Genomic DNA, 72089 nt, shown 5'->3' with positions numbered 1-72089 from the left:
TGCTCACTCTGCTCCAGACATGCTTGGATCTCAGCTGTTCCTTGGACCTGCAAAGCATGCTCCTGTCTAAGGGTCTTTTTACTTGCATGTCATTCTGTCTGAAATGCTATGCCTCCTTACTTCTTCTAAACTTCTTTCTTCTTAATTGTTACCTCATCAGAGAACCTTTCCTTGACCAATTTCCCATCACTTTCTTTCCCCTTATTTTGTTGACTTTTTCTTCTTAGCACCTAGCACAGTCTGACATGTTATATATTTCTTTGTTGATTGTGCAACTGCCCTGAAGCCACAACCAGAATATCATTGCCGTGAGAACAGATATTTTTGTCTGCTTTGTTCGCTGTTTTATTTAAAGGCCCAAGAATAGTACTTGGCACCAAAAAGAAGGCTTTCAGTAATGTTTGTTGATGGAATGAATGAATTCCTCTGCTAGTAGGAGGAGAGAGGCAGGAGAACTGCTCCAATGTGTCACCAGACAGGCGAGGGCTTTTCTCCCTCTCCTTTTGAATGAGGCAACTCCCCCAGAGAAGGATGCTCAGGATCACACAGCCGACTAGAGATCAGAGAAGGAAGGGAAACACTGGTTGAACATTTATCTCCTGGGTGCCAGCCTTCCATGCTAATATCTTCATGAGTTTAGCTTCAGCCACGTTTCACCATTGAGGAGATTCAGAGAGACTAAATGACTGGCTCAAATTCACACAACAACTAAAGTAGTTGAGTCTGAACTTGAATCCAGGTTTGAATGGTTCAAAAATGTCATGCTCTGTTCTCAGATTTACCTCTCAGCTGCTAATAGATCCAAAATTCAGCTTCAGAGGCGGTGAGATTCCTGGAGTGGCAAGAATGCTAAAAAAGCTGGAAGTCAGGGTTTCTTCTCCTTCCTGCCTGGGAGCTGCCACCACCACCTTTTTGCCCCAACTCCCAGGCCACTGTTAATGCTGTGGTTAGATGAATGTGCTTAATTCTGGGTCCTATCAGCTCATTCTCTTGCACAGGATTCCTGAATAATTTCCCATTGGCTATAGATAGAACAGTAGTCTAACTCCTTAGCCTGATGCCCAAGGTCCTCCCATCTAGTTCATGGCTATGCTGCTGCTAGGCCTCCACAAACCCCTGCCTCTGAATAACTGCACTGCTCATTGTCCAGGAGTCAACACATATATTCCTGCCTCTTTGCTGACATCACTCCCTTTCTTCTTTTTATTTTCCTTTCCCTTCCTCTTTGCCTATTTGAAATTGGCACATTCAAGGCCTAGTGCAAGTCCCTCCTCCCCTCGCCCCCCTCTGATGCCACACCGACCCTGCCTGCACACAGTGCAGTCCACCAGGACATCTTGCCTGTACAACTCATCTGACACTCAGAGCGTGTCACTCACACTCGCTAATTCCATCCTGCGTGAAGCTCTCATTTCCCTAGCTTATAGCCAATGCACCCCGAAGGACAAGACCCTGTCTGTCTTAGCCTCCACAGGGTCTACCTCAAGCGGATGCTTACCAAATCCTTGTTAATGGATTAAAGACTGTAGAGATGAATTTTAAGCAGGGGTTTGAAGGCAGAGGTTTGACAGAGAGAAGACAGCTGCTCGAGGTGGAAAGCAAAGTAAAATAAAATGTTGAGCACATTTATATAGCAAGGCTGCCAGGAGTATGCAAAAAAAAAATTTCAAAACACACATTGAAGGAAGGGGGAAGAACAGCAAATCTGTTACTTGCTATAGGAAATAACTATAGCCATGACTGGCATAGAAATGTTTGCAGAAATCCATGAAGCGGTGATAAAGAGAAATTCTTCTTGATGAAAGGGAGCAAGATGGCACAACATTAGCATGGAATATTCATTTTTGCAATAAGGTCTTTGGCTACTCACGGGTGGCTGAGCATATGGGAAGGCTCTCACTCCATGAGAGGCACTTTTCATTCAACAATAGAAGACTTGGCTGCTGGAAGAAAGTCTTTTACATCTGTGTCCTCTGCAATTATGTGTGAGTCCCTCTACTCAGGCCACTGAGTGGCCTGGAAACACATACCACATATTCCATGTGTGTATCACATAGCGAGATCATAGATTTCAGTTTGGGAAGAGTAGGGCTTTAAGAAAAATCGTTGGCAGTGTTTTTGCAGATTCTCGCATCCTCCAAACAACTTAGTGTGATGGATATGGTGGTCACTTGACCTCATTTACAGAAGCAAGTGAAGCTCAGAGAGGTAGAATGACTTATCCAAGATCACACAGAAAATATCGCTGACTCTTAATTTGGGTGTTTTTTTTCCTGATAGAACTGTCGCATTTATCCATCATACTTTTGTTTACTTAGTTGATCTGGCTAAAGAGCTTCATGACCATGCCCACAATCTGCATTTCTTAATCATGAGAATTAGGAAACAGACCTCAAGGATCTGAGCCCTGCGAAGTCAGGCACTCTTCAGAATGTGATTTTGGTTCTATAATAAGCAACCTATGATAGGGTTTGGAAGAATGTGGAGTTATAATGGCTTTCCCCACATCACCCCAGCCCCTCCCAACTAGATTACCTTGAGGGAGTACTGTTGACTTTGGTTGTTTAAAGCATCATGGCCATTTAGCAGGCATTCACAGAGTATCTGCTATGTGTCAGACATAGCTCAAAGTGGTGGGTATACACTAGAGGGCAAAAATGAAGGATTAATGCAATGTATAATTAGAACAGATATTTTTGAAAAACAAATAACTCTGTTCTCACAAATTCCACATAACAACACAGTGCCTTTAAATGGCCTTGTCTCTCCTCCTACGACACCTCTGAGTTGGACCAGACACAGACACATTCCGATGTCCTTAAAGTTTTAGGGTCTCAAAACATTGACCAAAAGATACAGCTTGGGCCAGTTCAAAGACTTTCCTTAAAATAATTCTGAAAACAAACAGCCCTGGGCTAAGAAATGCTAGGTAAACAGCCTATTGTTAGAATTTAAGTAACCTTCTTATCTGCTTAGCACTTGCTGAGTAAAAGCCCAGGAAAGGATTCTACAAAGTACCTGTGGCTTCTGGAAGAATGGAAATCATGAAAGCCTAGGTCTAAGGTGAGCAGTCAATGCCTAAAGACAAGCTCTCAGGTGAACTGAAGATTAAGGACATCAGTGTCTCATATTTTTACACATGTGTACACACATATTTTCATTATATACATGTGTGTGCTTGTATGTATAATAGAATTAGGATGAGTAAGAGGAGATATGGCAGGATTGTTAAAATGTGAACCATTATACAAACGCTAAGATACCAGCTACCTTGAGTACCTACTATGTGTCAGGCATTGTGCTGAACAAAAAAAATTACATTATGTTTATCTCATTTGATCTTCAGGAACAACCTTGCAAGGTACAGTTTTTTTTTTCTGCATGTTAGAATAAAAAATAAGCCTAGAGAAAAGTGAAGTGATGTTTCTGACATAGTAAATTGTAGTATGGAGATTCAAATCCAGACCTAGCCTGATGTAAAAGGCCACCTTCTTTCCATCATACCATGATGAACTATTTACTTTCCACACTTAGAAAGCCAAGGAATAGGGAGTTTTCTGTTACTTGAAGCTGGAATCTATTCAGTATTTGATATGGATACCCCTTCCTTATCCCAATATGATCTTAGAGTCTAGTGGGAAGATAAGATACTGTAACTAAGACAAATTCGATCTTAAAAATCCTGAAACTAAATAAAAGAATTCTAGCAGAAGGCCGGCGCCACGGCTCACTAGGCTAATCCTCCGCCTTGAGGCACCGGCACACCGGGTTCTAGTCCCGGTCGGGGCGCCGGATTCTATCCCGGTTGCCCCTCTTCCAGGCCAGCTCTCTGCTGTGGCCTGGGAGTGCAGTGGAGGATGGCCCAAGTGCTTGGGTCCTGCCCCCCATGGGAGACCAGGAGAAGCACCTGGCTCCTGCCATCGGATCAGCGTGGTGCGCCGGCCGCAGCGCACCGGCCGCGGCTGCCATTGGAGGGTGAACCAACGGAAAAGGAAGACCTTTCTCTCTGTCTCTCTCTCTCACTGTCCACTCTGCTTGTCAAAAAAAAAAAAAAAAAAGAATTCTAGCAGAAGAAAATGCAGACCCAGTAGATTACATGAGGTAGAGTAAAGAGAAATGATGGGGTGCCTAGTGGTAGAAGGGATCTGCTACCACCAAAGAACAGCCTCAGTAGTAGTTTTGCAGTGGACCTAGTATTGAATCTTTCATTTGTCCACTCATTACTTCATTAATTTATCCATCCACTTTTCAAAGTGTTTTTGAGCTCTGGGAATAGGCACTCGTAGTTCATACAACTTCCATGAACTGTGTGAACAAATGAATAAACACCCAGGAGGCGAAATTCAGAGTACCATAGACTTACAGCAGTCTTGACTGTCATCTTATTTTTTTTCACACAAGTTCAGTTTGATCATTTTAGGGACTTTGTTTTTCCTGTGGACTCTATGTTCAATTAACGCTGGGAATAGAGGCTTTGCTTGACTGAAATGTGCCTTACAGCAAAAGCCACTATAGAGTAAACTTCCACAAACTAACTCCTTTGCAAAGAGACTGGAAGCTAAGCTTTACCTAGCAACAGAAAACAGAATCCAAAGAAGCAGGAGTTCATACTTTAGAGAAAGAATCTGCCCTTATGAATGTGCCAAATTGCTTGGGAAAGGAGACAACCGCTGAGAGGAAGGAGCTGGCACCCCAGAGAAGTTACATGATCAGGGTGACACTAGTACTCACTAGAACTTGGACCCTTGAGTTCAAAGGCCTTGGCCCCGGAAAACCAGGTGTAGCACCTCAAGTTTAGCAGAGTTCCACTGTAGCCCCCAAAGTTCACTCTCATGCTCAGTTTCTGTTGCTCATTCAAGAGGTCAGAACTGGAAGGCCCTTTGGAGACCACTTAGTCAAACATAACCAAAGCACAGAAAGCCTAAGAACCTTACCTTTAAGTTAATGGACGAGCAAAAGTACAACAAATGCTTATCTATGGATAAGAGCCATCTGTGTTATTCTCAGTTTTCTGCAACTTGTGAAACTGTTAAATACCTCAATGCCAAAGAAAGACACAGATAACCCAGAAGAGTGCACACATCAGAACATCCAGTAATCTCTTTTACCATTCAGTCTTTCATAATTTGCCTTGACGCTTAGAAAGAGCTATTGCATTCAGACTGCTTTAAGGTCAGGAGTCCCCATAACCCTTGGGGCCCAGATTAGGGAGACACTCCAGGGGTTGGACTAAGAAAACTGCTGGAAGTGTAATTTGACACCTAAAAGAGAATTAGCAATGCCCGTGATGGATTAAAGGAACCCAGGGTGGCTTTTCCAAAGCCTCAGGAGCAAGGAAATCTGACAAGTGTAGAGATCCACCCCTAAGACTGAAAGCAGCTGGTGATGGCTTGAGAAGGTTTGTGTAAAGGAAAACACATGTCTCCCTTTGCTACTCTATCTTGCAGAGCTGGGCTCAGGACATCTGGTTGAAATACAACACCTTGATTCTTGCCTGGCAACAAAGTACAAGTAAATACAATCCCCATGAGCAGGCTCACTGGGAAATTTCAGGAACACATTAGGAAGGACTGTGAATTCCAATTTTTCCAGCACTTCATGTATTGTGTAACTGATTTTCTATTAAGTGCCTGTACACCTTTGAGTTTTATGTATGTCTGAAAATCAGTAGAAATCCAAACCCTAAAAGCACACTGGAGTCTTTCCATTGATGGTTTTTCTCTACTCTTCCGCCGCATTTGACAGCTTCTTCTCATTGACTAGCTTGGTGATACCTGGCACCCCGGCATCGCCCATGTATTGTGGAAGAGCAACATGTGGCTAAGGGTAATCTGAGCGCTTTTGTAGTCATCCCTCCCTTTTTTTCCCAGCTCTCTAGCAACAACCTACACCATTAAGCAGGCAGATAAGTTGTAAAACACACAATTCATACACACACAAAACAGGGAGTTTTTTTTTTTTAAATAAACATATCACACTAGGAGTCAGGAACCATCAATTCTAATCCCAGATCTAAGATTTCTTCTGATTTCTAGATGGTGTAATTTAGCACATTCAATTATGCTGGTACTAAAGAGCAATAATGAGATACCATTTTATTATTATTAACGTAGCAAAAAAATTTCAAGCACATGTTGGTTTGACTCAGAGGGAGAGAATGGAAAGCTACTCCCATACAGATCCAGTAGCACGACAAATTAGAACAATTTTTTGGAAGGGTAATTTGGCAACACTCGTATATACCATAAGTCATAAAGATATTCATACCCTTTTACATGTTAATTCCACTTTTGAGATTTTGTTATTAAGAAAACCACTCAAGCCGGTGCCGCGGCTCACTAGGCTAATCCTCCGCCTGCGGTGCTGGCACACCAGGTTCTAGTCCCGGTCGGGGCGCCGGATTCTATCCCGGTTGCCCCTCTTCCAGGCCAGCTCTCTGCTGTGGCCTGGGAGTGCAGTGGAGGATGGCCCAAGTGCTTGGGCCCTGCACCCCATGGGAGACCAGGAGAAGCACCTGGCTCCTGCCTTCGGATCAGCGCAGTGCACCAGCCGCAGTACACCAGCCGCGGCGGCCATTGGAGGGTGAACCAACGGCAAAGGAGGACCTTTCTCTCTCTCTCTCTCACTGTCCACTCTCCCTGTCAAAAAAAAAAAAAAAAACCACTCAAAAGAAGTATAAAAGTATGTGTACAAAAATTTTATAATGCCATTAGATTCATCTCCAAAAATCAGTAATTGCCAAATGTCTGACAAAATGCATAGTGTAGTGAATTAAGACATAAACATTACATAGAATATTACATAGACAATAAAAATCATAGTTCTGAGGATTGTAGTAAACATAGAAAAGCCCAAGAACCCAAGATCAATAAATTTGAGACAAAAATTAGAATACACAATTTTGTAGACATTTTCCTTGGAACTATATAAAATTATATCTCCAGATAAAGATCACAAGATATGCATAAAAATTATGCCTCATCATAAGATTACAGATAAAAATATTTCCTTTTGCTTTTCTTTTTTTAAAGGACTTATTTGTTTCAAAGGCAGAACAACAGAGAGAGACAGCTACGTACTCACACACACACATAAACACACACACACAGATTCTCCATCTGCTGGTTCACTCCCCAAATAGTTGCAATGACTAGGGATGAGCCAGGCTGAAGCCAGGAGCCAGGAACTCCATCCTGGTCTCTGACAAGGGTGGCAGGGACCCAAGCATTTGGGCCATGTTCTATTGTCTTCCTGGGTACATTAGCAAGGGAGTTGGATTAGAAGCAGAGCTGCCAGGACTCAAACTAGCACTCAGATATGGGATGCTGGCGTCACAGGCGGCGGTTTAACTCACTGTGCCACAACACCGGCTCTCCTTTTATTTTTTTTCTTTCATAAGATACAGCTACTAAAATAAGTTAAAAATACATTTAAAACAAATAAATCAGTGAAACAAGTGCTGGTCTAAGACCTAGAAGCCCAATATTAGAATCTCTTCTCCCTGTGGACTGCCCTTCCAGATCTACTAGCTCCTGTCATCTGCTTCTAATCCTGGAGGAGAGAAAGGGAGAAAAAAACGGGCGTTGCTAAAGGAGAAGTACCCAAGAAAATGTGCCTGTGACATCCAGAAGACGTATTGTCGCTGAATCCCTCCGCTCAGGGATTGTACTGAACGGGTTGAGCATTCCAACAGGCTACAGTGCCTTCCGTGCTTCCATTTAAGTTTATTTTACAGTAAAAAATATTTGCTTTCAGTGATTGAGAGAATAAATATTTCTTTTCTGGAGGGCATAATAGTTACTTTTTATTTCCTTAAATGTTAGTTTGAAGAGACGACATAACAACAATAAAGAACACTTTAAAATCATAACATCTGTAATTCTATCATGGGAAGTTTTCCCTCTCTGAGTGTGACCGTCAATGGGCATGAATGAATTTTATATATTTGCAATTACATGTCATTTTGAATTTTATGTTTTCCCTTACCATTATATCATAAGCATGTTTTTATCCCCATAGTCTTCATAGTTATTTCAATTACTGCATATTCATGCTGTTGATGGATCATCATTTATTCAACCATATCCTTGATGTTGGTCATCCTAGGTTGTGCCCAATTTTTTGCTATACTTTCATTTCATTCCGATGAAAAGGAAAGAGTTCTTTATAAGAGTATTGTGTAGCTGATTAAGGTAAAAGCCTTCCAATCCTTTTTTGAAAGCCCATGCTTGATTTCACAATATTCTAGACAAGCGATTATCCATTTAGATGGCTCTCAGAGTGGGCAGCCAACATACAGGTTTTGGAGAGTTCTGACATTCAGAATAAAGCTGCTGTTGGGCTTTGCCTTGTTCTGTCACTGGGTATACAGGGGGAAAGTCACACTTATTGCATAGACCAGAAGAAAAACATTAAACTTGCTTTTCTAGGCCAGAGGTTTAGGTAGATTTGGGTTCATTTAGGTATATCCCAGCTCTAGCCCTTACTGTGTGTGTGGTTGGCACACTCCTCCTATCCTCAGCCCTTCATCTGTAAATGAAGTATTGGACAAGATGATGTTAAAGTCCTCTGTAATTTTAATTCAATCTCTATTTACTCACTGGTCTGCTCTGCAATCTTGTTGACTTCTGTCTTAACCAATTCAAACATTATTCACTTCCCAAAGCCCCTGATCTGCTTTCTTCTCCCTCAGTCTCAGGAAATGACCTTGATTTCACCTCATACATCACTGAGACTCTCAAGTCATCCTCAAGTAGCATAAACTACCTCAACTTCCTCCCTCACTCAGTCTCTTCTGCTTCTTTCCTATGTCGGAGAAAGAAATTTGTTCTATTCCAAGCTTTTAATCCCAACTCCTCCTTCTACTGTAGACTGTGCTCCATTAATTATAACCTGTCAACAACATTTTCAATCTCTCCCTCTTTTCTGCTTCCTTCCTCTGTCTATACATGTACTCAAATATATCTCATTCCAAAAAACCCTCCCTGGATCCAGCCACCACTCCATGATTTTATCCTTCCCCTTCCTTTAGCCACCAAACTAAAAACCAGTCATTTCCTCTCCAAGGTCACCAGTATCAGTTTAATGTCACTTATTCTCTTCCATTACTTCTCTGCTGACTAATTCTGTTACCTTTGCTTGGGCCTCTTTCCCCATTTCCAAAGTGTAGGCAATTCGGAAACAGTGGGGAAGTAGGATATAAGATCATATGCACACTTGCTAAAACATGTGTATGAAAAACCTGGGAGGAAGCAATATTTCAAAATGATATAAGGGCTGGCGCTGTGGAGTAGTAGATAAAGCCACCGCCTACAGTGCCAGCATCCCATATGGGTGCTGGTTTGAGTCCTGGCTGCACTTCTGATCCCACTCTCTGCTAAGCCCTGGGAAAGCAGTAGAAGATGGCCCAAGTCCTTAGGCCCCTGCACCTGCATGGGAGACCTGGAAGAAGCTCCTGGCTCCTGGCTTCGGACTGGCACAGCTCCAGCCATTACAGCCAATTGGGGCGTGAACCAGCGGTTGGAAGCCCTCTGTCTCTCTCTGCCTCTCCTTCTCTCTGTGTGTAACTCTGCCTTTCAAATAAATAAATAATTTTTAAATTATATAATGGCTGATTTAGGTGGTCAGATTTTTGTGAATACTTTTTTTTCACTTTCCATATGTCCTATAATACAGTTATATTACTTTCATAACAAAAAGTAGTTTTTAAAAGAAAAATAAATAAATAAATTGGATGTTATGACAAATTCTACCCTTGTTACTCTCAGTTTTCCTCTCTTTCCTCTCTTGCTCCCTTGGAAATGTCACCTATTCATGCACATCCAATTATACCCTCCATGACAATGACTCCCACGTCTATCTCTTTAGTCTCTGCTCCTCTCCTGGAATTCCAGACACCTGCTAGGGACTACTTACCATCCGGCAAGACTTGCTACTCCCTCACATTCAATACTAGCTCTTTTATCTGAGACATTAACATGAAACCTTAACATATTCATAACATTGGCCATTTCTTTACTCTCCAAACTAACAGGTGAGCCCCTTTCACTCTAGGACAAACCAAGCCACCATCTCTTAACTGTATAACTGCAACAGCCTTCTAACTGGCCCTTCACTTTCTTCATTGTTCTGCTCATACACCAACGTGTATGATCTGCTTACAATAAAAAGCAGCTTGTGATACTCCCCTGTTTAAACCCCTCCGATGATTTCTATCTCAATCAGAATAAAATCCAAACTCTTTCCACTGTCTGCAAGGGATTTCTGAGCTCATCTCCTTTCCCTGGTGGTATCCTCTGCTTTTAACTGCCTTCTTTTTTGTTCCGCCCTCCCCACCCACAACAAGTGTGCCCAACTTCTTTTTTGCTTTAGGGCTGTCTCATCTACCATTACCTCTGCATAGACCACCTCATTCTTCCACCCTTGCTACCTGAGAGAGACTCTCTCCACATCATGGCCTGTCTTGATCCGTTCAGATAGCTGAAACAAAATACATTAGACTGGGTGTCTTATAGGCAATAGAAATTGACTTCTTCAAATTCTGGAGGCTAGGAAGTTTAAGGTCAAGGTCCTGGCAGATTTGGTGTCTGGTGAATGCCTGTTTCTCATTGATGGTGCCTTCTTGCTGCATCCAAAAACAATTAGAAAGGGCAAGGCAGTCCTGTTTGGCCTCTTTTTCGAAAGGGCACAAATCATATTTCCAAGCGCCCTTGCGTCATACCTAAGCACCTCTCAAAACCCCACCTCCTAATACTACCACATTAGGGATTAGGTTGGAGTCTATGAATTCTGGCGAGCACACAAGCACTCAGACCAAGCAGTAAGAACTTCTTCCTGCTCATCCTTCAGCTCTCAACCTCAACATAATCTCCTTAGCGAGGCCTCTCCAAATCACTCTGTGGAAACGAGGCCCATCCAAATTGTTAGTTATTTTAGCACCTTGTCCATTTCCTCCAGAGCATTCAACAACACCTGCAATTTCAATTATTTGCTTGCTTTCTGGTTTAACATTAGTCTCCATTACTGGATTGTAAATTCCATGGGGTGGAGACTGTTTATATTTTGTCCGTTACCACATAATCCAGAGTCTGGAATTATGGTTGACATGTTGGCTCTCAGTAAATCCATGTCAAGTAATTTTTTTTCTGAATCTTATTAACTATATAAAATATTCCAGATTAAATTACTTGATTCTTTCAGGGTGCTTTAAGAATTTTTTTAAAAGATTTATTTATTTGTTTGAAAGGCAGAGTTACAGAGAGTCAGAGGCAGAGACAGAGAAATGTCTTCCATCTGCTGGTTCACTCCCCAGATGGCTGCAATGGCTGGAGCTGTGCCAATCTGAAGCCAGGAGCCAGGAGCTTCTTCCAGGTCTCCCACGTGGGTGCAGGGGTCCAAGGACTTGGGCCATCTTCTACTGCTTTCCCAGGCCATAGCAGAGAGCTGGATAGGAAGTGGAGTTGCCGGCGTCCATATGGGGTGCTGGCACTGCAGGCCAGGGCTTTAGCCGTGCCAGCCCCAGTACAAAAAAATTTTAAATAAACTTTTGAGGGGACAGCATTGTGATGTTGCTGGTAAAGCTGCTGCTTGCAACCGTGTCATCACTTATGGGCTCCGGTTCACATCCCGGCTGCTCCACTTCTGATCCAGATCCCTGCTAATGGTCTGGAAAAAGCAGCAAAAGATGGCCCAAGTGTTTGGGCTCCTGCACCTATATGGGAGACCTGGAAGAAGCTCCTGGCTCCTGGCTTCAGATGGGCTTGGCTCTAGCCGTTGTGGCCATTTGGGGAGTGAACCAGCGGATGGAAGACTGACCTCTGTCTCTGTGTCTCTACCTCTCTCTGTAACTCTGTCTTTCAAATAAATAAAATAAATCATTTTAAAAAAAGATACATAAATAGATAAAATAAATCATTAAAAAGATATATAAAGTTCCATCACCACAAAGATATTTCATATTTTTCCTTTAAAAGCACACTAACATCTTCCCCCTCATCCCTGCTCTACCTCATCTCTAAGCCCTAGCAACCACCACCTGTTCTCCATTTCTATAGTTCAATCATTTTAAGAATGTTATGTAAATGAAACAACAGTTAACCTTGTGGAGTTAGCTTTGCATTTAGCATATTTCCCTGGAGATTTTCCTAAGCCATTGTGTGTATCAGTAATTTGTGCTTTTTTTTTTATTGCTAAGAGTGTTCCATGGCATGGATGCATGTTTTTTAGCCATTCCTCTGCCTTAGATTATCTGGGTTGTTTCCAGTTTTTTATTGTTGCGAATAAAGCTTACATAAACATTTATGTCCAAGAGTACTTTAGAAAGTTCACAGAAATGGAATTACAAGATAAACTTATTTGGGTGCAAAAAGCTTTTTGAAAGCTGTGCAGTTTTGTCCATACAACACATTTTTGTATAAAGCTTTTGAAGACCCCTCTTGCAAGATTTTGTGTCAACATAAATTGTCAATTCTCAGGAGCAGATGTTTAGCCTAGCAGATTCTAGATTCAGCTCTAGTTCCTGACTCTAGTTTCTTGCCAATGCAGAGGCTGGGAGGCAGTGGTGATGGCTCAAATCATTGGGTTCCTGCCACCCACCTGGGAAACCTGAATTATGTCCCTGGCTCCTGGCTCTAGCCCCAGTCCAGCCCTGGCTCTTGTGCAAATCTGGGGAGTGAACCAGCAGATGGAAGACCTCTCTCTCTCTCTGCCTCTGCCTCTGCCTTTCTGTAATTCTGACTTTTAAATGAATAAATAAATCTTAAAAAAAAACCAGAGTGGCTATGCCATTTTATTTACCTACCAGCTGCATAACTGATACTTTTTTCTTCTCATACTAGCCAGCATTTGGTGTTGTCACTTTTGTATTTTCACTGTTCTGGTAGGTATGTGGTGATAGTTCATTGTGCCAAAAGCATATGGTAATTTTCGTTGTCCCACTGGCTAAATGATGTTGACATGATTTCGTGAACTTATTTGCCATCTGTATATATTGTTAGTTTCTTCATGTCCTTTGCCCATTTTCTAATTGGATTGCTTTTTTATTGTCGAATTTTCAGAGTTCTTTGTAGAATAGTAGATACAAGACCTTTTTCAAATATGTGGTCTGCAGATATTTTCTCCCTGTAGCTTGTCTTCTCATCTTTCACAGATCAAATGCTTTTTAAATTTTGATAAAATCTAATTTATCAACTTTTCCTGTTATGGATCATACTTTTGGTGTAAGGTCTAAGAATTATGCCTGGAAATATATTTCGAAATTTTTCTCTTGTTTTTTTTTTATAAAATTTTTATAGTTTTGTGTTTTACATTTAAACATGTGATCATGAGATAATTTTCTTTTTCAAATAAGATTTATTTATTTACATTAAAGTCAGAGTTACACAGAGAGACAAGAGAGGCAGTGAGAGAAAGAGAGATCTTCCAACCAGGTTCATTCCTCAAATGGCTGCAACAGCTGGAGCTGTGGTGATCTGAAGCCAGGAACCAGGAGCTTCTTCTGGGTCTCCCATGCGGGTGCAGGGGCCTAAGGACTTGGACCATCTTCTACTGCTTTCCCAGGCCATAGCAGAGAGCTGGATCAGAAGTGGAGCAGCTGGGACTTGAACTGGCACCCATATGAGATGCTAGCACTGCAGGCGGCGGCCTTACCCACTATGCCACAACGCTGGCTCGGAGGCAATTTTCTTAATATTAGGCATGAAGTTTAGATAGAGGTTAATTTTCCAGCTCTTGGATATTCAGTTGCTCCAGCACCATTTATTGAATTAGTCCTATACTTTGGAAAAATCTATCGGGTACATTTGTGTGGGTCTATTTTGGGGTTTCTATTCTGTTCTATTGATCTATGTGTCTATCCTTCCAATATGACTCCGGTTTGGTTAATATGTCTGTATAGTGGGCCTTAAAATTAGGAAGACTGATTCCTCCCACTTTACTTTTATTTTTCAAGAATGCTTTAGCTATTCTAGGTCCTGTGCCTTTCCAAACAGATTTTAGAAAAAGTTTCTCTATGTCTACAAAAAAAACCTTGCTGGGATCATTTAATATAACAGCTTTGTTAGATATAATTGGCATACAACAAAATTGCACATATTTAAGTCTGAGATTTTCCATACATCACAATTAACATATTATACATCACAATGGGGAAGATATGCAATCGCTAAGGTATCCATCAATGGGTGAATGGATAAAGAAAATGTGGTATATATACACAATAGGATATTATTAAGTCATGAAAAGAATGAAATCTTCACATTTGTAGCAAAATGGATGGAACTGGTGCTCATTATGATAACTGAAATAAATCAGACACAGAAAGACAAACACTGCATGTTCTCTCCTTTATGGGGATTAAAGAACAAAAAAACTGGGGCCGGCGTTGTGGCATAGCAGATTAAACCTCTGCCTGCAATGCCAGCATCCCATATGCACTCCACTTCTGATCCAGCTCGCTGCTAATGTGCCTGGAAAAATGTGTGGAGGATGACCCACATGTTTGGGCCCCTGAACCCACGTGGTTGACCCAAAAGAAGCTCTAGGCTTCTGGCTTCAGCCTAGCTCAGTCCCCCCTGTTGTTGGGGAGTGAACTTTGCGTTTATTTTTTTTAAAAGATTTATTTATTTACTTGAAAGTTACACAGACAGAGAATAGGCAGAGAGAGAGAGAGAGAGAGAGAGAAGTATTCCATCCACTGGTTCACTCCCCCAATTGGCTGCAATGGCTGGAGCTGGGCCAATCCAAAGCCAGGGGCCCGGGCTTCTTCTGGGTCTCCCATGCGGGTGCGGGGGCCCAAGGACTTGGGCCATCTTCTACTGCTTTCCCAGGCCATAGCAGAGAGCTGGATCAGAAGTGGAGCAGCCAGGGGCGCAGTAGTCCTGCGAGGGTTGGGGGGGTGGCGGCATGGGGGACGGCCTCCTGGAGAACGCTAACCCCCTCATCTGCGAGTGCTCAGGGGAGCAGCCGGTGATGGCGGGGGAGGAGGACGAGCAGGTTCCAGATAGCATTGACGCACGTGAGATCTTCGATCTTATTCGCTCCATCAATGATCCGGAGCATCCGCTGACCCTGGAGGAGTTGAACGTAGTAGAGCAAGTCTGGGTTCAGGTCAGCGACCCCGAGAGCACAGTGGCTGTGGCCTTCACCCCCACTATTCCGCACTGCAGCATGGCCACCCTTATTGGCCAGTCCATCAAGGTCAAGCTTCTGCGGTCCCTTCCCCAGCGTTTCAAGATGGACGTGCACGTTACTCCAGGGACCCATGCCTCTGAGCACGTGGTGAACAAGCAGCTTGCGGGTAAGGAGCGGGTGGCGGCCGCGCTGGAGAACACGCACCTGCTGGAGGTTGTCAATCAGTGCCTGTCAGCTCGCTCCTGAACCTGGCTGCTGGCCCCGACTTACTGCCTCGCCGGCGTCTGCCCCCAGCTCCATGCAGAGCGTGCAGCCGTTTGTTCATTTACTGACAGTGAGAAACTAATGTTTTGCATTTTGTAATAAACCCTTAATTTATATTTGTAAAAAAAAAAAAAAAAAAAAAGTGGAGCAGCCGGGACTTGAACCGGTGCCAATATGGAATGCTGGCACTTTAGGCTGGGGCTTTAACTAGCTGCACCACAGTGCTGGCCCCATTTTGCCTTTTTTTTTTTTTTTTTTTTGGACAGGTAGAGTTATAGTGAGAGAGAGAGAGAGAGAGAGAGAAAGGTCTTCCTTCCATTGGTTCACTCCCCAAATGGCCGCTACAGCCAGTTGCTGCACTGATCCGAAGCCAGGATCCAGGTGCTTCCTCCTGGTTTCCCTTGCGGGTGCAGGGACCCAAGCACCGGGGCCATCCTCTGCTGCCCTCCCGGGCCACAGCAGAGAGCTGGACTGGAAGAGGAGCAGCTGGGACTAGAACTCGGTGCCCATATGGGATGCGGGCGCTGCAGGCGGAGGATTAACCAAGTGAGCCACGGGGCCAGCCCCCCCCCCCACTTTGCCTTTCAAATAAATGAAAAATAAATCTTTAAGTAAAAATTAAATAAAAAACTTTACCTTAATATAGAATAGTGATTACTAGAGTTTGGGAAATGGAATAGAAGAAAGTTGGATAACAGGTACCAAGGCACAGTTAAGTAGAATAAATATGTTCCAGTGTTCCACAGCGCAGTGCCTCTGGGCTACAGTTCACAATAGTGCATTATATACATATGCAGAATGAACAGAGGGGATGGTAGGCTCTAAGCACACTGAATAGATAAGGGAATAGAAACGCTAATGACTTGACTTTTATCAATTCATGTTGTATACATGTGCTGAAATAATGCATCATGCTCCATTAAAAATGTACAAGTATTACAAGTTAATCAAAATGTTTTAAAAATAAAACCATCATCCACAACAAAAAACATATTGAACATAACTTTCTCAGTTTCCTCATGTCCCTTTGTAATCCCTCCCCATACAGCTCTATCTCAAGGCAACTGTTGACCTGCTTTGTCATTACACATTAGTTTGCATTTCTTATCAATGAAATCATATGATATGAACATTTTGGCTTCTTTCATTCAGCTTGATTCTTTTGAGATTCACCCATGTTCTGGAATCCACCAATAGTTTCTAATTTTTTAAGGCTGATCAGTATTCTATTGTACAGACATACCACAGTTTATCCATTTTCCAGCTCAGAGATATCTGAATTGTTTTCAGTTTTTGGCCAGTGTAAGCAAACCTGTTATGACACTCATGTACAAGTATTCGTCTTGGCATATGCTTACATTTTTCTTGGGTCAAAACCCAAGAGTAGAGGCTGGCGCTGTGGCATAGTGGGTAAAGTCGCTGTCTACAGTGCCGGCATCCCATATGAGTGCCGGTTTGAGTCCCTGCTGCTCCACTTCCAATCCCGCTCTCTGCTATGGCCTGGGAAAGCAGAAGAAGATGGCCCAAGTCCTTGGACTCCTGCACCCATGTGCGAGACCTGGAGGAAGCTCCTGGCTCCTGGCGTCAGATCAGCACAGCTCAGGCTATTGTGGCCAACTGTGGAGTGAACCATCAGATGGAAGACCTCTCTCTCTCTCTCTCTCTCTCTCTCTCTCTCCCTCTTCTCTCTCTATAACTCTGCCTTTAAAATAAATAAAATAGATTGTTAAAAATCCAGGAAACTTACATTGGTACAATGCATGGTTATAAATTTAAGCTGTTTTATCTCATGTGAAGATTTTTATATCAAATCAAGATACAGAGCTCTTCCATCCCCACAAAGATCTCCCTCTTACTACCTACCCTTTTAGAGTCAAACACATGCTTCATATCCTTAACCATCTATAACCTCTGGAAACTACCCTGCACCCGCGTGGGAGACCTGAAGAAGCTCCTGGCTCCTGGCTCCAGATCGGCAAAGCTCTGGCTGTGGTGGCCATTTGGGGAGTGAACCAGCGGATGGAACACCTCTCTCTCTCTCTCTGTCTGCCTCTGCCTCTGTGTAACTCTGACTTGCAAATAAATAAATAAATCTTTAAAAAAAAAACAAGAGTAATATAGCTGGCACAATGGATTCAATGTGTCATCTCTAAAATTCAAGTGCTGAGGCCAGCATTGTGGTGTAGCTGGTAAAGCCACCACCTGCAGCACCGCCATACCACATAGGCACTGGTTCCAGTTCCAGCTGCTCCACTTCTGATCCAGCCTCCTGTTAAAATGTCTGGGAAGGCAGTGGAGCATGGCCCAAGTACTTGGGACCCTGCACCCTTGTGGGAGACCCAGATGGAGTTCCAGGCTCCTGGCTTTGGCCTGGCTCTGTCCTGGTTGTCGCAGCCATTTGGGGAGTGAACCTGCAGATGGAAGATATTCTCTCACTCTCTCTCTTCCTCCCTCCCTCCCTTTAACTCTGCCCTTCAAATAAATAAACAAATAAGTAATCTTTTTTAAAAAATGTGATTAGGTCATGAGCATTCCTTGCTCTCATGAAAAGGATTAGTTGCTCTTAAACAAGGGCTTGATGTAGCTTGTTATTTTGGCCTTCTGCTTTCTACCACATAAGGACACAGCCCTTTGGACCTCCAGCAAACAGGATACCATCCTGGAAGCAGAGAGGAGCCTGCACCAGACAACAAACCTGCCAGTTCTTAGATTTCCCAGCCTGTAGAACTATGAGAAAATAAATCTCTGTTCCTTATAAATTACCTAGTCTCAGGAATTCTGTTATAGTGACATAGTGACACAGACTAAGACAGATGGATCATATGGCAAATGTATGCTTAATTTTTTTAAAGATTTGCTAATTTATTTATTTGAAAGGCAGAGTTACAGAGAGGGAGAGGTCTTCCATCTGCTGGTTCACTCAAATGGCCACAACGGCCAGAGCTGGGCTGGTTCGAAGCCAGGAGCCAGGAGCTTCTTCTGGGTCTCCCATGCAGGTGCAGGGGCCCAAGGACTTGGGCCATCTTCTACTGCTTTCCCAGGCCATAGCAGAGAGCTGGATTGGAAGAGGAGCAGCCAGGACTCCAACCAGCACCCATATGGAATGCTGGAGCTGCAGACAGATGCTTAGCCCACTAAGCCACAGTGCCGGCCCCTGGGTGCTTAATTTTTTAAGGACCTGCCGAACTAGTTTCAAAAATGGTTGTACTGTTTACATTCTCATCAGCAGTGTTTGAGTACTCCATATCCACCACATCCTTGCTAACCATTGGTATTGTCAACATTTTCATTTTATCTCTCTGATAGTTTGTATCCTATTAGTTTTACTTACCTTTCCCCAGTGCCTAATGAGGTTGAGCACATTTTCATGTGCTTATTTGCCATCTTTAGATCTTATTTGATGACATGACTATTCATATCTTTTGCCCATTTTTGTTATTTTTTACAATGTATTTATTTATTTGAAAGGCAGAGTTACAGAGAGAAAGAGAGATCTTCCATGTGCTGGTTTAGTCCCCAAATGGCCACAACAGCTGGAGCTGGGCTGAATTGAAGCCAGGAGCCTGGAGCTTCTTCTGGGTCTCCCAAGAGGCTGCAGGGGCCTGAGGACTTGGGCCATCTTCCACTGCTTTCCCAGGCCATAGTAGAGAGCTGGATCAGAAGAGGAGCAGTTGGGACTCCAACTGGCGCCCATATTAGATGTCGGCACTGCAGGCCGCAGCTTTACCCACTACACCACAGTGCTGCCCTCCCCCTCTCCCATTTTTTATTTTTTTAAATTTCTTTTAAAAATTTTAACACACATAAAAGAATACATACTTAAGTGGTGTTATTTGATATTTTGATACACATTCATTGTATACCATCCATCAGAGTAAATACATCTATCTCCACAGACATTTAGCATTTTTTTATGATGAAATATTTAAAAATCCTATTTTCTAGTTTTTTAAAAGACTTATTATTTGCTTGAAAAGCAGAGTGAAAGAGAGAGATGGAGTGAGAGTGGGAGAGAAAAAGAAAGATTTTTTGTCCTCTGGTCAACTCCACCTTGGTCTCCTACATGGGTGGCAAGAGACCAAGTACTTGTGCGTGCCATCCTCTGCTGTCTTCCCAGGTGCATTAGCAGGGAGCTGGATCAGAAGCAGAGCACCAGGTACTGGAATTAGCACTCTTATATGGGATGCCAGCATTACAAGTGGCGATTTAATCTGCTGTGCCATAACGCTGGCTTCCTATCTTGTAGTTTTTCTTTTTAATAGAAAAATATAGACAATCTAACTCACATGTGCAGTCTGAAAAAAGGTGATCTCTAAGGAGATAAAAGTATAATTGTGGTTACCAAGGGCTGGGGAGGGATGGGAAAAGATTAATTAATTGGCATTTCTTTTTTAAAATATTTTATTTATTTATTTATATATTTATTTGAAAGTCAGAGTTACACACAGAGAGGAGAGGCAGAGAGAGAGAGAGAGGTCTTTCATCCTCTGGTTCACTCCCCCATTGGCCGCAACGGCTGGAGCTGTGCTGATCTGAAGCCAGGAGCCAGGAGCTTCCTCCGGGTCTTGCACATGGGTGCAGGAGTCCAAGGACTTGGGCCATCTTCTACTGCTTTCCCAGGCCATAGCAGAGAGCTGGATCGGAAGTGGAGCAGCAGGGACTAGAACCGGTGCTCATATGGGATGCTAGCACTACAGGTGGCGACTTTAACCACTATGCTACAATGCCGGCCCCTTAATGGCTATTTCATTATAGCTAGATAAGACTTAGAAGTTCTGGGATTCTGTTGCATAGTAGACTGGCTAGAGACAATGCTAATGGGCTGCATATTTCTCTTTGCCCGCTTTAAAATTGAGTTGTTTTCTGAGTGATGAATTTCAATAGTTCTTTATATATTGTAGGAACATATCCTTTATCAGACATATAGTTAGCACATCCTGAGGGGTGTCTTGTCTACTCATTTTCTTCGCTGTGTCATTTGAAGAACAGAAATTGTAAACTTTGATACAGTCCACTTTGCCAAGGGATTTATTATGGATTATGTATTTGGTGCCATAGCTAAGACTTTTTTTTTTGCCTAACACAAGCTCAAAAGGGGTTTTCTTGTATTTCTGTAAGTTTTAAATTTATTTCTATGCTCTTCTATCTAAAAGTATTATATTTAGGCTTATGATCCATTTTGAATTAATTTTTATAGGTGCAAGGTACGAATTTAAGTTCTTTCATTTTCACATATCCGCATCTATTGAAAAGACTATCCTTTGTCCACTGAGTTGCCTTTACACTTTGTCAAAAATCAGCTACTCATATATAGCTAAGTATATGTCTGGGCTTTCAATTCTGTTCCATTGATCTACTTATCTATCTTTGCACCCATACCACACTGTCTACTTTTAAAAATTTCTTGAAATCAGGTAGAAATAACCCTCTAACTTTGTTCTTCTTCAAAGCTGTTTTAGCTATTCTGTTCCCCTCATTTTCATATGAACTTTAGATTCAGCTGGTCAGTTTCTTCAGAAACCTGCAGGGATCTTGATTGGGGTTGCATTTGAATCTATAGATCAATTTCTCTTTAGTTTTCACTGTTTAGATCTTTCACATCTTTTGTGAGATTTATCCCTAACTATTTCGGATTAGTTATTGGATTATTTTTCCCTAAGTATTTTGTTGCTATTATAAACATACTGTTTTCTAAAGGTTAATTGTTGATTTTTCATTGTGAGCATATACAAATGGAATTCATTTTTATATATTGATCTAACATCCTGCAACCTTGCTAAACGCAATTAATGTTTTTTTTAAGATTTTTAAAATTTATTTGAAATGCAGAGTTATAGAGAGGCAGAGGCAGAGAGAGAGTCTTCCGTCAGCTGGTTCACTCCCCAAATGGTCACAACAGCCAGAGCTGAGCCAGAATGAAGCCAGGAGCCAGGAACTTCTTCCAGGTTTCCCACGATGCTTTTTCAGGCCATAGCAGAGAGCTGGATTGGAAGAGAGCAGCTGAGACTCGAACCTTCGCTCATATGGGATGCTGGCACCACAGGTGGAGGCTTAGCCTATTATGTCACAATGCCAGTCCCCATTCTGATTTTTATTATTGCTTATTCATTATTTCCTTTCTTCCACTTATGTTGGATTAAATTTGCACTTCTGGTTTTTTAAGATGAAGTTCAAGTCTCTGATTTTAGACCCTTTCTTATTGTCTAATATAGGTGTTTTAGTGCTATACATTTCCCTTTCCTTATTAAAAAAGATTTATTTATTTGAAAAGTAAAGTGTGTGTGTGAGAGAGAGAGAGAGAGAAAGTCAGAGAGAGAGCAGAACAGTGTCTTCATCTGCTGATTTACTCCCTATAAGGCCACAGTGGCTGGGATTGGGCCAGGCAGAAGCCAGTACCCTAGAGATCCATCCGGGTCTCCAATATGGGTGGCAGGGTTCCAAGCACTTAGGCCATCTTCTGCTGTTTTCTCATGTGTTTAGGCAGGGAGCTGGATCGGAAGTGGAGCAGCCAGGACTTGAACTGGTGCCCATATGGGATGCAGGTTGGAGATGGTGGCCTAATCACCTATGCTACAAGATTAGTCCCACAAATTTCCCTTTCTTCCTGCTTTAGCAGCATCCTAAAAATTCTAATACAGTATATTTTCATTTAAATCAAAATATGTTCTGATTACAGAACTTTAGAGTGCTTTGATTTTCAGGCTATTTGGAAGGGTGTTATTTTGTTTTGTTTTCAAATATTTAGAGAACTTCAAAGTATCTTTTTCTTATTGATTTTCTTTGTTCAATTCCATTGTGCTGAAAATACATACTTTGTATGACTTAGATTGTTTTAATTTTCTTAAATTTCTTCTGCTGTCGAGTATATATTGTCTATAGATGAATCTCCCACATACATTTGGAAAGAATGTGTGTTCTGTTGTTGAGTGGAGTGTTACACAAATATCAATCTGGTTAAGTTGGTTGATAGATGTTTTAGTACATTTGGGCTGCTATGACCAAATACGTTAGATTGAACAGTTTATAGACTTTTATTTCTCACAATTCTGGATGTTAGAAAGTTAAAGATCAAGGGGTCAGCAAATTTAATGTCTGGTCAGGGTCCCTTCCTCATAGGTGGGCTATTCTATGGGTCCTCCCATGGCAGAAAAGCAAAGGAGCTCCTACAAGCCCCTTTTATAAGGGCACTAATCTCAATCATGAAGATGGAGCCCTGCAATGGTTTGGAAGGTGGTTTGACCCCCGGGGTTCATGTGTGGGGAGCTTGGATCTCAACATGGTATTATTAAGAGGTGGTGGATTCTTTAAGAGGTAGAGCTTAGTGCAAGATAACTAGGTCATTGGCAGTGCTGCCCTTGTGGGATCCCAGTTAGTTCCTGTGCGAAAAGCGTTATTATAAAAACGATGAGCCTGGGGGCTGGTGCTGTGGCCTAGCAGGTAAAGCCTCTGCCTGTGGTGCCAGCATCCCTTATGGACACTGGTTCAAGTCAAGAAGCTGCTCCACTTCTGATCCAGCTCTCTGCTATGGCCTGGGAAAGCAGTGGAGGATGGCCCAAGTCCTTGGGCCCCTGCACCTGTGTGGGAGACCTGGAAGAAGCTCCTGGCTCCTGGTTTCAGATCGGCACAGCTCTGGCTGTTGCGGCCATCTGAGGAGTGAACCAGAGGAAGGATGACCTCTCTCTCTCTGTGTGTCTCTCTCTCCCTCTCTCTTTCCCTCTGCCTCTCTGTAACTCTGCCTTTCAAATAAATAAATAAATCATTTAAAAAAAGGACAATCCTGACTCCTGAGTTAGTCTCTGGCTTCCTGTTTGGCCATTTGATGTCTTCCACATGCATTCCTACCATTTTAATGTCATCTACCTGAGGCCAAATTGATGGAGCTACCTGACTTGGAACTTTCAGCCTCCTAAGCTATTAGATAAATAAACACTTTTTTTAATTTTGAAAAGTTGATTTACTTGAGAGAGGTAGGTGAGGGTGAGGGAGAGGGAGAGGGAGAGAGAGATCCTATCTGCTGGCTCCTTCTGCAAATGCCTACAAGAGTGGCAGGGGCTGAATCAGGAACTCAACTCATGTCTCTCACATGGGTGACAGGAACCCTCCTGTTTGAGCCATCACCACTGACTTCTGGAGTCCACATCAGCTGGTAGTCAGAATTGGGAGCTGGGGCCAGGAGTAGAACACAAATATTCGGTGTGGGACTTGGATGTCCTAACTGGCATCTTAACTGCTAGAGCAAATGCCTGCCTCAAAAAGATTTATTTATTTATTTGAAAGTCAGAGTTACACAGAGAGAGAAGGAGAGAGAGAGAAAGAGAGAAAGAGAGAGAGAGAGAAAGAGAGAGAGAGAGAGAGAGAGAGAGAGAGAGAGAGAGAGAATCTTCCATCTGCTGGTTCACTCCCCAGTTGGCCACAATGGCCAAAGCTGTGCCAATCTGAAACCAGGAGCCAGGAGCTTCTTCCAAGTTTCCCAAGTGGGTGCAGGGGACCAAGCACTTGGACCATCTACTACTGCTTTCCCAGGCCACAGCAGAGAGCTAGATTTGAAGACAAGCAGCCGGGACTCGAACCAGTGCCCATATGGGATGCCAGCCCTGCAGGTGGCAGCTTTACCCACTATGCCAAAGTGCCGGCCCCAAACCTGCATGCTTTATAAAGTCTCCAGTCTCAGGTATTTTGTTATAACAATGCAAAACAGACCAATACAAATCCTCATGACCTAATCTCCTCCCCAAAACCCCACCTCTTAATACCATCACATTCGGGGTTAAGTTTCAATGTATGAATTTCAAGGGGACACATTCAGACCACAGCAATAATGTTGTTCAAATCTTCTATATTCTTTCTGATATCTTACTTGTCCTAGCAAATGCCGAGAAGGGTATTTAAATCTCCGCTCAAAGGTGGGCATTGCGGTGCTGTAGGTTAAACTACCACTCGGAACGCCTGCATCCCATATCAGAGTGCCAGGTTCAAGTCCCAACACTCTGCTTCCAATCAAACTTCCTGCTAATGTGCCTGAAGAGCAAAGGATGATGGTTCAAGTACTGGAGTCCCTGCCACTCATGTAGGAGACCCAGACAGAATTCTTGGCTCCTGGCTTCGGCCTGGCCCAGCCACAGCTGTTGTATCATTTGGGAGTAAAATAGCGGATGGAAGATCTCTCTCTCTCTCTCTTACACATTCCCTCTCCCCTCTCTCTCTCTGCAACCCTGCCTTTCAAATAAATACATAAATATTAAAACAAACAACATATTCCAGTTAGAATGTTTTTTGCTTCACATATTTTATTTTTTATTTTTAAAAAAGATTTATTTATTTAAAAAGTTACAGAGAGAAAGGGAGAGACGGGGTGGGGGAGGGGATAGAAATCTTCCATCTGATGGCTCACTGCCCAAGTGGCCCCAGTGGCTAGGGCTGGTCCAGACTGAAGCCAGGAGCCAGGAGCTTCTTCTGGGTCTCCCACGCAGGTACAGGGACCCAAGGACTTGGGCCATCTTCCCCTGCTTTCCCAGGCCATAGCAGAGAGCTGGGTTGGAAGTGGAGCAGCTGGGACATGAACCAGCACCTACATGGGATGCTGGAGTCACAGACAGCAGCTTTACCCACCCTGCCGCAATGCTAGCCCCTGCTTCATGTATTTTAAAACTCATTAAATGTGTAAACATTTAAGAATGTCACTTTTTCATTATGAATTGAATCTGTTGTCATTATGAAATGGCTTCCTTTATTCCTAATAATATTCTTTGCTCTGAAATCTACTTTGATGCTAATAGCCACTCTAGATCCCTTTGACAAGAGCTATCATGGTGATATTTATCAATATCATGGTAAGAGTTATCATTTCCCCATCTTTTTGTGTTTAACCTATTTGTATCTTTACATGTACAGTGTGCTTCTTGTAGACAGAAAGTATGTTATATCTTGCATTTTAGTATAATTTGACAATCTCTGTCTTTTCACTGGAGTGTTGAGGTCATTTTCATTTAATGTAATTTTAGATATGCTTAGATTTAAATCTATCATCTTGTTATTTGGTTTCTATTTGTTCCATCTTATTTTTGTTCCCTCTTCCCTCTATTTATGTCTTCTTTGGGATTCTTTGAATACTTTTTTATTATTGTATTTTGTCTTGTTTTTTAGATTACTGGCTATAACTTTTTGTTTTGCTGTTTTAATATTTTCTGTCCCTTCAGACATTATAATAAACAAATACTACAAGCAACTTTATGTCTACAAACTTAATACCCTAGTGGTAATGGACCTGTTCTTTGACAGATACAAATTGTCAAAACCCACTCAAAAATGAGTAGATAACCTGGATAATAATATCTGTTAAGAAAATGTAATTTGCAGTTAAAAGCTTCTAAGACCAGATGGTTTCACTCACAAATTCCACCAAACATCTAAGGAAGAAATATTATCAGTTATATGTAATTTCTTACAAAAAAATAGAAGAGGGGTAGAACATCCCAACTCATTCTCTGAGGCCAGTGTTACTCTAACAATGAATCCAGGCAAAGGTACCCCATAGAAAGAAAGCTACAGAACAATATTCTCCATGAACATAAAACAAGACCATTCAGGATGGTTGTGTTTTTTTCCTTGCCAAATTCAATTATGCAGATATAGAATAGGTGGAAACCTAGATTTAAGCTGACTTGGAGTTTGGCCATTTGAGTCAAAAGAGAGAGAGGGGGAGAGAGAAAGGGAACAAGCAAATTGAGAGCATATGCAGAGGAATTAATATAATGATGGACCAATGAATTTATACTGGGTAAAGAGAGAAGGGAGTACATGAAGGAGAGTGGGAATAGTGGGGGTCAAGAAGCAGGACTGGGGCTGACGCTATGGCATAGTGGGTAAAGTGGCAGCCTGCAGTGCCGGCATCCCATATGGGTGCTGGTTCAAGTCCCAGCTGCTCCACTTCTGATCCAGCTCTCTGCTATGGCCCGGGAAAGCAGTGGAGGATAGCCCAAGTCCTTGGGCCCCTGCACCCGTGTGGGAGACTCGGAAGAAGCTCCTGGCTTTGGATCGGCACAGCTCTGGCTGTTGCAGCCATTTTGGGAGTGAACCAGTGGATGGAAAACCATTCTCTCTGCCTCTCTTCATAACTATACCACTTAAATAAATAATAAAATAAATTTTTTAAGAAAGAAAGTTAAAAAGGAGGCCGTAGCTGAATAGTGGGATGTGTGCAACTCAGAACAGAGAGAAATAGTAGTTTCTAGTAATGATAAAGTCAATAGTATGACCATGTATGCTGTGACTCCAGAAAGGTGGAAGACAAGATAGAGTAAAGAAAGTCAAAGAACTGAGAAAAAGAGAATTTATGTGGATATTAAAATAACAAAGAATTATGACAGGGATAGTATTAGCCAGGGTGACAGTGATCCAGGGGCTAAAATCTTCAGAATAAGGGCAGGGGGTGACCTGGGATTAGCAGTGGATGGCCATGAGGCCTGATAGTGGGTGATATAATCAGACGACATGAGATGCCAGGGTGAGGGTTATTATTGGGGAGGGAGGCAGAATGCTCTGACAGCGACAGTCAGGAAGACAACCTCTCCTATTTCCAAGCCCTATGGTGCTAGAGGTGAGGGAGAGAGGACCATTTAAGAGGGCTGGAGGGAGAGTGGAGACCTTTGAGAAGTTTGATTTCAGTTAAGCATAAAGATGAAGGAAGGAATAGAGAAGCAGCTGTGGATATTGTGGAATTTGCTGATCTCTGACCATGAATTCTGGGGAGCATAGTAGGAGGATTTCAGAATTTCTGTGTGTGATGCAGTGAGTTAGCCACCTGCAATGATGGCATCCCATATTGGAACATCAATTCAAATCCCAGCTGCCCTGCTTCTGCTCTGGCTTGCTGCTAATGTGCCTGACAAAGCAGTGGAAGATGGCCCAAGTGCTTGGGCCCCTGTCACCCAGGCCGGAGACCTGGATGGAGTGATATACTCCTGACTTGCGCCTGACCCAGTCCTAGCCATTGAGGCAATTCAGGGAGTGAACCAGCATATGGAAGATCTCTTCCTCTCTCTATTTCTCCCTCTCTCTCTGTCACTTCTGGCTTTCAAATAAATCCTTAAGAAAAAAACAACTGGAGAGAAGAGATATTGAATCATAAAATGGAATATACAGAGATACATACACTTGCAGAAGAAGGATAACTTGGGAGTCTTAGGGAAACTTAGGGTCACTTACCTAAACAGATAAAAGCTACAATGAGATTGCTCCTCATCAAAAGCAGAACCAATAGAAGATAATTGTGTGTGTGTGTGTGTGTGTGTGTGTGTAGAAAGGGAGACAGAGAAGAGAGATAGAGTTTTATAAGAAATTGGCAGGCCCAGTGCTGTGGCACAGCAGGTTAAAGCCCCAGTCTGCAGTGCTGGCATCCCATATGGGTACCGGTTCTAGTCCTGGCTGCTCCACTTCTGATCCAGCTCTCTGCTATGGCCTGGGAAAGCAGTGGAAGACGGCCCAAGTCCTTGGGCCCTTGCACCAGTGTGGCCATTTGGGGAGTGAACCATTGGATGTAAAACCTTTCTCTCTCTCTCTGCCTCTCTGTAACACTGCCTTTTAAATAAATACATAAATCTTAAAAAAAAAGAAATTGGCTTATACAATTGTGAGATTATATAAGGGCTGGTCAAGCATATCCAAAATCCATAGGCAGGCAGGCAGGCAGGCAGACTGTCAGTAAGAATTGCAGGCAGTTTAGAAACCATGGACATAGGATGAAACTATTGTCTTCAGGCAGGCAGGAAGGAAAGATCATGAATAGGCTGGAACTCTTGGGACACATGGGCCAAAGCAATGTTCCACAGATGGTATTTATCTTGTTTCCTGGGGGAAATCTCAGCCCAACTTTTCCAGCCTTCCCATGAATTCAGTCAGCTCCATCTAGCATAAAAGTTCTTGCTTGAAGGCAACTGACTAGGGACTTCAGTGACACCTGCAAAATACCTTCACTGAAGCAGCTACATTAATGTTTGATGGAATAACTAGGGAATGTAACGTAACCAAGTTGGCACATCAAAGAAAAAAAAAGTCCTCACAGTTGAATCCAGCTATTTCATCCAATTGAACATTTCCTGTCATGTAATTGGGCTTTTTCAGGGGTAGGGAATATTTTTTTTTCAGCCAAGGGCCATTTAGATATTTATAACATCATTCACAGGCCATACAAAATGATCACCTGCACCTTGTGGGAGACCTGGAGGAAGCTCCTGGCTCCTGGCTTCAGATCGGTACAGCTCTGGCTATTGCAGCTAATTGGGGAATGAACCAGAGGATAGAAGACCTCTCTCTCTCTCTCTCTCTCTCTCTCTCTCTGCCTCTCTGCCTCTCTCTCTCTGCCTCTCCTCTCTCTGTGTAACTCTGCCTTTCAAAGAAATAAATAAATCTTTAAAAATTATCCTGCTACAGATTTATTGAATTCTGAATCCTGCCTTTGGTTGCCAGGGCAAGGTCAGACCAAATGCTTTCCTGGGCCTTATATGGCCCATGGGCAGGATGTTCGCCATCCCTGGTAGATCATTTACATATAAGGTCATTAGTAATATAGTTAGGATTAAATCTCTCAGGTTCTTGTCTTCTATTTGACCCAGCTGGTTTTCATTCCCCTTTCCCTGCCTTCACTGGATTGAGTAATTTTTATGATTCCACTTTACCTCCTTGGCTAGCTTATTAGCTCTAACTTTGTTATGTCATTTTAGTGGTTGTTTTAGACTTTGTAGGACACATATTTAACATATCACCGTCTGTCTTTAAGTGACATTATACCACCTTATGAATACCATAAGAACATAGTATATATAGTATATATATATAGTCATATATATATAGTATATAGTATATATATATATATATAGTCATTTCCTCCTCCTAGACCTTTTTTTTTTTTAAAAAAAGATTTATTTATTTACTTCAAAGTCAGAGTTATACAGAGAGAGAGCAGAGGCAGAGAGAGGTCTTCCATCTGCTGGTTCACTCCCCAGTTGGCTGCAACGGCTGGAGCTGTGCCTGTCTGAAGCCAGAAGCCAGAAGCTTCCTCTGGGTCTTCCCATGCGGGTACAGCAGGGGCCCAAGGACTTGGGCCATCCTTGGATGCTTTCCCAGGCCATAGCAGAGAGCTGGAACAGCTGGGTCTCGAACCGGCGCCCATATAGGATGCCGGTACTGCAGGCAGCGGCTTTACCTGCTACACCATAGTGCTGGCCCTCCACTTTGCTCTTAATTGTTTTAAAAACTCCACAATACATTGTTAGTATGTTTATTGAAATATCCGGTGATATTTTATACAGAATATAATAAGAAGAAAACAATCATATATTTAGCCATGTAGTTACCATCTCCAGTGCTATTCCTTCCTTTTTTTGATTCCATTTGATTCTTCCATGTTTCCATTTGGTGTCATTTTCCTGCTTCGTGAAGGATTTCATCTTATATTTCTTGTAGTGCAGGTCTGCTGGTGATGAATTTGCTCTGGCTTTTGTATGTCTAAAAAGTCTCCTTTTCATTTGCATGTTTGAAAGACATTTCCATTGGGCAAACATTGCTAGATTGACGGTCCTTTTTTCTTTTAATCCTTTAAATATGTTGCTTCACTGTCCTCTTGCTTGAATTTTTATAATAAGTCTGCTCTCCTTCTTTGTTCCTTTGCCTGTAATGTCTTTTTTCCTCTGGCTGCCATTAACATTTTCCTCTCCATTTAATGTGTTTATTTTCCCTTTGGTTGCAGTTAATATTTTCTCTTTATCAATGGTTTTGAGCAACTTGATTGCTTATGTTCCTTGGCTTGGTTTTCTTCTCGTTTCCTGAGGTTCTTTGAGCTTCCGGAGTATGCTGATTTATATTTTATACCAGATTTGGAAATTTTAGGCCACAATTCCTTCAAATATTTCTCTACTCCCTCCCCTTTCAGAGACACTAATTCCATGTGTAATTGCATTGCTTGGAGTTGCCTCACAGCTAACTGATGCTGTTGTAATTTTTAAAGACTCTCTTTTCTCCGCGTGTTTGATTTTGGATTCTTTCTATTGCTACACACTCACGTGTGCTAATCTTTTCTTCTGCAATGTCTGACTTGATATTAATCCCATTCAGTCTATTGTTTTCACCTCATACATTATGGTTTCCATCTCAAACAATCTTGATTAGGATCTTTTTGATATCTTCTATGTCTCTAGATAAAATCCTTTGAACATATGTAATTCAGTTACAATAAATGTTTTCATGTGTCTTCTGCTAATTGTAACATCTGTGTCAGTTCTGGGACGGTTTCAATTGATTGATTAGTCTTTTCAGTATGGGTTGTGTTTTCCTGCTTGTTTGCATGCCTGGTAACCTTGGATTGTATGCCAGATATTGTGAATTTCACCTTGATGTGTCCTGGATATTTTCGTATTCCTATAAATCTTCTTGAAACTTGCTCTGGGATATATTTATGCTACTTGGAAAAATTTGACCCTTGGAGTTCTTGCTTTTATGATTTCTTATGTGGATCTGGAATAGTACTTAATCTAGAGCTAATCATTTCCCATTACTAAGGCAAGGCTTTCCCAAATACTCTACCCAATGCCTTGTGAATTAGGACTTACTCTGTTCTGCCTGGTGAGGACACGTGCTGTACCTGGCCCCATGTGAGTGCTGCATTCTTTCTAATCCTTTTAAATAGCTTTTTCCCTAGCTTCAGGGAGTTCCCTCATACACATATGCTGATCAGCGCTCTGCTGAATACCTGCAAGGGAACCTCTGCAGATCTTTGGGGATCTCTTTCCATGTAACTCTCTCCTTTTCAGGACTCTGACCTATGAACTCTCAGCTTCACCTTTCCAATGCAAGTAGTGTTCTGGGCTCCATTTGGGCTACCTCTTACTGTGGTGTGGTCCCAAAACTCTCTCACGGAAGTAGCTATAAAGTCCTACTAGGATTCTTCTCTGTTTCTCATTTTCTTAGAGATCACTTGTTTTTGTTGCCTAATAGCTTGTGTTTCAAAAACCCTTGTTTCATACATTTTGTCTGACTTTTTAAAATTTCATTTTTATTTTGATTAATTTTAACAGATTCAACATGATTTTTAAATACAAGTCTAAGAATAAAATGATACTCCCTACCTCTCTCTAACCCTCTCTCCCATCCTCCTTTCTTTTACCTTTCTTTCTGTCTTTTTTCTTTTTAGTTCTTGAGATAACATATATTAAATCTATATTACATTTAAAAGGCTTAATACTTCACCAAATGAAAAGTTTAACAAGTATGGGAGCTGTTTTAAGTGGGAGAGAGACATACACATAACACAGAGGGGGAGGGGGAGGGAGGGGGAAGGGGAGGGGAAGGGAGAGGGAGGGGGAAGGGGAGGGGGGGAGGAGGAGGGGAGGGGATAGGGGGAGGGATCTTTCATCTGCTGATTCACTCTCCAAGTGGCTGCAATGGCCAGAGCTGAGCCAGGCCAAAATCAGGATCTTCTTCCAGGTCTCCCATGTGGGTGCAGGAACCCAAGCACTTGGGCCATCCTCAACTGCTTTCCCAGGCGCATTAGCAAGGAGCTGGATTAGAAGTGGAGCAGCTGGGAAAAGAACCAGCCAATGGAGCCGGCACTGTGCTGCAGCAGGTTAAAGCTCTGGCCTAAAGCGCCGGCATCCCATATGGGCACTGGTTCTAGTCCCAGCTGCTCCACTTCTGATCCATCTCTCTGCTATGACCTGGGAAAGCAGTAGAAGATGGCCCAAGTGTTTGGGCCCCTGCACCCTCATAGGAGACCTGGAAGCAGCTCCTGGCTTCTGGCTTCGGATCAGCTCAGCTCCGGCCCTTCTGTCCATCTGGAGAGTGAATCAGCAGATGGAAGAGGTTTCTCTGTCTCTACCTCTTTCTGTAACTCTGCCTTTCAAATAAATAAAATAAATCTTTAAAAAAAAAAAAAAGAACCAGCCCATATGGGATGCCAGCATCACAGGCAGTAGCTTAACCTGCTGTGCTACAATGCTGTTCCGTTCCCCCAAACCAGGTTTTCTTGAATAATAGTCAATTTCATATACTGTGATCAAGATGATAGATTGGTACAATTGTTTTTGATGAACAATTTGGTGATATATGTTAAATATTTAAACCTTTATGCTTATGACCCAGCAGTTTCACATTTAGGAATTAATCTGACATAAATACTATGGCTTCTACCAAAATGTGTATACCAAAGTTTTTGTTGTAAATTCATTGGAATGAAAACAAATCAGATATATTTCAGACACACACTTATCAGCGGGGGACTGTAGATCCATATAATAAATATCATGCAACCATTAAAAAGGATGTGATGGATACATGCTGATGAGGAAATGTTCAATAAATAGTAAGCAAAAAATTAAGCAGCAGAATCAGATGTACAAGAGTGATCTCATTCATGGGCAAAACAAGGAAAACATCTATGTTTATCCATGGACAGGGAATTACTGGAATACAAACCAAAAATTACTGATGTGTGAGAAATGGAATTGAGAGCTGAGTACTTTTATTTTTCATTCTACACCTTCTCTGAGTTTTTAGGCATTTTTAAGCTATTGCTTTGATTTTGTTTCTTTTTTGTTTGTTTGTTTGTTTAAAAAGATGCATTTACTTGAAAGGCAGAATAACAGAGATTGAGAGAGAGCAAGAGAAAAAGAATGAGATCTTCCATCTTCTGGTTCATTCCCCCAGTAGCTGGGGCTCATCCTGACCGAAGCCTGGAGCCCAAAATTCCTTCCAGGTCTCCCAAATGGGTAGCAGGGGCCCAAATACTTGGACCATCATCTGTTGCCTCCCATTTCATTAGCAGGAAGCTGGATTGGAAGCAGAGGAGCAGGGACCTGATTCTGTACTCTGATACGGGATGCAGACATTGTAAGCAGTGGCTTAACTTGCTGCTCCATAATGCAGACCTCAGTCATAATTTGCTAGACAATTAAAAGCTTATTTTAAAACACCATGTATTCTGACTTCAAATCTAGTGTTCTTCTTTATATGCTGTATCTCTATTTTCATCTTTGTAGTTAGCGCCAAAGTCCAGCATGTTGCCTTACATATAATAAGCACTCAAATCATCGCCACAAAGCCTTCAGAAAGATGGAAAATTTGTTCCCTTTAAGAATATGCTGGGACCAGAGCTGTGGCATAGCAGGTCAAGCCGCCGCCTGCAGTGCTGGCATTACACATGGTTCAAGTCTCGGCTGCTCCATTTCCGATCCAGCTCTCTGCTATGGCCTGGGAAAGCAGTAGAAGATGGCCCAGGTCCTTGGGCCCCTGCACCCGCATGGGAGACCCAGAAGAAGCTCCTGGCTTTGGATCAGCACAGCTCCAGACACAGTGACCAACTGGGGAGTGAAGCAGCAGATGGGAGACCTCTCTCTCTCTCTCTCTGCCTCTCCTCTCTCTGTTAACCCTGACTTTCAAATAAATAAATAAATCTTTTTTTAAAAAAGAATATGCTAATGAGTGCCACAAAGCAAGTTACAAAAAGTGCTGTGAAATTTGTCTCCAAACAGAAACTCATTCAATTGGGATGGAAAACTGATAACAGAGGGATTAGAATAAGTTAGAAGTGAGAAGTCTGGTTGGTTGCCAGAGCAACATCTTCCTGGTTGGAAGGAACCCTCCACTGGAAAGGGGCTGCACATGCAGGCCCTGCTGCCTGTAGCTTCTTTGTTTTTGTTTAGCTTTGATAATCAGGCAATAAACAAGCAGGTTAGAAGGAGTTCTGGGAGGCATTGTCATAATCACAGCAACAGGCATGCTGGGACCTTGACAGAGAGAGAAGATGGAGCAGACCGGCTGGCAGCAATGGGAGAAAGGGAACCCCTTGGGGCCCAATGTAAAGGAGAAAGAGGGCCATAAGTCCAAGTCATAGGCTTCAAAGGGATGAGGCTAACTCCAGTCTTATTTGCACTTATCCAAAGCCATCTTGCGGTCTGAGGACCAGGAAGAGTAGTAGTGCTGATCTTGGACATTTGGGTGGAAATTGATGGATTCCGCAGGTTGATCTGGTTTGAAGAGGATTCAAGCCCATAGCTGAAGACTCTTGAAGTGGCCCAGGCCTTCTCTGAACGTAGGGAGAGAGCTTAGGCCAGGTCTAGGCTGATTGGGGTTGGGGTGGGGATGCAGTTCAAACCAGAATCTGCTACAGAAACTACTAGGAGTTCTGTGAGAATAGGAGCTTCTCTTTTTCATTGCCATATCCTCAATGCCTAGAACAATTATTTTTTAAAGATTTATTTATTTGAAACTTAGAGTTATGGGGGGTGGGGGAGAGACAGAAAGAGATTTTCCATTTGCTGATTCACTCCTCCACATGGCCACACCAACCAGGACCAAAGCCAGGATCCAGGAGCTTCATCTGGGTCTCCCACATGGGTGGCAGGGGCCCAAACACTTTCCCAGGCCATATTAGTAGGGAGTTGGATTGGAACTGGAGCAGCTGGGGCTGAAACCAGTGCCCATATGAGACGCCAGTGTCACAGGCTTAACTCACTACGCCACACACCAGCCCCAGTTCCTAGAATAATTCTTGACTTGGGTATGCATTGCATCAATGTGTGTTAGCTGAATGAAGCCTGATCTTCAGACTAGAACTTTCCTTAAACACGCCACATCATGTGCTTAGGGCATCAGGCTAATTCTAAACTTCAGCCACTAGTGGAAAAAATTTCATGCTATGTATGTTTTTAGGTTTGGCAGGAGTTGGGTGAGGCTGACCATAAAGGCTAAGGAAATTCAGTTCCTATAAATGGGCAAGTCTCTGGCAGGACGGAAGTAGTCATGATTACCACCTGAGCTCTTTGGAAATTGTTCCATGAGTAAATTGAACTTGAGCTTTCTGTTTAAATAATTATTATAAACTTAAATATTTATAATAATAATTATCATAATGGAGACTGGTAGCTACAAAATTTCCTTTAAGTCTCAGTTCAAATTTTCAGCTTAAGATGCAACTGGATGCTCACCTTGTCATTCTTTGTCTCATTACTCTGTTTTGTTTTGTTCAGTGTGAAAACACCTAAAGTTTTTGTCTATGGATTCAGTGTCCATGTCCCTCCACTAGAATCTAAGATCCACACAAGCAGGGACTTTGTCTCGCTCATTGCTATATCTCTGGCACTAGAACACATGCCTGGCACATAGTAGATATGGAATAAACATTTGTTGAAAACCAGAGTGGAAGAACCAGTCTAATATAAGGGACATTGTCAGGACTGGTGCTGTGGTGTAGCAGATAAGGCTGCCGCTTGCAGTGCCAGCATCCCATATGGGCGCCGGTTCGAGTCCTGGCTGCTCCACTTCCTATCCAGCTCTCTGCTAATGCACCTGGGAAAGCAGTGGAAGACAGCCCAAGTGCTTGGGCCCCTGCATCTGCGTGGGAGACTCCGAAGAAGCTCCGGGCTCCTGGATTCAGATCAGCCCAGTTCCAGCTGTTGTGGCCAATTGGGGAGTGAACTAGTGGATGGAAGACCCCTCCTCCCTCTCTCTGCCTCTGTCTCTCTGTAGCTCTGCCTTTCAAGTAAATAGGTAAATCTTTTTTTAAAAAAAGAGAGATATTGTCATGTTTCCCACCAAATAGAAAGGAAAACTCAAGTTTAATTTACACATTAAGTGATTGAGCTTATGTTTAGGTTTATTTCTTTCCATCTGACTCCATCCAGTACATAACTTTCTCTTCTACTTTGATTTTAGTGAGCAGATATTTTCTGTCAGCAGCTCATCGTGAACAAGAACAATTTTCAAAGAACTCACGTGGTAATCTATGACTACGTCTCTCCATGCCTGAAGAAGGTGTGATCTCATGTGGGTAGTTGGCCTAGTGCTACCAGATAAGATGCCCACATCCCAGATCAGAATACCTGGATTCAATACCTGGCTCTGGCCCCTTCCCAACTCCTGTTAATGCAGACTCTGAGAAACAGTGGTGATGATCCAAATAATTGGGCTTCTGAGATCCACGTGGAAAACCTGGATTTGGTTCCTGGCTCCCAGCTTCAGCTTGGCCCAGTGCTGATTATTGAGGGCATTCCCTCCTGGAGCTGTCAGATGATGATCTGCAGGACAACCAAGGAATATACCTTTGAAACAAGCATTCCAGGTGATTTCACAGTCAAGAGCTGTGAAAGTCTGAAATTTGACCCTACTTGCAAGATAACAAATTGGCCTGTCATACTTTTATGGATATGGGTAAAAGGCCTGAAAATCCAGGGTCAGAGACAAGCGTTACTATTATTTTTATTTTATAGTCATTACCATTGTTATGAACAATGTAAACAGCCATAGCAATAGCCAGGTTGTCAGCACGTGTGCCAGTTTCTCGTGCCCTGATTCTCATGGGACAACATGCAGAGGGCCTAGGAATGCAAGTGCATGCAGTGGGTGGCATTATAGAAAGAAGACCCCCCCAAGCTGTGGAAACTTGAATCTTGTATAGTAGGTAGTAAGTCTGCCTGATCTTTACCCTAGAAAAAAATTACCTCTATTATATGGGACAGAAATAAACCTGCTATTTCTTGTGAAGGGAGACACTATATCTACCTCTGTCGTCCAAGACTGTTCATCGTACAAACACCCTTGGAACTATAGTCTGGAACAAAGACCTTCTGTGCATATGTTCTGAAGATATGCAGACACCATGGAGAATGCTTTTCCTACAATTCTGATGTCCATTCAGGCTTGGCAATCATCACCCTAGAAAGGGTTAACCATATGTATAGGGCTACTTTTGCACAAGCAAAACTAGAGGATACTGGCAAATATTCTACTTTTTCTCTTCCAACTTGAGCTAGTGCTTCTCCTCTAGCCATGTTTCTTTTTTTAAGATTTGTTTATTTTACTTGAAAGTCAGAGTTACACAGAGAGAGGAGAGGCAGAGAGAGAGAGAGAGAGAGAGGTTTTCCATCTGCTGGTTCACTCCCCAATTGGCCGCAATGGCCGGAGCTGCGCCGATCTGAAGTCAGGAGCCAGGAGCTTCTTCCAGATCTCCCACGTGGGTGCAGGGGCCCAAGGACTTGGGCCATCTTCCACTGCTTTTCCAGGCCATAGCAGAGAGCTGGCTCAGAAGAGGAGCAGCCGGGTCTCGGACCGGCGCCCATATGGGATGCCGGCACTGCAGGCGGCGGCTTTACCTGCTACGCCACAGCGACAGCCCCAGCTATGTTTTTTAAGATCATGCTATCGCCTTCCAGGAAATCTTTTGCACTGGAAAATAGATGTGTAATCTGGAAGCTCCCATTGAAGAATCTGCTTGAAGAGATAGGAAACTGCATGGAAGCAAAGCACATAACAGTGACAAAGGACTTATGAATGTGTTGTTTGAAAGATTTACTTATTTGAATGCAGAGTTACAGAGAGAGAGAGAGAGGTCTTTCATCTGCTGGTTCATTCTCCAAGTGGATGCAATGGTTGGAGCTGGGCCGATCCGAAGCCAGGAGCCAGGAGCTTCTTCCGGGTCTCCCACATGGGTGCAGGGGCCCAAGGACTTGGGCCATCTTCTACTGCTTTCTCAGGCCACATCAGAGAGCTGGATCGGAAGTGGAGCAGCCGGAACTCGAGCCAGTGCCCATATGGGATGCCAGCACTGCAGACAGCGGCTTTACCCGCTATGCCACACTGCCAGCCATTATGAATGTATTTAACTGAACTAACATTCATTGAGCATCTACTATGTCTTAGCACAGCATTAGGCACTGGAGCTATTAAGATTTATTCGTTCAACACAGATTTTTGGGGTGCCAATTATATGCCAGCTATTTAGAATAAACTTAATAATACTTTCCTCAAGAAGATCAATAAAGGAGACAGTTATATAAAAAATTGTGCAACAGTATGCTAAATGCTGTAATGAAAGTAATGTACAAGATGCACAAGTGAGACTGAGAAGAAAAGAATCAATTTTGCTCAAAAGAGGATAAAGTAGGGCAGGGCAGAGCTGGGCAAGTTTCACCATCAAGAAGATAATTGCACTCGTCTTGAAGTATATGTATTTTCCAGGTAGGCATGGGATTCCAATCAGAAAGAAGATCATGGGAGCAACTGTTTTGCCTAGTATTTAGGATGCTGGGTAAAATGCCTGCATCCCATACGTGAGTGCTTGGGTTCAATGCCGAGCTCTGCTCCTGACTCCAGCTTCTTGTTGGTTCAGACCCTAGGAGGCAGCGGTGATGGCTCAAGTGACTGTGTTCCAGCCACCTATGTGGGAGATGTGCAATGGGGTCTGGTGTCTAACTTTAGCCAAGCCCAACCCCAGCCACTGCAGGCATCCATGTATGAACCAGGGTATACGATCTCTCTCTCTCTCTCCCTCTCCCTCTCCCTCTCCCTCTCCCTCTCCCTCTCCCTCTCCCTCTCCCTCTCCCTCTCCCTCTCCCTCTCCCTCCCTCCAATAAGTAGACAAACACTCTTTAAGAAGAAAGAAGAATATGGACAAAATCATGGAGATATGGAACAGAATGATATATCTGGGGCACTTCACGTAGTTTGGCAGGAATGGAGTATGAGCTGTGAAGGAAAAGATGAAAATATGACACGGGGTAAGCAGGGGCTAGATCTTGCAAGCCCTTATCTACTGTGCTGAGAAAGCTAGGTATATTCTTCAAGGTTTCACTGAAGGGCAAACTAGGAATTTCAAAATGATATTTGCACTTTAGCAAAAAGGAGCAGGAGAGGGAAAGACCGATGCATGGGAGTCTACAAAGCAGGTTTGCTAGGGAGTGCGGGAATGGTTCATGGGGGAATGTCCATGCGAGAAGGAATAGAGCTATGAAACATATTTAGGTAAGAGCTAGGGCTTTGATGTGGCCACAGTGCAGATTCATGAGTGGTGTTGAAAGAGTGCTACACAGGTGGTTAGGATGGCAGATGATGCAGGACACTGGAGGGCGGCAATGTCATAAGGACGCTGGAGTCACACTGCTGGCATTTGAATATCATTTCTTCATTTGACTGGTTGTGTGCCTTGTAAAAATCAGGGGATGGCCTTAGTCTCCTCAGCTGTATAATGAGGACAGTGGCAATAATCAATGGTTTGTTTTGAGAATTAAATCATTCAACATGTAAAATCAATTAGCAAGCTCCTGGCATTGAGCAAGTCACATATAAATGTAGCTACTCTTATTATTTTAAACATGTTAAGAAGTTTGAAGTTAATTTTTTGGAGGCAACTTGGAGAATTCTGATGGCCTTCAAAAAGAGATAGTATATACCAAGTAATATTTTAGGAAAACTGGCCCAATGTTAAAAGTGTCAAAGTGACATTTTAGGAAAATTGGCAGTGTAGGAGGGGAAGTGACTAGAGACATGGAGCCCTGTTAGGAGACTATGGTAGAAATTCAATTAAGATAATAAGGGCTTGGCTAAAGGCAACGAGTCTCATGTGAAAAAGATTTTGAAGGCAAACTGACAGACCTTTGGAAGAGCTGGATAAGGGGAGTGAAGGTTCCTATGTAGTTAGGAGGTCCCAGGCGGGTCCATGTTTGGCTGTGCCGTGCCAATGTTTCCTAGCTTATGTTCTTTCCTGGTCCAGAGTCAGTGACCGCCCAGCTCTGTTAGATTTCCTTCCCTTTCAAAAAGGACTGTCATTCCCCAACCTCAGCCCCTTCAGCACAAAAGAGTTAAGAAAACACCTGTCTAGGGGCCGGCGCTGTGGCGTAGCAGGTAAAGCTGCTGTTTGCAGTGCCGGCATCTCATATGGGCCCCAGTTCAAGACCTGGCTACCCTTCTTCCAATCCAGCTCTCTGTTGTGGCCTGGGAAAGCAGTAGAAGATGGCCCAAGACCTTGGGCCCCTGTACCTGCGTGGGAGCCCTGGAAGAAGCTCTTGGCTCCTGGCTTCGGATAGGCGCAGCTCTGGCCGTTGCAGCCAATTGGGGAGTGAACCAACAGATTGAAGACTCTCTCTCTGTGTAACTCTGACTTTCAAGTAAATAAATAAATCTTAAAAAAAAGAAAGAAAACACCTGTCTGAGATAGTTGACAGAATAAAGCAGACCTCGTTAATCTTACTCAACCCCCTACAACCACTGTGACACACCTAACAAAATGAACACACACACACATACATGATCATAAAAATGTAAAAAAAAAACATACTGAAAATTTCAACAGTCAAAAACAAGCAAGGAAAATAAACTTTAAACTGTGAATGGCACCCAAGAAAGGAAGGATTGGCAGAGTACAGAGCTAACTAATAAAAATCTGGAGACTGGGGGAGAAGAGGTGAAAGGAAGTGAAACCATGATAATCTTATCTTCCATAGTGTGGAGTCAATATCTCTTGAGATGGAATAATATTTATTCAGAGATTGGCAATTCTTGTGGCTTCATTTCAGCCTTCTGTTAAATCAAGTAAAATTAAATTGAATACTTTTTTAATAAAACTGGCCTGCACACTATGATCCTATTTTCATGAAGTCATTTCTATCTAGCCATTCATCTCTTTTCTGAATATGTGTGTAAGGAAATGTCTGAAACAGTGTTCACTAAATATTAACACTGATCACTTCTCAGTGGTATAGTTTGGGGTGATTGGTTGCTTTTTGTTACTAGAAAAACAATAACCTCATTTTCTTTTTTTTTTCATGAGGAAGAAAATTCTATTCAGTGGCTGTACTGGAATCAAATTTTATCTGACATGGCATGACATTAATGGGCCATGCAAGAACCTCATAAATGTTGAGTTCAACAGAAATATTCATCATAATGTGGAATGACAGCTCTTTTTTTCCAGAGAGCCTGCATTGGTCAATGGAATTGTACACACTTACCACCCACTGTAGGCTTGACCCTATGGGAGGCTTTACAGGAGAAACATGGCTTCTGCCCTCAAAAGAACTTCCAGCTGAGTGGAAGAGACAAGATTCATATTAGGGAAGCATTACTTACCAAAGGTAGATAAATCAAAGTAAACAAAGCATGCTCAAGGATTTTAAAAAATTGTGAATGAGTATGTATATTACAAGAAATATTCTAGATAGAGAGATACAAAGATACATAAAGCACATTGTCTTACTCAAGGAATTTATCATCCACTTGGGGAGAAAAAAATGTAAATACCTAAATCTATTATGATATATATAATAGGATAATTGCTTGGATACAAGTATGCCAGTGGTGCAATATGAACAAAAGAATAGAAGAGGTAGGATATTGGTGTCGTTAGCACTAAAGCAGTGGTGCTAGAAATTGGTAAGTTGGGTAAGACTCATGTTTATCTCTGCAAATGTTTTTGTGCCAGCCTTTCTTACTGTTCCCCACGCTTTACACTCTGTCATTGTAATCAACCTTTTGCTTAACACTGCTTCTCAAAGTGAACATAGTTCTTTGACAACTCAACTTGGCAAACATTTGAGTCCTGATATGTTACATAGACTCTGTGATGGAGATTGAAAAATAAGTAAACCATGCTCAAAGAAGGGCAAGAGGGCAGTCACTTAACATTTACCAAAGGTCTGTGTGTTTCAGGCAGTGGGCTAGGAGATTCCTATGTTATCGCATTTAATCTTTAAAAGAACACTACAAGATGATGCTATCTTTTCACAGAAGGGTGTGCTGAGATTCAGAAAAGTTAGGTAACCAACTGAAAAAGCAGACTCCTGATAAAGAGGCAAGGTAGATATGTGAATGTATACCTGCTTTCAAGAGTATACCTGCTTTCAAGACACTGCCCATGGCCAGCGCCGCGGCTCACTAGGCTAATCCTCCACCTGCGGCGCTAGCACACCGGGTTCTAGTCCCAGTCGGGGCGCCGGATTCTGTCCCGGTTGCCCCTCTTCCAGGCCAGCTCTCTGCTGTGGCCAGGGAGTGCAGTGGAGGATGGCCCAAGTGCTTGGGCCCTGCACCCCAGGAGAAGCACCTGGCTCCTGCCATCGGATCAGCGTGGTGCGCTGGCCATTGGAGGGTGAACCAACGGCAAAGGAAGACCTTTCTCTCTGTCTCTCTCTCTCTCTCTCACTGTCCACTCTGCCTGTCAAAAAAAAAAAAAAAAAGACACTGCCCATCTAATGGGCAAAGCGGCCATTACTCAGTCTTCAAGGATATGAAGTTATGATGTCATATGAACTTATGATGTCAGCAATCTTCAAGGATACTTGCCATGAAAGTGTATGACCAGGTACTCCTGAGTACTTGGAGAAGCCAAAAAAAAAAAAAAAAAAAAAAGCCTAAAACGACTCACCTTTGAGCAGTAAGGATGAGTCCAGAGCTGGGGGGACAATCCAGAAGGCAGAAGAGAATGGATTTCTAAAATACACAGCTGCCATAATGCACTTGAAATAATGACTTGAAAATTTTGACCCCTCTCCACCAGGAATCTGAGCTGGAAAAAGGTGAGCAGAATTTTCTGAACTGTATTATATCTATCAAATCATTGCAACTGTAAAGTTCTGAGTATTTTCTCACTTCTCCTCCACACCCCTCCTCAATGCAATAACCTCAAAGTGTATTGCATGTTCCCCCAAAGTAAGGTCTTGAAAACATTAATTTAGTGCCGGCGCCGTGGCTCAATAGGCTAATCCTCCACCTTGCGGCGCCGGTACACCGGGTTCTAGTCCCGGTTGGGGCGCCGGATTCTGTCCCGGTTGCCCCTCTTCCAGGCCAGCTCTCTGCTATGGCCAGGGAGTGCAGTGGAGGATGGCCCAGGTGCTTGGGCCCTGCACCCCATGGGAGACCAGGAAAAGCACCTGGATCCTGGCTCCTGCCATCGGATCAGCACGGTGCGCCGGCTGCAGCGGCGGCCATTGGAGGGTGATCCAACGGCAAAGGAAGACCTTTCTCTCTCTGTCTCTCTCTCTCACTGTCCACTCTGCCTGTCAAAAAAAAAAAAAAAAGAAAAAAGAAAACATTAATTTATACCTTGATCTCCCCTGAGGATGTAACTAGGAGATAATAATACCGGTGACTGACAAAATGGGATGACGGCTTTCTGTGCTAGGTCACCCTGACATCCATCATCCAGGTCTACAGAACACTTCAAAAACAGTCTCATTCAAGGTAGTGGCCAAAGGAGAGTGTTACTATCTTATATTCGTGGAAGGCAGTCCTGCTCCCTCCAAGCTCTGTGCTGTAGACAATTGCTGAGTGTTTTGAGGTCTCCATGTGTCTCTTCTCTTCTCCTCCAGATTATGGAAAGCTATCAAACCAACCTATTTGCTCACTTATCCAACCAGTCATTCATCCAAGTCCACATTTGTATCCATCCACCATCTTACTCACCTATACTCCACAAATATTCATTGAAAACTTATGATGTCAGGAATAATGCTATAATTCTAGGTATCTGGGGCAGAAATAAGAAACAGATTCTTCTTTGGAGACCAATTGTCCTTGATTACCCAAGACTGGGGACTAGTAGTGGAGGATGAGGAGAGGTTCCTGGGGCACAATAATTTTTAATTAAAAACCAGGAAAGTCCTAGGCAAACCAGGAAGAAATGGCTACGCTATGCTTCTCTCAAGGTAATTACAATGATATCTTTATTCATTATTCACTTCAGTATATACAATATCCAGAACTTAATGTGAACTAAATATCTGTTGACAGACCTTTGATAAACGTTAAGTCACGTGAGTGACTGAGGAAAGTGCAATAAGAGAGGAATCTATGGAGAAGAGGATTCATGGGGCCAGCGCTGTGGTGCAGCAGGTTAAATCCCCGACCTACAGCACTGGCATCCATATGGGTGCCAGTTTGAGTCCCAGCTGCTCCATTTCCAATCCAAGTCCTTGCTAATGTGCCTGAGAAAGTAGCGGAGGATGGCCCAAGTCGTTGGGCCCCTGCACCCACATGGGAATCCTGGAAGAAGCTCTTGACTCCTGGCTTCAGATCTGCTCAGCTCCGGCTGTTGCGGCTATTTGGGGAGTGAACCAGTGGATGGAAGACCTCTCTCTCTGTCTATCTCTCTCTCTCTCTCTCTCTCTCTCTGCAACTCTTTCAAATAAATACATCTTTAAAAAATAAGAAAGGAAGATTCACTCATTCAACAAGCAATTGCTCAGAACCTACTATGTGACTGACACAGTGCTAACCACTAGACACACAATGATAAGTAAAACCAAGCATGGTCACTGCCCTTATGGCACTTACAGTACAACAAGAAAAATAGACATTGAAATGATCACAAGAAAAACAGTGGATCCAGAAGAATGTCCTCTGGTTAATTGATCGAAGTTGATTAAGTTATGTTTCAACTGAGACTTTCAGGATGGGTAGGAAAAAAGAATGGGGTTGAGGAGAGTCAAACGATTTTTACTCAGATGAACTCTGGATACAGACTCTCCAGCAGGGAAGAAATGGCTGTAGTAAACAACCCCCAGAAACACCTTCTGGATTTTCACTTTTCTGATGGCGTGATTTCACTCTGATACTTGACATCTACTCTCTCTAGATAACCTACTCAAAGGTCATCTCCTCTGACCCTTTCCAGGTAGAACTGATCATTCCATCTGTGGCAGAGTCACAGTGCTCCCCAAGTGCTGTGCCAACTATTGTCATCAGCATATCCTTAGACTGTATCTCCCAGATCCCTTGCATCTGCAGGGAACCAAATGGCCACACGCTGTGGTGCTTTGGGGCCAAAATAGTTATGAGGGTGTACCTTCTCCACCCTGGCTCCTTCTCCCCATATACCAGTTAAGTGACCTTTAGTCATCTTCAAAAAATATTTATTTATTTAAAAGGCAGAGTAACAGTGAGGGAAAGAGAGAGAAAGAGAGAGAGAGAGAGTCAGTCTTCCATCTGCTTGTTCACTACCTACTTGTCTGTAATAGCCAGGTCTAGGACAGGCTGAATTCTAGGGGCCTGGAGCTCCATCCAGGTCTCCCACTTGAGTGGCAGGGGTCTAAGCACTTGACCCATCTTCTGCAACCTTCCTAGGTGTGTTAGCAGAGAGCTGGATGGGAAGTAGAGAAACCAGGATTCCAACAAGCATTCCAATATGGGATGCTGGAGTCGCAAATGATGACTTAACCCGTTGACCAAAATGCCATCCCCAATTCTTAGAAACCTTTAGTGGAAGATGGAAAAGGCCTAAATATCTAAATAAATTTTTGGAGTGGAGCTCTCCTTCCTAAGCTCAACCACAATAAACTTGATGTGAGCAAGAAATATATGTTTTGGTGTTAAGCCTCTTAGAGTTGAGAGCTCATTTGTTATATTAACTAGCATTATTTACCCTATTATACCATCCTCTACCCTGTTTACATGTATATCTCAGCATAATTTTTAATTATTTATGCAGGGCTGGCATGGTGGTGTAGCAGGTTAAGCTACCACCAGCAATGCTGGCATCCTGTATAAGTGTTGGCTCTTCTCCTGGCTGCTCCACTTCTGATTCAGCTCCCTGCTAATATGCCTGGGAAATCAGCAGAAGATGTCCTGAGTCCCTGGGCCCCTGCACCCATGTGGAAGATGAGGAAAAAGCTCCTGGCACCAGCTCATGAAAGATCTCTCTCTCTCTCTCTCTCTCTCTCTCTCCCCTTCTCCATAATTCAGACCTTAAAAATAAACAAACAGATTTTAAAAATTATTTATGCATGGCCCCAACAGCCAGGGCTGGGCCAGGCTGAAGTCTAAAGCCACAAGCTTCTTCCTCATCTACCACATGGCGGCAGGGACCCAGGAACTTTTGCCATCTTCCACTGCTTTCCCAGGAGCATTAGCAGGAGGCTGGATTGGAAGTGGAGAAACCAAATCAGTGCTTATATGGGATACCAGTGTCACAGGCAGCAGCTTAACCCACTATGCCAGAATACTAGGCTCCACAAATGCCTTTTTTGAACAAACATACCAGTTTCTTCCACTGATACTTATACTACCTACATATATTTGAAAGTACTCTAGAACTGTCTCTATAGGGGCTGACTTTGGGTACAGCAGTTAAGATGTCACTTGGACCAGTGTCTGCTAATACTAACTGATAGAATTAAAAAGGAGAGAATGATCCAACATGGGAAGTGGGATACACAGCAGACTCATAGAATGACAAATGCCCTAAACAGCACTCTGACCTCAGAATCAGCCCTTAAGGCATTTGGATCTGGCTCAGAAGCCCATGAGAGGTTCGCAGGCATGGAAAGCTAAGACACTGTGGCAAATAAAGACCTACATGAAAGATCTCTGTGAGTGAGATCCCAGTGGAAAGAATGGGCCATAAAAGAAGGAGGTACCTTTCTCTGAAGGGAGGAGAGAACTTCCACTTTGATTATGGCCTTGTCTAAATAAGGTCAGAGTTTGTAAACTCAAGAGGCTTCTATAGCCTTGACAGCTCATGACAAGAACCTCGGGTAATTACTGACATCATAAATAAGAGTGTCAATTGTTAAATCAACAACAAGAGTCACTGTGCACTTACTCCCCATATAGGATCTCTGTCCATAATGTGTTGTACTATGCAAATTAATGGTAAAACTAGTCTTCAAACAGTACTTTATACTTTGTGTGTCTGTGTGGGTGCAAACTGTTGAAATCTTTACTTAGTATATACTAAGTTGATCTTCTGTATATAAAGATAATTGAAAATGAAACTTGAAGAATGGGATGGAAGAGGGAGTAGGAGATGGCATGGTTTGTGGGTGGGAGGATGGTTATGGGGGAAAAACACTATAATCCAAAAGTTGTACTTTTGAAATTTATATTTATTAAATGAAAGTTTTTTTTAAAAAGATGTCACTCATCAGAGTGCCTGGTTCCAGTCATATCAGAGTGCCTGGTTCTCATCCTGGCTGTTCCATTTCCAATCAAGCTTCTTGCTAGTCTTGGGAGGCAGCGGATGATGGCTCAGGTGCTTGAGTCCCTGTCATCCATATGGGAGATCCAGATTGAATTCCCAGTTTACAGGCATTTGGGAAGTGAACCAGCAGATGGAAGGTCTCTCTCCCTGTCTTTCTCACTCTGTCTCGGCCCCACAATTTAAAAAAAAAAAAAAACTATTTACGATTTATCAGCTGTAGTACAAAAAATTTTTTCAGACTCAATGTGAAAAAACGTTTCTTTGGGGACATGCATCATGATGCAGTGGGTTAAGCTGCCACTTGGGACACTCACACCACATATCAGAGTGCTGATTCTAGTCACAGCTGCTCCACTTCCGATCTAGCTCCCTATTAATGTTCCTGAGAAGCAACAGAAGCAGATGATGGCTCAAGTGCAGACACCAAAAAGACAGACTTGGATAGAGGTTCTGGCTGCAGGCTTCAGCCTGGCCCAGTCCCACCCAGCTGCCAAGGTCATTTGAGGGGTGAATCAGCAGATGAAAGCTATCTCGGTCTCTCTAACTCTGCCTTTCAAATAAATAAATAGATCTTTTTAAAAAAGTATTTATGCACCTGCTTGTGTACATGAATGTCTCCCTCTATTAGACTCCAAGTTTCTTGATGTGACTTATTCCTCTTTGAATCTCTACCACAAAGCAAAATGCCTACCACATTGAATGTTCAACTGTTTTATTGAATGAAGAAATAAATGAATGCATGATGCCCAACCCTCTGGGCTTTCCTGCTTTCCCTTTAAAACCCGGGCCCACACTGGAGAAAACACTCTCATTTTCTGTTTTTTCTTAACATTGTTTACGTTCTATAATGGAATTTTAGTTAATGCTAAGGGAAAACAGAAAACAATTATAGAAAATAGTAACAGCACAGAGTCAGGTTTCTATGCTACAGATTTTGAATACCACAATCCCTGTAAAAGCAGTGAAAAACTGTCTTTACTGAGTCCCTAGTTCCTCTACCTTGAAACAGATACTGTTTAGGCCAGTGGTTCTCTCCATTTCTCCCACTGTCATACCTTTCGTATGCACAACACACTCCAATCCATAATAGCTCTCTTTGCATCCAGCTAACAGAGGCACACTGAAGAGGGGATGCGATTTGGTAGTTGCACCTGATCTTCCTTTCACTCCACCTGGCCCTGCACCCCACCTATTGCTTTCTCATGGGATCCTCTGGATGTCTCAGCTTCCAGACTCTCTCAACTCTGCCTCCCCACGTCCAAGCAGTAGCTGCTAAAAACCTCACTCTGCTGTTTCAGATTTCCCAGGCCTTGAAAAGATTCGCACTTTCAGTTCTGGCATTTGTCAACAGCCATTACCTAGTTCATAGCCAGTTTGCTGGACAGGAATGATTGCCACCCTTGAATCCCCTGGACTGGTCCCTGGAATCTATGATGGGTGGTTCAGGGGAACCGTTTTCATCATTGACTGCAAGTCTGCAATGTAACAAGATCCTCAGCACACAATACCCAGAAAAGTCCTACAGTGAGAAGTAGAACCTATCCAGAGGTTCATGTGAGAATAGAAAGATGGGGGGAGGCTGCAGAGTCGAAAGAGGGGAGACACAGACAAGCTTTAAGTGGTTACCATGTGAAAAAAATGTGCCAGACTGAGCTGACTATGCTTGTATAATTTACAAGTCTTTGTAAAAGCAAACAGCTCTCTTTTTTTGTGTGTGTGTGTGCTCACTGGGCCTGTAAACACAGCATAAACTAAGATTGAAAAATAAAACCGAATCATAGTAAACAGACCCTTATTACATGACAGTGCATTAGAATTAAATCTGGACATTGACTACGCATTATTTTCACACAGAGCCTCAAATTTGGACTTCCTCTAATGGTTCAACACAATGAAGCCTGTGGCTGAATGGATCATCGTGTTCTCTGTATGGAACCCCTAGGAGCAATCTTGATTAGTGGATAAGTTCTCAGCCAATGTTCATTCTCTGGTGAAGACCATATCCTTCAGGAATGGAAAGTTGCCCATTCGTTAATAGCTGAGCAATTCTCATCCTCACTCCCAAGGGTTCAGATGGTGAGGGAGAAGGGAAAGCAAAAGGGAAAAACCTAGGCCAGCATGGAAAACATATGGCACATGTGCTATGACTTCATTTCCCTTACCTATGGCAGACATTGCTAATCAATCACAACACTCTACCCCCTGAGTCCTTGTGCAGCCTCAGGCTACTCAATAGTCACTGCAAGCAAACTCTGCCATTCAGTTAGAGTTCAGCGGACAAGGTATTTACCATCCTAAAGGGAGGCTTTCTTGATTATGGAGATAGCCATGAATACAAGTCTAGAAGGAGAAGAACATATCTGCACAGTAAATCAGAAAGTCTTCTCTGAGTCCATCATGACTTTTGGGTTTGCTTGGTACTCATGGCTAAAACATGTTTCATGGATTTCTTAAAGATATTTAAATTTATTAAGGATACATAGCCAGATCATAAAGGAAAAAGTACAGGTGGAGTCTGGAGGAATTTGTATGCAGAGGCTGTTAGAGCCTGGTAGGCCATCGAAGTCTAAAACCCCTGGGGCCCAATGAAACTAGATGCAAAAGTCCCTCACCTGGAAATTCTAAACTGCTAAGACAATGCATTGTAAACTTTGCCAAGGAGCCTTTCTGCACACCCCCTACCCACCTTATCAGAGTCCATGTAGCCTTCTGCTCCTCCCCCAACAAGCAGCCTAAGAATGGACTCTGCTCAGATAGAATGAAGCTTGGCTCCAAAGACCCTATCCTCTGTCCGGGTGAGCTTAACCCCTTCTCCCCACTCCTTACCCTGTCCCATTCTGCCCCCCCCAAATAAAGCCTTTTCTACTTTAACTGGCTGCCTCCTTGCCTTCTTCAAACTCTAAAATCCTAAAATCCAACATTTTGGTGCCAAAGCCCAGGAGAAGGCAAATTTGAGGCGATTAGTCTGTGGAGAACCTCCACCTCTCCATTGCTCCTTTGATATGCCACACTGGTGGAAAACTTGGGAAGTGAGGTGAGGTGTGTGTGTGTGTGTGTGTGTGTTTTGAGTTCCAGTAGGAGGCCCTGGCACATTTAATACTCACTCTGGAAATCCCAGTGCTAGGTCAGAGTCCCTCCCCAGCCTCAGGAACTCTCCCTTCTGGCCTGACCTGAGCTTTTCTAACTCCAAGGATGCTTGGGGTTAAGAGATTGGCTTTTCTTCCATTTCAAGATGGAGCAGAGATTCTGAGGATGTCCATCCAGAGAGGTGCCCATCTGCTCTGACGGATGTCATACCCCATTACACCTTGCTACCTCATGTACTGCTACTCCTTGTCTTACATCCAAATTCTTGCACAAAGACAAAACCTCTGTTTCAGCCATCTCCCATAATATACTTAATAGAACCAGCCAAGAAAACACAAGAACACTAGTGAAGTCCTGAGCAACTTCGCCTTGAAGAATGCTCCAGGCCTAGCATTCTTCTTTCCTTTTCCCTGTCTTGTCTAGTGGCAGCCAAATTCTCTTTGCCAATATTTCATGGAGACAGAGGCTTGCCTACTCTTTTTTTAAAAAAATAATGTTGCCTGTTTTTTTCAAATATCTATTTATTTTTTTGAAAGGCAGAGTACAGAGAGGCAAAGGCAGTAAGAGAGAGAGAGAGAGAGAGAGAGAGAGAGAGAGAGAGAGAGATCTTCCATCCACTGGTTCACTCTTCAAATGGCTGCTGGGTTGATCCAAAGCCAGGATCCAAGAGCCCCCTCTGGGTTTCCCACATAGGGGCAGGGGTCCAAGGATTTGGGCCATCTTCTACTGCTTTCCCAGGCCATAGCAGAGAGCTGGATTTGAAGTGGAGCAGCTGGGACTTGAAACAGCACCCACATATGATGCCGGCACTGCAGGCAGCAGTTTTAAGTGCTATGCCACAGCACTGGCCCCCAAAGCAGGTTTTAAACGTTGTGGAGAAGTCAAATTACTTTACCAAAGTGTTGAGAACCCTAGGAATCTCACAATAATATTTAACCTAGAAGACAAGACATTTAAGCATAGAACCAACAACGCTTTGTTAAATATTTTTGAGAATCACATTGTTGATGACAAAAGATTTGACCTAGTCGTGATTACAATAACAACAGTTTATAGCATCTTAATAAGTCTAGCAGGGTTTTATAGACCTTTATACTTTATATCAGTGGCAATTGATCTGAGAGCTCTGTAGTTTAACAAGGCACACATTGTCATTGGAAAGCAGAGGAATCTTAAATAGGTGGACACAGAAACTTTCATAATTTAGCAACTGAGAAAATGTGAAAAGTTACGAGGGAGATTGGAAAATATGGCCCTGCAGAGAGTCCAATTTAAAACAAACCCTGTTATGACCAAGTCTTGTCAGTGGCTTTTCAAAATGGTGGCCAAAGAGTAGGGAAACTGAGACATGTGGCATCCTTTATTTAGTAGGGAGGGCTGACTGGGACCAGGTGCTAGGCTTTGGCTGCTGAACAGATGCCATGTTTCCCACCCCAACCCCCAAAGGAGAGGGGGTAGTGAACAAACCTTGGGCGGATCAGGAAGCCAAGATCAGGAGGGCCTATGTCAAGAGTTTGAGAGAGAGCAAGTTAGTCTAGGTCTCTTGTAATATATCCTTCTTCTGTGAATGTGGCAAAGAGACCCTGACTGAAAGAGCAGGCCAGGGAGAGGCCAAGGTAGCTAGGTTAAAAGAGAGTAGGAAGGGGGCCAGTGCTGTGGCATAGTGGGTAAGGCTGCCGCTTGCAGTGCTGGTTCGAGTCCCAGCTGCTCCGCTTCCATTCCAGCTCTCTGCTTGTGGCCTGGGAGGGCAGTAGAGGATGCCCCAAGTCGTTGGGCCCCTGCACCTGCGTGGGAGACCTGGAAGAAGCTCCTGGCTCCTGGCTCCTGGCTTCGGATCGGCACAGCTCTGGCCATTGTGGCCATTTGGTGAGTTAACAGGCAGATGGAGGATCTCCCTCTTTCTCTCTTTGCCTCTGCCTCTGTAACTCTGCCTTTCAAATAAACAAATCTTAAAAAAAAGACAGTAGGAATAAGCATGTTGTAGAAGGTTTGTAGAAGTTGAGTGCTGTGCAAGATAAGGATGGGTGACATTAGAAGAAATTATTTTAAAGTTAACTCTTCTGTCTTAAAAAACAGGTTAGCAGAATAACTCAATTCTCTACCTCTATGTTCCTTGCTAGTCCTTTCCTTTCTTTTTCTTTTTTAAATATTTATTTGAAAGAGTTACACAGAGAGAGGAGAGGCAGCGAGAGAGATAGAGGCCTTCCATCTGCTGGTTCACTCCCCAAAATGCTGCAATGCCTGGAGATGTGCCAATCCGAAGCCAGCAACCAGGAGCTTCTTCCAGGTCTTCCATGTGGGTGCAGGGGCCCAAGGACTTGGGCCATCTTCTACTGCTTTCCCAGGGCTTAGCAGAGAGCTGGATCAGAAGTGGAGCAGCCGGGACTTGAACCAGTGTCCATATGGAATGCCAGCACTACAGGTGGCGCCTTTACCCGCTACGCTAGGGTACCAGCCCCGCTAGTCCTTTTCAATCAACGTTTTTCTGTGTTTTTGAAACTGACCTAGGTCGCCAAATTTTATGCACCTCAGGGAAGTTTCAAGTTTTCTGTTGCCTTTATTGGGTTTATTTGCTTTAACAATCTGAGTCTTAAAGGCGTGAACGTTGATTAAATCTGGCCCACAGCTTTGGTTAAAAAGTTCAGGTTTAACTTGTGCCATGACAATACTTTTAAAGCTCTAAAACGTTGGCTTCTAGCTGGATCCCAGGAACTCTCCAAAGATGAGGCCCTCAAATGGGAGAGATAATAACCAAGTTAATCTAAGTCACATAAAATACATTGTTAGCTTATAAAATGATGCCAAACTTATTAATGGGACACATTTACAGAGTGGACCCATCCCTCATGGCTGTATACCAGACAAAGCTTGTCCTGGATGCTATGTTGATTGCATGATGGTGAGAGGTAATGGGGATGCTCTCTCCCTCATCCCCAGCTTCTGACTTCAGCCGGGTCAGCACTAGGACAAGGAACTGGCTACAGCTTCCCAACCACATTTCCATCCTTTCTAGCAATGCTGCCCTACCCTCTCTTTAGGCAGCCAAAGTCAGTTTAAAAAAAAAAGTTACACAGACACTTTTTGTCCACTTTTTCTGCTTAGAAAATTCAATCCTCAGCCCTGAGAGTAAAAAACATTACCATAATAAACAGAGGGGCAAGTTTGTGGCATAGTGGGTAAAACTGCTGCATGCAATGCTGGCATCCATGGGGGCAGTGGTTCGAGACCCGGTTGCTCCACTTCTGATCCAGTTCCCTGCTGATGTTCCTGGGAGAGCAGTGGAACATGGCCCAAGTGCTTAGGCCCCTGCACCTACATTAGAGACCCAAGGCGGCTCCTGGCTTTGTTTTGGCCCAGCCCTGGCCATTGCAGCCATCTGGGCAATGAACCAGTGGATGGGAGATTCTCATTCATTCTTTCTCTCTCTCTCTCTCTCTCTCTCTGCCTTTCCCTCTTTCTAGTTCTGCCTTTCAAATGAATAAAATAAATCTTTTTCAAAAAGAAAAAATAAAGGGGAGAGCAAGGTCGCCCACCGCGTGGAAGCTGAGCCATGGGAGCCGCCAGGGCCGCCGGACCCGCCAGACCCGCCAGACCCGCCGAGCAGCTGGACCCACCGGACCCGCCGGACCCGCCGGACCCGCCGGACCCGCCGGAGCCGCAGAGTCTGCGCGCCAGCGCTGGAAGGGGAGGTGAGCTAAAAACCTCTCGGTAACCCGAGACATTGGCGGGGAAAGGCAGAAAGAGCCTGCAGAGAACGAGGCCTGAAACCCCGTTGGGGAAAGTTCACCAGGCTCGCTGGAGGAGAGAAAAAATCGAATAAATAAGGGGAACCTGCGCGGACATTTAGCCTCTCTCTCTACTCACCTTTCAAAGCCGAGCAAGACAAAGGGCAGGCGCCATTTTACGTAAGTAAATCGGTGCGCGCCATTTTGCATATGTAAAGCGGGTGTCTCTCATTAGCCAAGCAGAAAAACCTGACTCTGGTAAGCAAACGAATACCCACAGGGGCCAGATTTCCTACATCAACTACTCTCAATTCCACTCAGTTAATACTGCCAAGGCCTCTGTGACCTCTCACAGGTGCTACATCAGCAAGCACTCTCCGTGTCTGGGAGAACAGACCAGGAACAACAGGAGACACTGATGCACTTCAACATTTGTTTCCCCTCCATCTAACAACTTGCTTACAAAAACAGGAGGCCCCTTCTACCTCTGCCTCCCCACTAACTAGGCCACAGTGTGCACTCTTACCTGTCTCCCAATGTTAATTCCTATCTTTAACTACAAATATTTGCCACTAAAGAGCTGCCACCCTAATACCCCACTTAACCATCTTAAAAAAAAAAATCCCAAGGTCTCATTAAGTTTCAAGACCAAGTTGAGAGGCTGATGTTGTGGTGCCGTGGGTAAAGCCACCACCTGCAACAGTGGTGTCCCATATGGGCTCAGGTTTGAGATCCGAGTGATCCACTTCTGATCCAGCTCCCTGCTAATACACCTGGGTAAAGCAACAGAAGACAGCACAAGTGCTTGGGCCCCTGCATCCACCTGGGAGACCCGGAAGAAGCTCTTGGCTCCTGGCTTCAGATTGGCCCAGCTCCAGCTGTTGCAGGCATTTGGGGAATGAATCAGCAGATGGAAGATTCATTCTCTCTCTCCCTCTCTCCCTCTCTCCCTCTCTCCCTCTCTCCCTCTCTCCCTCTCTCCCTCTCTCCCTCTCTCCCTCTCTCCCTCTCTCCCTCTCTCCCTCTCTCCCCCTGTCTGTAACTTTGCCTTTCAAATAAACAAAAGAAATCTTAAAAAAAAAAAAAAAACCACATTGATTCCTTGGTAGCAATAACTTTACAAAATCAAGGAAAATTAGACCTGCTAACAGCAGAAAAAGAGGGTCTCTGTTCATCTTTAGAGAAAAAAATGTTGCTTTTATGTGAACCAAACTGGTCTTGTTCATGATGCTGCTTGCGAGCTGACAGAGCATCCGGAATGCAACAGTGGATGACTGGCTCTTGAAACAACTGGTTCCAAAAGTCCTCCTGGCTACCTTGGCTTACGTCCCTCCTCACTCCCTTGTAACTAGTTTTCTTCTTGTTTATCTCAGGCCATGCCTCTTTCAATTGCTGAATACCTCACTCGAACCCATGTCAACAACATCTTTCTGCTAACATGCGTCCAATTCCAGCCACTGTTATGGAGACCCCAATTCTAGCAGTGGGAGAGAGAGGAACCACTCCCCTAACTACACCCCTCTCAGCAGGAAGTAGCCATTGTCCTAAGACTAACAAGAGGCCATGACTTCTTACATTTTTGAATCCTTGAGCCCGCTTTTTTTTTCTTCTTGAGATGAATTTTTGGGGCCGGTGCTGTGGCACAGTAAGTTAATGTTCTGCCTGTGGCACCAGCATCCCATATGGGTGCCGGTTCATGTCCTGGCTGCTCCACTTCTGATCCAGCTCTCTGCTGTGGCCTGGTAGAAGATGGCCCAAGTGCTTGCATGGGAGACCAGGAAGAAGCACCTGACTCCTGGCTTCAAATCGGCGCAACTCTGGCCATTGTGGCTATCTGGGGAGTGAACCAGCAGAAGGAAGACCTTTCTCTCTGTCTCTCCCTCTCATTGTCTGTAACTCTACCTCTCAAATAAATAAATAAAAATCTAATAAAAAATATTTATTTTCTTTTCTTGCCTTCCTGGTAAATGCCTAGTCATCCACCATCTAGCTCAAGCCTAGCCTTATCTCTAAAGCTTGTCTCTCCTTTGTCCTCATCCCAAAGAGGGTTAATTACCTCTGGTCTAATTTTCTCAGTCTCCTTTCATTCATTCATCAATGTTTCTCATGTGTTTATCAAAAGGCAGACTCTGTTCTCCTATTCCTTACCTCAACCCTTAAAAAACTAGAGTTTCTCAAGAATCTGCAGTCCCCTTCCTTCCTTTTTTGTATACTAAACTTGGGCCATCTTGTCTATCCTTGTGGTTTCAATGACCAGCCCCATTCAGTTGACACTCACACATTTCGCTCACCTGGTCTTCAGTGCTGCATAATTATATACCCATTTGGATGTTTTGCAAACACTTTATTTTTTTAAAGATTTATCTTATATTTATTTGAAAGTTAGAGTTACACAGAGAGAGGAGAGGTAGAGGTAGAGGTAGAGAGAGAGAGAGAGAGGTCTTCCATCTATTGGTTCACTCCCCCAGTTGACCACAACAGCTAGAGCTGTGCCGATCCGAAACCAGGAGCCAGGAGCTTCCTCCAGGTCTCCCACATGGGTGCAGGGGCCTAAGGACTTGGGCCATCTTCTACTGCTTTCCCAGGCCATAGCAGAGAGCTGGATCAGAAGAGGAGCAGCTGGGACTAGAACCGGTGCCCATGTGGGATGCCAGTGCTTCAGGCCATGGCTTTAACCCACTGTGCCCCAGCGCTGGCCCCGAGAAGAATTTTTAAATGCAGATATGATATGTACTTTTTGAGTGCTCTTCAACGGCTTCCCATTTCCCTGGGAGTGAAGTAAGCACGTGGCTTATAATATGCACCTGTACAGTTATGCTGCTGCTTCTCTCATCTCCCTTCCCCTCCATGACCCAAGACCCACCAGCACCCTCCTCATACTCCATGTTCCTGCCATACTAAACTGCTTTCAGTTCCTCCAGAATGGGTGTCATGCCCTCTGCTTGGAGAACTTTCCCTCAGTCTCACCTAACTTCGACTCCTCCCTTAGCATGGCTTAGATATAATCCCTCTGTGAGGCCTTTCCTGACTTTGGCCACCACCCCCCCTCCCAGTCCGAGTCCAGAGCCCCTTCCTTCACCTCCACAAACTCTGAGCTGTTTTCCAACAGTCCCTTCGCACTACACTCAAATCGTTGGTTACTTATCCAACTCTTCTACTAACTGGTGACCTCTCCTTGAATACCGAGTGCTTAAAGCAAGACCTACTACATAGGAAGTGCTCTGTATACAAGAGGCCTTGAAGAAAATTCATGGAAGATACATATTATAAAAAGCACGAATTTTTTAAAGAGTATGTGTTCATTTATTTGAGAGGCAGAGAGACAGAGAAAGTGTTGACATCCACTGATTTTACTCCTCAGATGCCCACAGTGATCCGGACTGGGCCAGGCTGAAACTAGGTGCTGGCAGCTCAATTCAGATCTCTCACATGAGTGGCAGGAATCCAATGACTTGAGCCATCGCCGCTACCTCCCAGGGTCTGCATTAGCAGGAAGCTGGAATCAGGGGCTAGAGACAGGTATCAACCCCAAGTACTCTGACATAGGGTACAGATGTTTTAACTGGCATCTTAACTGCTAGGCTAAATGCCTGCCCTTAAACTTACCTTTTTCCCCCCTAGGAGTAGTTTTTTAAAAGTTTATATTTTATTTTTTTATGTACTTGAAAGCAGAATTACAGATAGAGATAAAGAGACAGAGAGAGTTCTTCCATTCCCTGGTTCACTCCCCAAATGGCTGCAATGGCCAGCATGGGCCACCCTGAAATCAGGAGCCTAGAACTCCATCCAGGTCTCCCATGTGGGTGGTAGGGACCATAGTAACTTGAGCCACTCTCTGCTGCTTTTCCAGGTGTATTAGCAAAGACCTGAATCAGAAGTGGAACAGCCAGGACATGAACTGGCACCCATAGGGGATGCCAGCATTGCAGGTGGTGGCTTATCCTGCAATGCCACAATGATGGCCCCTAAACTTTCCTTTTAATCTCATTTTCCATGAACTTTTTGAAATATCGTGGTATATCTGTCAACCACATGAATGGTTGGAACTCTATAGAGAAGCTTTGTCTAGACTGGGCGTAAATTTGGAAAGTTGATTTAAAAAAAAAACCATTGGAAGCAATGCTTCTCTATAAATGCGGTTGTTTGCAAATGTTAATGTATAACTGGCAAGAGATGACTGGAAGCAGAACAATAGGTGAGAAACAAATTGTTCCCTGGTGTGTGTAAAGCAAGAAATGAGTCAGGAAACAATGAAGGAATCAGGATTGAATTAGCTAAAACAAAAGATTAGCATGAAATAGCCTGCAGGAAGCTGGAGAGTGGGCAAGTAGGGAAAGAATGGAGTGGTGAGCTAAGAATAACAACTAGAGTAGGTTATGGTGTCTCATATTTTATAAGGCCCTTCTCATAGACTATTCACTGAGTCTTCCATCGACTTACTCATAGGACTATAGATCCCCCTCCCCCCCAGATTTCAGCAGAAGAGGAAACTGAGGCTCGGAAGGTGAAGGAACCTGGCAAAGTCATGTGACAAGCAAATGAGAATGTCAGGACTCTGATCCACGTGCATGAAGTACTATACCCCCTTCTATGCCCTGTGACATCTTTGGGTGGGGGCAATTAAGACAAGGGAGGCAGCCATTCTAGCAGAAGCTGTTTAAGCATTCCTGAGCACCCATGCACAGCTCCCGGCCTGGTCAGGGCCCTCTCCTCTGAGGGCTCATAGTATCTTAGGATTTGGGAATCACAGTATGCTGTCTTCTCCATGTGCCAAATCTCCTGCTCTCTTATAAGGACACTTGTCATTGCACTCAGAGCCCAAGTCAGTTTGCTGACTTGGAATCATGCTTTTCTGTCTCCTCAGGTATTACCCTCATGCTCCCATATTTTTTTGCTTGCAGCACAGTAGCCTTAGTGCATCGCACAGAGTGGGCTATACCTAAGCATACCTAAGCAGTGGATCCTAACAGGAAGCAGCTGAATAGGAAAGATAGGGCATGGGACTCAAGCTGGGGCAATTAGCGCCAGGCCAGGAACCATCAGTATCTCCAGAGAAACAGACCACTCAGCCTCTCCAAGGTCTGCCCCCAGGGAGGCCCAAGTCTACAAAGATAGGGAATCTCTCTGAAGAATGCTAAAACTCTCAGGCCACTGGGTGCTTAGGGCCCTGCCACAGCCATTCAAAGGAATGACAGACAGCGAACAGACCATAAACATAGACAGAAGGGAACAGATGAAAGCCAGGGAGCTTGAATGGCCTCATTTCTCAGGTGCCAAAAGACAAGGCAAAGGGCCCAGTGGGAACCAAAGGAGCAAACACCTTGGGGTGTGTGTTGGGCTGAAAAAAATGGTCCCTGAAAAGTTATCCCTGTCAGAATCCTCTGCACCTGGAAATGCTATTTTGTATGCCAGAAAAAGGACATTGCTGATGTGATCCAAATTAAGGATCTTGAGATGGAGAACTTACATAGAATAGTCTACCTGGACCCTAAATACAATGACAAGTGTCCTTATAAGAGAGCGGAAGATTTGACACATAGAAAAGACGAGGCCATGCGACCATGGAGACAAACAGAGGGAGTAATGTGACCACAAGCCACTGGAAGCTGGAAGATACCAGAAGCAGTGTCTCCCTTAGAGCCTTTGGAGGGAGCACGGCCCAGCTGACACCTTGGTTTCATCCAGTGATAGTGATGGCAGACTTCTGGCTGTGAAAGAATAAAGTTCTGTTGGGTTAAGCCACCCAAGTTGTGGTACCTTGTTATGGCAGCTTTGTGAAACGAATACTATTCAGGGTCTGAGACACAGTCAGGTATTAGCTTTTGCAGGTGCTGTCACCAACATAGGTGATAGTCCATGAAGACAAATGCCTGGCCTCCTTCTCTCCCTTTTCACCTCCCATTAGGTAAGAAATCTCAGATCACTTGTTTATTTTTGTCTCTTGTTCCAGAAAGACAGGGACTGAAAATTTGGGTGGTTTTCTTTTCAGAAATGCTTCCGAAGCAAGGTTTGTGTTGGGTAGGACTTAATTGGACAAGTCTGAAGTGACTGAAGTGAAAGTGGCTAGGTAAGGTCTGGCCCAATTGACAGGTCTTGGAGCCAAGGTTCTAGCAGCAATGGAGACTGGTGTACAGTACATGGTAGGCCTGGATATTGATAAAGACAACAATGAGCCTGTGCTATACTAACAGAAAATCAGTTTTCAGTGAGGGCCAGCTGTGAAAGTCCTGTGTCAAGGACCCCAAGCCCAAGGTGTTAAAATATTTGAGAAAAGAAGCCAATTACTGGGAGACCATAATTGGAGAGTCCAAGCAAGAGTGGCAATAAGGCAGACTCCATTCCACACCTTGTGTTTTGCCCACTGATGTCAGGATATCCCCCTCAGGCTGGGACTGCAACAGAGTCTGTCAATGCCAAAATAGCTAATACCTCACAGTGCTTGCTGTGCACCAGGCATTGTGCTAAAGTAGTCTACACATAGTAACTTATTTAATCCTTACCTCAACCCTGTGATGTAGGTACCATGGTTACTTCCATCTCGAAGAGAAATGAGACTTTGTGATACTATATAAGTATACTCCAAGGTCGCATACTTAGTCAATGGAGGTGACAAAATTTGATCTAGAATTTGAAGCCAGAGCTGGTTGGTTTCTGGGCCCCTTTTGTTACTGGATATGAAGCCCAGTTGCAAATTGGGAGCTCCAGAGAGTCTGCTTTTATTGATTAAAAGTGAGAGCTGGTTAATAAATTTTTAAAAGAAAACCCCTAAATGATTCTAATACCAGCCAGAGTTGAGGACCATTGGACTAGGCTATACTGACTCTTGAATGACTGATAGGACTTTCTTTGAATTCTTCCAGAGGTGTTTATTTGTTATTGAAATAACTATTTCATGGATGGAGTTTCAGGCTATGTTGGGGGACATAAAAATAAATGTAATGATGGTGATAACAATACTAATAACTCTCCCTAGTTCTACAAGCTTTGTCATTTACAAAGAGGTCTCATTCACAATCTCTAATCTTCACAAGCACTCTGAGGTAATAATTGTTAGCCCTAACAGATTATCACGCTGAGATGCAGACAAGGTAATAAATTTGTCCAAAAGATCACACAGATGACCAATGGTTTAACAAGGATATAATCCATGAACTCATGTGGATGTTTAAATCCCAAAGTCATAGTTGAATGGTGCTGAGTGTGTGGAAATGTAATCCAAGTATGGTGCTTAGGAGGTGGGCCTAGTGGGCAAACCTTAGGGCACTGTGGCATGGCTTTGGAAAGTAACTCTCACAAGAGGAATGGTTATAAAGTCTGAGTCAGGCCCAACCATTGGCTCTGCTTCCTGGCTCATCATGTGATCTTGGTTCTGCACATGCTGTGCCATTATCATCCAGCCATATCAGACAGCTGAACTGATGGGATCCACCCAAACTTGGACTGTGAACCTTTAAAACCATGAGCCAAAATAACTCTTCACTCTCTCTCTCTCTTTATCTCTATCTCTATCCCTATCTCTCTCTAAGATTTATTTATTTATTTACTTGAAAGGCAGAGTTACAGAGGGGGAGGCAGAGAGAGGTCTTCCATCCGATGGCTCACTCCCCAATTGGCTGCAATGGCCGGAGCTGGGCCAGAGCTGCACTGATCTGAAGCCAGGAGCCAGGAGCTTCCTCAGGGTTTCCAAGTGAGAGCAAGGGCCCAAGGATCTGGGCCATCCTGTGCTGCTTTCCCAGGCCACAGCAGAGAGCTGCATCGGAAGTGGAGCAGCCAGGACTTGAACCAGTGCCCATATGGGATGCCGGCACTGCAGGCAGTGGTTACACCGGCTACGCCACAGTACCGGCCCTCTTTTCTCTTTATAAGTTAGTTTTCTCTGGTATTTGGTTGTAGTAACAGAAAGCTGACCAATATATACAGTAAGTAGTAGAAACTTGGTCTTCTGATTTCAAAGTCTTTGCACTCTCAATTACAGCACAGATGTAACTTGCTGAGGTCATAGATTGGCAGAAGCAGGAGCACACAGACGATAGCTACATACATCTCCCAAACTCACTGCTTCTTTCCCGTGCCAACACCCCCAGCCTAAACCTTCTTTTACCTCAGCAAGGCCATTTTGTGGGATTGTCATCTCTAGCACCAACATTCTCTGTCCAGTTTACTCTCTTTTTTCCCCCATTTACTTGAAAGGCAAAGAGAGAAAGAGAGAGATGTCTTCCATCCTGGTTCACTCCCCGAATACCCACAACAGCCAGGGCTGGGCCAGGCTAAAGCCAGGAGCCTGAAACTCCATCCGGGTCTCCCACATGGGCGGCAGAGACCCAAGCCCTTGGACCATCTTCTGTTGCTTTTCCAGGTGCATTAGCAGAGAGCAGGATCAGAAGCAGAGCAGCTGGGATTCCAACTTGCACTCTGGTAGGGCATGTGCATTTCCAAAGTGGCAGATGAACTCACTGTGCCATAACACCCACATCCTCTGTCCAATTTTCAAGGTCATGGTTCACTTTGTTTCCCACTTATCAACATTACTCTTTGCTTTGTAATGGCATAAAAAGCATCAACACAAATACAAAGAAAAGGAAACCTAATGCACTGACAGTGCTGCCACTGCAGTGAGTCATCTGTTTTCATTTTGTATGCTCCCTCTCCAGGGCTTGGCCATAGGCATAGATCATTTTTACACACTTGTAATCATAGCATAGAGGCAATTTCATATTCTACTTGTGTTGCATAGTAGTATAATCATTTGCTATATTGCTACAGTGTCTTCATAATTATCATTTTAATGGCCATATAATATTCCATTGGGTGGATGCACCATCATTTACTTAAGTATTTCCAATTTTTCACTATGATAGATAATGCTACAATAAGCATCCTCACACACAGGGCCTTTTTCTTTCTTTGGATGCTTTCCTAAACCATCCATCATGTTCAATACATCTCTTTGCATTCAGTCCTCCATTCATCTGACCATTCATTCAGTCCAGGCATCAGGGCACACGAACAGAAGAATCAGACGTGAGCCTGAGCTCAGCCTAGTACTAAGACCAGTCACTTCCTATAAATAGAATTAAACTTCATATGGCTTTTTCTTCCTCAGACATGGTTTTGTTTAATCTTCACCTAGTCCTTAACATTCACACTCATCATTAATTATTAACATTAAATATAGTAGAGTTAATTCCCATTGTACAGATGAAGAGACTGAGGTTCGGAGAAAATAAATGCTTAATTAAAGAGAGAATTCCTGCTCAGAGACCAGACCTTTGGACTTTCATTCTAACATTGTTTCTGGGTTGCAAGAGAATAACATGCTTTCTTTTCCCTTTTTCCTTTTATTTGAAAGGCAGAGAGACAGAGAGACAGTCAGACAGACAGACATAGACAGAGAAATAGTCTGTCCACTGGTTCACTCCCCAAATGCCTGCAACAGCCAGGGCAGGGCCAGGATGAAGTCAGGAGCTAGGAATGTAATCTAGGTCTCCTGTCTCAAGTACTTGGGTTTCAGGTACCCAAATACTAGAGGCATTAGCAGGAAGCTGTCTGTCATTAGTGGGACTCTGAATCAGAAGCCAAATAACTGGGACTCAAACCAGGCACTCTGATTTGGGATGAGAGCATCCCAAGTGCATCTTAACCACTGTGTCCAACGTCCACCCTGAGAATAAAATACTTTAAAAATAGTTATTTTTTTGAAAGGCAGATTTGGGGGTGGGGGAGGAAGAGGGAGAGAGAGAAATCTTCTACCTACTGGTACACTCCCCCAAATGGCCACAACAGTCAGGGCTGGGCCAGACCAAAGCCAGGAGCCAAGAGCTTCTTCTGGGTCTCCCACATGGGTGCAAGGGATCTAAGCACTTGAGCCATCTTCCAGTACTTTCCAAGGTGCATTAGCAGGGAGCTAGGTTAGAGTGGAGAATCTGGGACATGGAACGGCACCCATATAGGATGCTGGCATCTCAGGCTTCAGCTTTCGCTGCTATGCCACAATACTGACCCCATGAGAGTAAAATATCTTGAGTTATCTTGTAAATATTTGTGAGGGAGACCCTTGACATGTCTAGCCTTACTTCAGGGCTGTTACTGTTACCACAGATGGCTGCATCAGAGGTCTTTGTCTTTGCACAAGTAAAGAATTTCATCAGAGAGACAGAGAGTAGCAGTAAGCGTGCCGCTGAAGCTTAGTGAAGGGAGTGCACCTCCGAGGCAAGGTGGCCATCTCAGCACAGAACTGAGAACCTTGATGCGGCTTTTTGTGTCTGGCTTCTTTCACTTAGTGTAATTTTACAAGATTCATTCATATTGTACTATGTGTAAGCATTCCATTCTTTTTTTGGGGCTGAATAATATTCCATTGTATGGATATACCATTATTTTTTCCATTCATCCATTGCTGGACATACGGGTTATTTCTGGTTTTGGGGTGTCATGAAGTGTTCTTATAGACACTCATGTGCAAGTTTTTGTGTAGGCCTGTGTTTTCATTTATCTTGAGTGTATATACTTAGGAGCAGAACTGCTGAATCAAACATTAACTCTATGTGTAACCTTTGGAAGAACTGTGAGACCGTCTTCCAAAGTGCATCTGTTTACCTTTTAAATGTTGCTGTTCCTCTTTGCTTCTTCTTATTTTTTTTAAAGATTTATTTATTTTATTTGAAAGTCAGAGTTACACAGAGAGAGAAGGAGAGCCAGAGAGAGAGAGAGAGAGAGAGAGAGAGAGGTCTTCCATCCACTGGTTCATCCCCCAGTTGGCCACAACGGCCAGAGCTGCACTGATCCGAAGCCAGGAGCCGGGAGCTTCCCCTGGGTCTCCCACAAGGTTTCGGGGGCCCAAGAACTTGGGCCATCTTCCACTGCTTTCCCAGGCCATAGCAGAGAGCTGGGCCTCGAACCGGTGCCCATATGGGATGCCGGCACTGCGGGCAGCGGCTTTACCTGCTACACCACATTTTCTAAATTCCCATTAGTAGCTCAAATTCCCTTCAGAGCTGCCTGCGAATATTTTGACTTGGGCCATCTCCCAGACTCTTTAGCCAGAGTTTGAAAGAGAATTCACCATCAACTCCCTGCCCAGTACCATGTTTCCTCTTCCTCCTGTGTTGCCTTTCCCTGGGTGTGTTACAATAATTTACCCAGTTGCCCAAACACCAAATACTAGATGCCTCCTCTTTCTTTATGACCCACATCCAATTCATTGCTAAATCCTAAAGTTTCTGTTTTCTTAGTAAGTCTCCACTCCATCTCTTACTCTTCAGCCCCATTGTCACTGCTCCAATTAAGGTTCAAAAGTAATAGTTCCTTGGGGATGGTGTTGTGACGTAGCAGGTGGAAGCAGCTGCCTGTGACACTGGCACCCTATATAGGTGCGGGGTTCTCCACTTCCCATCCAGCTCCCTGCTAATGTGCCTGGATAAGCAGTGGAAGATGGTCCAAGAGCTTGGGCCCCTGCATCCATGTGGGAGACCCGGAGGAAGCTCCTGGCTCCTGGTTTCAGACTTACTCAGCCCTAGCCATAGCAGTCATTTAGGGAACGAACCAATGGATGGAGGACCCCCTCTCTGTGACACTTTTTCAAATAAGTACATAATTTTTTTAAAAAGTAGTCTTTCATCTAACCAAATCATCCTAAATATTACTGCTATCATGATAAATGACTTTTTTCTTTAATATAGCATTGATCTCGGCCTTTTTTTTTTTTTAAAAAAAAAAGTTTATTTATTTATTTGAAAGGCAGAATTAGAGAAAGAGAGAGAGAGAGAGGTCTTCCATCCACTGGTTCACTCCCCAATTGGCTGCAACGGCCAGATCTGTGCCGATCTGAAGCCAGGAGCCAGGAGCTTCTTCCAGGTCTCCCACGTGGGTGCAGGGTCCCAAGGACTTGGGCCATCTTCTACTGATTTCCCAGGCCACAACAGAGAGCTGGATGTGAAGTGGAGCAGCCGGGACTCGAACCATTGCCCATATGGGATGCTGGCGCTGCAGTCCAGGGCTTTAACCCACTGCACCACAGTGCCTGCCCCTTGGCCTTTTTTAATTTGAGAGAAGATGGAGGGAGGGACGGAGAGAAGGAGGGAGGGAGGGAGGGAGGGAGGGAGGGAGAGAGAGAGAGAGAGAGAGAGGCCATTAGTTCCATTGTGCCTCCATGGCCAAAACTCTCAAATAGTGTCCTGACTATAGACCATGGTCATTTCCATTGTCTTTCTAAGACAGGTATGCTCAGGAAGTCTTTTTTTTTTTAAGATTTATTTACTTATTTGAAAGGCAGAGTTATAGGGAGGCAGAGGCAGAGAGAGAGAGAGAGAGAGAGAGAGAGAGAGAGAGAGAGAGAAAGGCCTTCCATCCGACGGTTCACTCCCCAACTGGCCGAATGGCTGGAGCTGTGCCGATCTGAAGCCAGGAGCTGAGAGCTTCCTCCGGGTCTCCCACATGGACGCAGAGGCCCAAGGACTTGGGCCATCTTCTACTGCTTTCCCAGGCCATAGCAGAGAGCTGGATTGGAAGTGGAGCAGCCGGGACTCGAACAAGTGCCCATAGGGGATGCCAGCACTGCAGGTGGTTACTACCCACTATGCCACAGAGCCAGCTTCTCAGGGAGTCTTTGAACCTCATAGAAGTGCCACATCTCTCTCTAACTCAGCTCCATATTCTTGACTCAAGACTTCAATTGGGCGCATCATAACTACCTCATTCTTCCCCTCTGGGAGTCTGATCATCTTCCTCACTGGTTTGACCCTTCTGTGGCCAAATGCCTTTCACATGAATCAACAAGACGGGAATTTTCAAAAAGAACTTTTCTCAGGAGCTGAGAAGAACACAAACTTTTTTTTTAAAATTAGAAAGCTCTAGAAATAAGTGAGTTTACAGAAGACAGATTCTTTTCCCTAATGGATCTCAGATCTTTCCACTGATGGACTTGGCTGGCACAGATTACAGGGCACTCAATCCCCATTCCTTTTCTTGGCCTCAGTCCTGTCTGAGTTGGATGCTCAACCATGCTAGTCAGACTCATTGCCTGGAAAGTTTGGGTTGGTGCCACCGTGAGGGCTGGTGGGATTCTCTGTCCTTTCTAGAATCTGTTTTGCAGCAGGAGGAGGGCAAGGGGAGGTGGGGAACATTGCCAGATTATGTCCTGGTCCTGGGAAATGCTACACTTGTCCTAAGAGCTTTTCTTTTTCCTCTTCTAAAAAAATTATTTATTGGGGCCGGTGCTGTGGCGCAGCGGGTTAACTCCCTGGCCTGAAGCACCGGCAACCCAAATGGGCACCAGTTCAAGACTCGGCTGCTCCACTTCTGATCCAGCTCTCTGCTTTGGCCTGGGAAAGTAGTAGAAGATGGCCCCAAGTGCTGCACCCATGTGGGAGATCCGGAAGAAGCTCCTAGCTCCTGGCTTCAGATCAGCACAGCTCCAGCTGTTGCAGCCAACTTGGGAGTGAACCATCGGATGAAAGACCTCTCTCTCTCTCTGCCTCTCCTCTCTCTGTTTAACCCTGGCTTTCAAATAAATAAATCTTTAAAGAAAGAAACTATAAAAATTTTTTTAAATCATTCACTGAGTTATTTGAAAGGCAGAGATATAGATATGTGAGAGAGGGAGAGAGCAAGAGTGAGAATGAGAGTGAGATATTTTTTTCCATCTGCTGGTTCACTTCCCAAATGCCCACAATAGCTAGGGCCAGGCTGAAGCCAGGAGCCTGGAATCCCATCCAAGTCTCCCATGTGGGTGGCAAGGACCCAACGACTTGAACCATCACCTACTGCCTCCCATGGTACACATAAAGTTTTAATAGAGCCAGGATTCAAATCCAGGCATCTGAGATGGATCATGGGTGTCAGACACCAGTCCCTCCTTAGAGCTCTCCTGTCTCCTAAGAGAACCATCTTCATTCTTAGTCCCTTGAGTAAGAAAAGCACCTCTTTACCTAGCCCCCAACAATGCAAGTCTTGCACTGCAGGGAACCTAAAAGGTGTTTCTTTCATTATTTTTTAAAATGATTTATTTATTTATTTATTTATTTGAAAGGCAGAGTTACAGAGAGGCAGAGGCAGACACAGAGAGAGGTCTTCCATCCACTGGTTCACTCCCAGGATGGCTGCAACATCTGGAGCTGCACTGATCCGAAGCCAGGAGCCAGGAGTAGAAGGAGTTTCTAAAACTCACCTTGCAGGCCTCTGTGGCCCTTGTCTATAAAAAGCCAACCTTTACCCTACCTTGTTTCTCTCAGGCTCTTGGGTTTTCCTGGAATCTACCTGGCCGGTACCTCTTCCAGTGGTGATCTGCTCACAACACACCTGTGGCAGCCTCTTCTGACTCTGTATCTGGTAGCGGTCCCTTGCTCTTGTTTGTCAATACATGAAACTAAACTTAGTCCTTGACGATGCATAAATAACAAATCCCAGGACTCCCTTATCCTGGTCATCTTATTGACAAGACAATACATTCACCTCACAGCGAGAGTCACTTCTGGATGTGTATACTCTAGTAATTGTTGCTGAAAGCATCTTAAATGGCACTCAGTGGGAATAGCCTGATTCACAGATCTAGTGGTCAGATGTGCCCCATGTTAATCTGACCCTATCCCATCTCTATCACTTACTGTTCCAGGATTTTTAAAAAAAATATGTTCCAGGATGGCCCCATCAACTTCACTCTCCAGGGGTTTTCGAACCGGCATGGGGATCCGCAAAGTGCGGCAGCCAGCCATTGCAGCTGAATCTCATGAGTAGTAGCGCAATAAGCAGGAGGGGCCACCAACTTCTACCATTCAGGTTTTCCAAGCGGTCCTGGTTCTTTCCCTTCCTGAGGATCACTCTTCCTTCTGCTGTTTATACTCAAAAGAGCCTTAGATAATGGCATCTAAATGATTAGACACTACGTGAGCGCTGACTTAACAGTGCCTTAGGATTTTTTGACTTGATGGCGGCGTGAACATGACATGCATTCAATGGGAAGCATACTGGGGCAGGTGCTGTGGGTAGTGGGTAAAGCCACCACATGCAGTGCCGGCATCCCATATGGGTGCTGGTTGAAGTCCCGGCTGCTTCACTTCCGATCCAGCTCTCTGTTATGGCCTGGGAAAGCAGCAGAAGATGGCCCAAGTGCTTGGGCCCCTGCACCCACATGGGAGACCCGGAAGAAGCTCCTGGTTCCTGGCTTCGGATGGGTGCAGCTTCAGCAGTTGTGGCCAATTGGGGAGCAAACCAGTGGATAGAAGACCTTCTCTTTCTCTCTTTCTCTCTGCCTCTCCTTCTCTAACTCTGACTTTCAAATAAATAAATAAATCTTTAAAAAAATAGGAAGCATACTTTGCATTTTGATCTTTTTCCAGACTAGTAGTATGCCATAGATTAGGTGTAGCCAGTACATCTTCTGACTTCGGATATTTTCAGCTCGCCATGGGTTTATCAGGACATAACCACATTGTAAGTGGAGGAGCATCTGTTGTTCTACCCGTCTGTGACAGACAGCTGTTATTCTAGGCCTGAAATACACACAGTTTTCATTTCCTGTGTCAAATGCTGAGCCATCAGCGGAGGTTGCCTAGTATACTCTATTAAGGACTTTGAAATGGCATCAGTATTGATTTCACCAGGGCCACCGGACTGGGAAGTGGCACTATGTTTGCTAGGTATTTGCAGATATGGTATGGGCTGATATGGGAGACACTTCTCTCTAGTAGTCTGGAAGGCCTCTCTCTGAAGCTTCTTTTCTGAAGCCTTTGTCCAAGGTCACGGAGTGACCTTCCCTTCCCTGAGCTCTAGTTCCTTGAGTAGAAAATAAAGTGGTTGGATCAGATGATCAGCAGAGCCTTTCTAGTTCTGTGACTCAGGTCAGCCCCCTCCACAGGGCAGTAGCAGACTCCCTGTTTCTTTCGGCTTCAAACCTCGCTCCCCTTCCTCCTCCCCCCTGCCCTGTTACAGCTGATTTCCAGTGTCTTCTCTGAGGGGCACCTCCAGGTCTCGGTTCATTGGCAGAGTTGAGAGGATTGACAGGTCTCCAGCTCAATGATTCATCAGGCCCGTCCCAGTTCAGGTTCTGAATTCCACCTACTTCCCCAGGGTTTCTCGGATGATTCATTCAGGTACCCCTCTTCTATCCTTGGGACTGACCTTCCAGAATTTCATCTCTCCAGTCTGGCAGTAGAAAAAAAAATACTTCCCATGCTGAGTTATGGGAACAGACAATATCCATCAACAGTAAAAAGGGTTGCTCTCGCGTGCCCTCCCTCCCTGGTCTTGCGTCTCTCACATACACCAGTCAAGTTCATACACCACATACACTCCAATCAAGCTTGACCCCCTGGCAGGTGCTGGCTCTCCCCTTCTATCCCTTCACACACAACCCTGCATTCTGCAGGACAGAACTGCCTGTCCCTCACCCCTTTCCCCTCCCTTGGCCTTGGCCTTGGCCTTCCCTGCCAACACTGCCTTCACCTTCTCCCTCCCCTGCCACCCCAGTCCAGTCTCCTTGCCCCTCTTCTGGGCCTCTCCCTCTGCAGCTGCTGCCGTCTGAGTAAGCACAACCACCAGCACCACACATTGCCACATGTAGTAAAGGGAAGCGCGTGTTGGACAATGGCAGATTTCCCTGGGCAGGATTTCTATTTGATTTTCTCCGGGTTCCTATGGAGCCTGAGTTCTTGCCCAGACCCACCCTGCCCCCACCCCAGATGTCTGGGCCTGTAAGGAGCGGGAGCCCTCTGCTTCCCTGGCCAGCCTTGGAGGACCAGGCTCCCTCCCAACCCCAAACTTCCTTGTCCACCAGGCAGGGGCCCAAGGGACAGAGAGGGCAGAGGAGACTCAGCCAAATGGGGCAGGGAGCCGGCAACCTGTCCCATACGGGGGATGGACTCAGAACCCTGGGGCCATGCTCCCCCTTCGCTGAAGCAGAAACCAATCTTGCAGAGAAACAGAGAAACAGATTGCCAGTGAATCGGGAGGGGCTGCTAAGGGGCTCGAGAGCTGAGCTGTCCTGGGTCCCACCCCTGGTGCTTCACCTCAAAGCCTAGGCCCCGGCTGTGCCCAGGAAGGCCTGGAAGGGGGATTGGGTCTCCAAAGTCTGGCCTCCACCCAGCCGTTCAGTTGCTGAGCTGGTCCAGGCTGGGGCCTCTCCCTTTATTGTTGCCCGCTTCCCCCTGGCCTCTCTCCATCCATGATCCCATTCCAAGTCTTCTGGCTTCCTGAGCCTGGGCTCTTGCCCATCTCTCCTGTATACTTCTTCCATCTCTTGCCAAACTCTCATCATCCCCAACCACACTCCCAACACCCTCCAAGCACATTCGCCACCAAGGGCCTCTCCAAATCCCCATCAGGAACCTGGAAAATGACTCCAGGTGACACTCGCTTCACCTCCACTCCTGCCCCTGGTTCTTCTGGGAGTCCAAGCAGATCTTTCCCATTTAAGTTGTTGGGGCCTCAGCCTGTCCCAGTCTACTTGAGAGCCCTGCCCAATCCCCCCTGCAAGCACCCCTAGAGAGTAGCTACATGTTCTGGAGCAGGTTTGCCGTACCCAAGCTCAGGGCCCCGGAGAAATCCTCCCAGCTTGTCCCTTTCTGTCACTGTCCCCTCTCTGCCACTCCTGACACAGTCACTAGGGCAGGGTACCACACAGTCATATGCTAGGATGTGCTAACAGTGCCACTTGCTAACAGGTCCCAATACTCTGCATGCCAGGTCAGGCTGCTCACACAGGTCACAGCCTCCAGTTTTGGGTGGAGGAAAGGGATCTGCCTGGACTTTCCACAAGTCTAGGTATGCTCTGTTACTGCGTCTTCCAGACCCAGCACCCTGTCTCACACATATATGAGGCAATCTGTTCAATTCGTGGAAGTAGAAATATCTAAGTGACTGGGGCCATGGCTAAGGTACAGTAGGCTCAGCTTCCTCCCGCGGTGTTGGCATCCCATATGGATGCTGGTTCAAATCCCAGCTGCTCCTTCTCCGATCCAGCTCTCTGTTTTGGCCTGGGAAAGCAGTGGAATATGGCCCAAGTCCTTGGGCTCCTGTACACACCCGGGAGACCTGGAAGAAGCTCCTGGCTCCTGGCTTCAGATCAGCACAGCTCCGGCCATTGTGGCCATCTGGGGCGTGAACCAGCAGATGGAAGACCTTTCTTTCTGTCTCCACCTCTCTCTGTAACTCCATCTTTCAAA

The 72089-nt window shown here is 44.2% G+C and overlaps 1 long non-coding RNA gene and 1 pseudogene across 5 annotated transcripts; one reads left to right on the top strand and one right to left on the bottom strand.

The window, feature by feature from the left end:
• The first annotated feature begins 14870 nt into the window (after positions 1-14870).
• LOC100344859 (cytosolic iron-sulfur assembly component 2B pseudogene) lies at positions 14871-15530 on the top strand (annotated as a pseudogene). The gene has a single exon (XR_016228339.1). The product of XR_016228339.1 is annotated as a cytosolic iron-sulfur assembly component 2B pseudogene (transcript).
• Positions 15531-24733: 9203 nt separating this feature from the next.
• LOC149119635 (uncharacterized) lies at positions 24734-54519 on the bottom strand. Of its 4 annotated transcripts, XR_016228518.1 has the most exons (5): positions 54074-54507; positions 42572-42712; positions 41163-41236; positions 36274-36455; positions 24734-24973 (listed from the first exon to the last, which is right to left on the bottom strand). It is a non-coding gene; the product is annotated as an uncharacterized LOC149119635 (long non-coding RNA). The 4 variants fall into 4 exon arrangements; XR_016228521.1 differs by lacking the exon at positions 42572-42712 and having other exon boundaries at positions 54074-54519; XR_016228520.1 differs by lacking the exon at positions 36274-36455 and having other exon boundaries at positions 54074-54497.
• Between the last annotated feature and the right edge of the window lie 17570 nt (positions 54520-72089).

This window comes from Oryctolagus cuniculus, chromosome X (assembly GCF_051225735.1).
Source record: "Oryctolagus cuniculus isolate XC-2025 breed Fujian yellow rabbit chromosome X, ASM5122573v1, whole genome shotgun sequence".
Classification (NCBI taxonomy): domain Eukaryota; kingdom Metazoa; phylum Chordata; class Mammalia; order Lagomorpha; family Leporidae; genus Oryctolagus; species Oryctolagus cuniculus.
This window is presented reverse-complemented; position numbering and strand designations above follow the sequence as displayed.